The sequence below is a fragment of the Liolophura sinensis genome, chromosome 10 (genome assembly GCF_032854445.1).
Source record: "Liolophura sinensis isolate JHLJ2023 chromosome 10, CUHK_Ljap_v2, whole genome shotgun sequence".
NCBI classification, from domain to species: domain Eukaryota; kingdom Metazoa; phylum Mollusca; class Polyplacophora; order Chitonida; family Chitonidae; genus Liolophura; species Liolophura sinensis.
Window position 1 is genome coordinate 2,851,713 of NC_088304.1, and position 72,089 is coordinate 2,923,801.

Here is a 72,089-nt window from a genome sequence, read left to right on the forward strand (position 1 = left end):
GTAACTGTGTCAAGGAACTGTTCGACTGATTGTAGAAAGTGTCCGACTGATGCTCTGTCAGACGTAGTGACACTGAGAAAAGTTGTTTTTAATACTGATGCTGCTCTTGATGATCCCGTTGAAAAAGGCTCGCCGATGTTCACGGCATCTGACCGCCGACCGTCCGCCATTGCTGTTGGCTCAGCCGGTATTTTCATCCTTATCGCCGTCATCGCTTTCATTATATTGTTAGATGTTTCCACAGTGAGACGTGATCTTAAAATGTTGAAGAGAAACCTGAACTGTGCTGGTGCTGATTCGGACAGCGATGATGAACTCGATGAAAAAAAGACGGGCAGACCCTCATTATTGTCAAAACAAGCTAATGTACGTCTAACTGTGCACACTCAAGAAGACTCTATATTATAGTGATGATGACATTCCAAGGAATTGGCATGCTCTTGTATGACCATTGATATTATTATTTTTTAAATATTTATATCAGATTATGTTGTGTATGTTAGTGGGGTTACACGTTTCTGTCTAGTTTGCCTCATTATTTAATTTGCTGCAGAATTATATTGCATCATGGGCGTACGTAGGTTGGTGATATTACTATTATGTTGTTTTGTACACTTTTCAATATGTCGGAATTTTGCTTGACTGTTCAGGAAAAAAACCCTTAGAGTTTACCATGAGGACAAAAATGTATATAACTTCACTTCGAGGTGTACTAAGTTAAGGTTTTAACAAATAATGGCCATGCTGAGATGAATTTTCGTCCGTTGGTTATATAGAGAAAAGCTGCGCTAAAGCTGCCTTGACTGGTTGTAAATCGTCTGAGACGCTTATTAGTCTTACAAAAGTCATAGTTGTATTAGCCACTCTCTGTACTGACTTGTTCACGTTCCGTTTTTTGTTCGCCCATTCGACCCTCGCTTGGCCTTCATCATTACGGGGATAGTGCAACGGCTGGTAAACCCGTATCAGTATGTTGCCATTGGATAGGGTAGACAGTAAGTCATTGTAAGGTGCAGCTGCTAGATTTGTTTGAAATGTGGTTTGGACATGGGACAGTTTGCAAGTGCGTTGATATTTACTTGTAATTTAAAAGAAAAGACAAGAAAGAAATAACCCTAATTCGTTTCGGAAGGGGGTTGGGAACTGACCAATATGGCCACATCAGTTTCGATTCTCATGTACTCGGAAACTTAATAAATTAAGTTTTAATCTGGAATTTTCGCGAGACCTTGACATACGCCATGTTAGGGAAACCGGAAACGCGATGTTACGTCACTCCACGCTCACATATAGCTACAAGATAAAACAGGGATCGAGTTACGTTAGCAGAAACAGCTGTGCTGCAGAAAAAACTCGTACCTGATTGATATAAATTGCTGAGGAGGCGGCACTTTCGATTTTGTCAATGTACACGTTTTAGTTTACTTTAAACTATGATATCTAAGGTTTGCAAACATTACAAATATTAAAGCTTACGCTTTTTAAACCTTATGTTGGATAGTTTGTCGAAGCAATTAGTCATTTGGCATAGTGTTGTCTTTTCTTTTAATTATAGAGGAGTATATCATCTCGACTTTGATATACCGATATGAGCCGGGGTGCTGGGAAAATTTGCTGACGTAAAGCCGCAGAGATGTAAACGAGATATTTCGAGTTTGGGAAGATTTACAGGGTAGCTGTGGTTGATGTATGTAAGAATCATGTATGTATGTATCATGTATGTGTGCTTGGGGTTTAACGTCATACTGTTTTGGTCATCTGACGATGAGGAGTCATTGTGTGTACACATACTTTGCCCTGCGGTTGATGTGTGTATGTATTATGTATGTATGAATAGGGGTTTAACGCCGTACTTGTTTGGTCATATGATGATGAGTCATTGTGTGTACACATACTTTGCCCTGCGGTTGATGTGTGTATGTATCATGTATGTATGAATAGGGGGTTAACGCCGTACTTGTTTTGGTCATATGATGATGATGAGTCATTGTGTGTACACATACTTTGCCCTGCGGTTGATGTGTGCATGTATCATGTATGTATGAATAGGGGTTTAACGCCGTACTTGTTTTGGTCATATGACAACGAGGAGTCATTGTGTGTACACATACTTTGCCTTGTGGTTGATGATTTCATTTTCATATCAATTTTCATTGATATGGTGCATGTTTTAATCAAAATATTTAGATGGCATAACAACCATATATTTTATTGATTCACAAATTTTAATAAAAATGTAGAAAGCCATAGACCTGTAATTTTATTGGCATTGTATACATGATTTAATTAAAATTAGAAGGTGCTGGATTAGTATTTTACGCCATGTTCAAACTCACTATGCCTTGGTCGTTTTCGTTCGGTTCTCCTTTCTCCGTTCGGTCTAGATTTTTCTGGTTTCCTCATTTGACCTCGAAAACCATTTCACTTGGTGGTATCTCAAGTATCCGTTCCAATGTTACCAGTATTGTGACATAGAAGTCATAATCATTCGTCTATTTTATCACAACTTTATGAAGGCATCCTATGGAAGAGGGAATACCACTTCGCCAAGGAGAAACACCCATATTTTTCTTCATTTCGGCTTTCCCATAACACCACTTAAACACAACTGCTAACGTATTCACAAGTGGTTTTTTTCGTATTTTGCGACAAGGAATTGGTGTTGCTGACAAGAATTGCCTGCCTTCACACTCTGACAGTAATTGTCATCTTTGTATGAATGAATGAATGAATGCTTGGGATTTAACGTCGTACTCAATAATTTTTGTGTCATATGACGAGGAGGAGTCATTAGTTTGTGTACAAAAATTGTGTCTTCATGCCGCCAAAGTGCTGTCACCACTGAGTATCATGCCGAAGACACCAGAAATGAAATCCGGCCCCCACTAAGTTGCCATTATAATAGCCACGAGTAACCAGTCCTGTTTCCTTGATCTAACCTCTCAGTGCTGAGCGCCAAGCGAGGCAGCAACAAGAACCATTTTAAAGTCTGTGGTATGACCAATCCGGGTTTGAACCCGGGTCTCCCGACTTAGTGTCATGGATAGAAATGGCTAACAACTAATACAGGTAAAAGTTGGCTGATAAAATATTCTCTAGAAATCTATAAGTCGCGAATAGTTTTGCTAATATTATTCTTAGATTATTTCCATATCTAATTATCACTTGCCAAAACACCACGCTTTCGCCTCTACACATACACACACGTACTTTGATCGAAACGTGGGAAACTCTCAACAACCTCTGGGTTCAGCTGGAAGTCGTCATATCAGTGAAATATTCTTGAATACAGCGTAAACACCAATGAAATAAATATACAAATAAATAAATCTTTCGGCTTTGAAAAATGTTTTATTTAAATATCTGACTCGTACATCTCCATTACATTTGATATCTTCAAAATTTTAAATTATTGCAGGAATGATTTCCTGACAAGTGCCAGCGAGTTGCTTAAAGGTTGAATGAAACGGACGAGAAGTATGACCGTAACAAATCCACCTTTAATATGAAAGCGCCTCGGCTTGACTAGGCCGCCACATCTGAGTCATTACGACACGAGGGACAGTTTCAGTTTTGACACTACAATATACCTTGCGCCTTTCCAACATTATTGAAAACTCTTGACAGTTTCTCTTTGCAAGATTCTGTCCTAATTACTTTCTGAGTTCCTAGATGGTCTGTGTTATACGTCGTTTTGGGAAATGGCCTTGCGGTTATTGATCTGGAATGTTCAGTTTGATTAATGGCTGGTATACGAATGTCAGCCCAAAGATTCCCTCAGATCTAGTTAGCGGCAAGTCTGGTTAGGTAGCGATAGTTCGATTCGACACTGGTGAGCTTGGTTGTTCAGATTTGTGCATTGTCTATACCGGGGCGGTTTCATGAAGCTCACTTAGCTAAGTAAGCCCTTAACTACCGTGACAACGTACGTTGTAGAGATATACAGTGTACTTAGCTAAGGGCAACTTAACGTTAAGTAAGGTTCATGGACCCGGTCCCAGGTAATAATTTACGTTCATCCCTTTCCGCCGTTTCTTACCTTCTGCTAGATGGGTTGTCGAAAACAGCTTGTCTGTTTCTTTTGAATCGCGGAGAACAACTTGGCTATTTCGTTTTGCTGAGAACAAAATACTATTTCATCTGTGAAAACATGAAAACAACTTGCTATTTCTTTTTAATGGCTGAAACCAGCTTGCTGTTTCATTTGTATTCATGAGTATAGCTTAATATTGCATGTAAATATCTGAGAAATTGTTACTTAATTTGAATGCCTAAGGTCCGGATCTAGGAAGTTCTTAACGGATGCATCATCACTACGAGAGGCCATATGGAGTATTGTCCCTTTGTTTAGTACGTGATTTGTACATTCATCTGTGGCGAAGGTTTGTGCTGTCGAAATGCATTCTATTTTTTTAAAAAAGGTTTGACTTTGCCACACATGTTGTGACATGTTCGATCATCCGAAAACAACATTTCATTTTTATATGTTCATTTCTTTTGTACACATATGCTCATAAAGTCTAATACGCTATTTTATTTGACATTCGCCAACATTTCGCTCGTTAGTAGTCATTAAATTGTGTTGATCACTTTCATCTTACGTATTTTCGATGAATACACTAGAATAGAGATAATGCTATACACAAGTATAAGTATCGTCACTGTGATACCTTGATCCACTTCACTTATATTTGTTTTACTTGACTGGTGCTCCACGCCATAATCAGGAATGTATTATACGGACAGCGCTCAAGGAAACCACCGTACAATATAGGCCTACCTGAGAGAGCTCCTGACGTGAGGCCACAGCCAGACAAACAATGTACTGGATATAGTTGCTGACATACAATTAATGCATAGGGAGGGTAAAGAGGGGTAAACCAAGAAAATCTGGTCACACATTACCTGTGGAATACGTTCAGTTTGTCAGGGTTTTATTATAACATTTGATGACAATTCTTAAATTATGGTATAGCACATTCAGACGAACATAACAAACGAGTCAATATTTACAGTAGCTTGGTCATATAGCGCCCTGTTTACACGAAATCTCGAAATCCGAGAGATTAAAATGATAGCAAATCATCTTAGCACACATAATGGTTAATATTTTTATATATTAATACAGATTAAAATATATGTTAACCTGATATATGTATAACATTCGCTGGAAAATAAAGGATTTTTTAAATAAATATCCATTTAGGCATTAATTACACCAAGTGAATATAGGCTTATGTATTGTCATGGAAGTAGCGCTATAATGATTTCTTAATATATATTTCATTAAAACTAATACGTTAAGACAACTATTTTCTAATGAACTTTTCTGAGCTACTAACTCAGGTTAGATAATCAAATTTTCGGAACTATCTCTGCTGAGGTCTTCGAAGTGTTTCGGTTTCACTTTCGTTTTTATCCTTAAACGATTGCCTACTATGCACATGGACAGTCTACAGATACAGCGTGTTGCAAGTAACACTGTAGAGTTAAAACAAGACAAAACATAAAAATGAAGTGAGCATCAAAAGAAAGACCGTTAGAACACTATCCAAAATAAGTTCATTCATATTTTTTAATTTTTACCTTTTGTTAACTGAAGTAAATGTTTGGGGTGTAAGATAGAGACTCGGAGGGCCATACTAATACTGTATGCCTCCCTTGAGTTTATTCCCTCTTTTCTCTGACCCGAAACTAGGTACTTGTATTGATTGTGAAGATTTGATTGTGACATGCAAAGTCACACATTACATGAGTGAACTTTACAAGAAGCTTATTTAAACCTGAATAAATAAATCTAGAAAAAGTTATTGCTACACCCCATATCAAAATGACATTCAATACAGTGGCAAAAATCTAAGATAAAATAAGTATTCCCTATTTTTCTTTATTTTTTTAGACACCTGGTCTACTCATTTTAGCCAATATACATGTATATGTAAATGTAGCAGGAATATTGAGTTTCTTTTTTCTCACCTCATTGGACAATCTAATGAACAACGTACTCATATCTATAATTTTTCCAAAAGACTGGTAAAGAAATGTAATATTCTACTTTCATCACTACAAATATCTGTTCCAAAAATTAGAAGAATTAGGGTAGGCATTTTCAGCTACAGTTTTTAGCTCTCTTTCTGCTGACCGCAACATTTAGGTTCCATAAAGTTCCAATGACATTCGAAGACAGAATAGTATAATATCTTATAAGGCACAAATTAACAAAAGTCACACTTAGTAAATCATACAGTTAAATACATGGATAGGAGCTTAGAAAGGTCACCATATTACAGCTAAGAAATGATCAATATTTCAGCCGTACGAAAATGTAGCATATTTGGGTCTTCTTAGCGTATGTCCTTAGACCAGTTAGGCACCACTTCGGTATGGGAAAAAAATATCAAGGGAATTCGACTTTAAACAAGGCCTATTTTGTCATTGCCTTTAAAATATTTCTCCTACCCTAATATCCTACCCTAAAGACTTAACCAGTTACATGGGCAATAAAACAATATACAGGTAATAATAAAAACAATTAACGTTTATGATTCAATTTCAGTTTCAAAACCAACTATCCATTTCCATATGGGCTATTAGCCAAGGGAAACAACTCTCTGTTCACAAAACGAGTTATTCAGTGCTGAAATGTTCGTTAATTGATTATGAAAAGTAAATACTAAAACCGTAAATACTAATGCTGTTTTTTGACTGTAGTCTGGCTAGCCGTAATGGACACTGGATCGTGAGGTGACATGTGACGGAGAAATTGAAGCCATGATTTTCAGGTTAATAGTCGGCCTTACCTCGCGTATTCCTTACTTTATAAAGAAATCTTGAACAACGCTGAGGTCACTGAGTCACGGTGATCAGGCAGGAAGTGATGTCATAAAACACAACAACTCTGTCTCTACTTTTGTTCCTACCAATGCTTTACACACATGCACTTTCTTTATCTAATGTACAACACAATTTTAACCAAAGCCGTCAACAATTCTGTTGACGAATGCTGATTAAATAGACCCGCGAGAGGACGCAAGAGGTGCGGCTAAGCTTAAACAAGCCTATGTGGGTCTCACAAGCTCCAAAGGTCTGCTTGTCTAGTGGTGGCAGTCATGTAAAGCGAGCGTAGAGAGTGGATCATGCGCTGCAAGGAGTATGTTTCCTTAGTACGTCTTATTATAACACGTCGTGTTGTAATACGTGAACATTCGAGGAAATGAACATCGGATACATAGGCCAATGCAGCCAGTTGGCTACAAGAGATGTAAGATTTACAAGGGCGTGAATAAAGATCTTCAAATCTTCCAGTTACACTGGTAAAAAATTCCATATCCTTCTAGTGTTTTCCTCTAATTTTCCATATCTTTTCAGTGTTTTCGTCTAGATTTCCATATCCTTCCCATGTCTTCTTCTAGATTTCCATATCCTTCCGGTATTTTCATCTAGGTTTCCATATCCTTCCAGTATCTTCGTCAAGATTTCCATATCCTTCCAGTGTTTTCGTTTAGATTTCATATCATTCCATTGTTTTAATCTAGATTTGAAATATCCTTTCAGTGTTTTCTTCTAGATTTCCATATCTTTCCAGTGCATCCATGTAGATTTCCATATCCTTCGGGTGTTTTCGTCTAGATTTCCATATCCTTCCAGTATTTTCTTCTAGATTTCCATATCCTTCGGGTGTTTTCATCTAGATTTCCATATCCTTCGGGTGTTTTCGTTTAGATTTCATATCATTTCATTGTTTTAATCTAGATTTAAAATATCCTTCCAGTGCATCCATGTAGATTTCCATATCCTTCCAGTGTTTTCTTCTAGATTTTCATATCCTTCGGGTGTTTTCATCTAGATTTCCATATCCTTCGGGTGTTTTCATCTAGATTTTCATATCCTTCCAGGGATTTTATCAGAGCAAAACAACTGAAGCGTCGGGAGAAAACCGAAGCAACATACATAGAACTCTTACTTTGTTCTGATAGAGAAAAGAACAAAATTGCCAAATAGCCTTTCGTTTGACTAACAGTCAATAGGTACCGTAAGAAGATATTATGTGGACTAAATACGCAGTATGCTCAACTTTATGACGATAAAGCTATCAAAACCGAAATATTCCTTATGGGAATAATAATTTGTAGTCTGTACATAAATTTGTTTTTCTCAGAAGAAATGCATCGCATTCTACGCACTCCTAGTAAGCGAAGGCGTATTTCTTAAAATTAAAGTTTACACCCTGTTTCTTTTGAAGTTGCATTCGCTTTGCGTGGATGACTTCTGACATCCATTCTTTGTGAATGGTGTAAGTGGCCGGCCGAGACGGTATGGTGTTCAGGAAAAATGTCTGCCAATTCTCCATGTGACCGCCAGGGGGCTCTGGTGGGATGACGGGCTCATCGCACGTAACCGTATAGGTTAGACGCTTACTAGTTCTCCTGCAAAAATAAAACTTAATATTGAAGAAACAATAATATCTGAAGGAGTAATTTCTTCATACAGCACGTATTTAGAAGCTAGAAGTACGTTACTTTGTTTCAGAAAACTGAATTTATTAGATTTATTTATTTGATGGGTGTTTTACGCCGTACTCAAGAATATTTCACTTATACGACGGCGGCCAGCATTACGGTGGGTGGAAACCGGGCAGAGCCCGGGGAAAACCCACGACCATCCGCAGGTTGCTGGTAGACCTTCCCACGTACGGGCGGAGAGGAAGCCAGCACGAGCTGGACTTGAACTCACAGCGACCGCATTGGTGAGAGATTGCTGGGTCATCACGCTGCGTTAGCGCGCTAACCGACTGAGCCACGAAGGCTCCTCCGAAAACTGAATGTGATTTAAACTTTTTTTTTTGAACCATGGTGCTAGAATTGGCTATCTGCTGTAATTCTTCAGCTTGTTCATATGTTTGCAACGTGTTTACACGGACATATGCTGAAGCAATTATTCTATGTGGATTAATAAAATTGTACTTTTTGTGAATGGCCAATTCAACAACTGTAATTTTGCAGTTTTGCCAGCAAAATCAATTAATAAATGTGCATAAATTGCTCTGAAAGTTGCTCTTTTATAACCCAAAATTCCGGATTCATACACAAGGCTACTAGTAGATCGTAAGTGGGCGTTTCAAGCCGCCTGTTAGGCCAAGTTTGAATCTCTTAAACCCATTAAATAATGTCAACGTGGAAGTGCCTGAAGCTGAAAGGTTAAACTCACTTGAGGCCGTACGGATCTCCGTGTATTTCAGCTCGCCAACCGTATTTCTCCAGGGCCTCGTCATACTCGTCTTTAGAGGTATCCGCCTCATCCTCGGAGTCACTATCGTCCCCAGGGTCCTCCAGGGAGAGATCAGCGATGTTAGGGGTCGGGTTCTGAGGTCGACTCTGCGCACTCTCCGTGCAAGTGACCCCAGGCTCGGCGGAATGAGTCTCCCGTTTGGGAACGGGAGTTAAAGACGTTGTCTTGACCGCGGGTGAGGTTTGTGGGCGCTCAGAATCAGGAAACTGTACTCTTGGCATGGACCGACGAGGTCGTGCAGACTGAACGGGTCTTTGTCGGGGTGCCCAAGGTGTCGGGGCCCGAGCGGTGGGCTGTATGTGAGTGGGCGGGGCACTCTTGATGCGGTTGGGTCGCCGTTTAAGCTCTTCCCTGGAGACAAGAGGGCTCCTAAAATTGACCCGGTGGGGGACCGGTTGAGTCCGAGGCCCTTCGGGGGTCAGCAAGCACTGCCTGAGCTCTTCTGTTGAATCGTACCTGGGAGGCGGCCAGAAGAATTTTGGGTACTTCACCCCCTGGGGCTGGTGGATTTTCTCCGGGCTAACTGTGATCGGAGTAGCCTCTGTTTTCGTCGGCTTATCCCAGACCTCTTTTGGAGTCGGGATAGGGCTGGACTTGACTCTGGGCGCTGGTTTAATGACCAAGAATGGGGACCCTTGCTCCAAGTCGACCTGTCCCCGTTGTCGGGCTGCACTCTGTGATCCCCTAGGGGGCGCGGGTGTATACCTGACATCTGGCCCAGGTGGATCCTTTAATCCTAGCGATATAGTCGGTTTAGGAGGGGTTACCTGTCCGCTGTGGTACTTGGAATTCTGAAACCGGAACATGCATTCCAGTTCTGAAAAGAAAGACGAGGCTTTCATCAATTCCCAAAAATTCTGGAGGACGACAGACAAGGCTCCTTCCCTGTGTTTTGTTTTTGTTGTTATTTTTATACGTTTTCATGTTGCGATGTTGAATTCTAGGACAGGACTACAGTGCGCTTTTGTGCAATCATTGTACAGGCACTAATATATCATGTACTCAACTTTCTGGTCATTACACATACTACTGGACAAAATATAAAGTATTATAGACCCGATTGAGATTTATTCCAACTGTTCATTTAAATTATTAAATAGTAGCAACTTAAATGACCCCTACAGCACCGTCGCTAAAAGCAGCCGAGCAGTAGGTGAAACTGTTATTAACAGTTGTGTTAAAAGAGGCTTTTAATCATTGGTAGGAATGCCCTGCCTTAAGGTGGATTTAACGTTCCAATTGTAGAAGGGACCTCGATGGAACAATGAAATTTACCATTGGGGATGTTGTGGTATCGGGCCTAATTTCGGTACACGTTGTTTGCCGATTTAATGTTCCAATTCTAGAAGGGACCTCGATGGGACAATGAGACTTACCATAAGGGTTGTTATGGTATCGGGCGGCATTTCGGCACTCGTCGTTCGCCGATTTAAAGTTTTGATGTAGAAAGGACCTCGATGGGACAATGAGACTTACCACAGGGGTTGTTGTGGTATCCAGCGCCATTTCGGCACACGTCGTTTGCCGATTTAACGTTCTGATTGTAGAAAGGACCTCTATGGGACAATGAGACTTACCATAGGAGTTGTTGTGGTATCCAGCGGCATTTCGGCACACATCGTTTGCCGATTTAACGTTCTGATTGTAGAAGGGACAATGAGACTTACCATAAGGGTTGTTGTGGTATCCAGCGACATTTCGGCACACATCGTTTGCCGATTTAACATTTTGATTGTAGAAGGGAAAATGAGACTTACCATAAGAGTTGTTGTCGTTTCGGGCAGCATTTCTGCACACGTCGTTTGCCGATTTAACGTTCTCATTGTAGAAAGGACCTCGATGGGACAATGAGACTTACCATACGGGTTGCTGTGGTATCGGGCGGCATTTCGGCACACGTCCTACGCCGATTTACCGTTCCGATTGTAGAAAGGACCTCGATGGGACAAGGAGACTTAACATAGGGGTTGTTGTGGTATCCAGCGGCATTTCGGCACACATCATTTGTCGATTTAACGTTCTGATTGTAGATGGGACAATGAGACTTACCATAGGGGTTGTTGTGGTATCCAACGGCATTTCGACACACGTGGTTTGCCGATTTAACGTTCTGATTGTAGATGGGACAATGAGACTTACCATAAGGGTTGTTGTGGTATCCAGCGGCATTTCGGCACACGTCCTACGCCGATTTAAAGTTTTGATGTAGAAAGGACCTCGATGGGACAATGAGACTTACCACAGGGGTTGTTGTGGTATCCAGCGCCATTTCGGCACACGTCGTTTGCCGACTTAACGTTCTGATTGTAGAAGAGACAATGAGACTTACCATAAGGGTTGTTATGGTATCGGGCGGCATTTCGTCAAAGGCCGTTTGCCGATTTAACATTCTGATTGTAGATGGGAAAATGAGACTTACCACAAGGGTTGTTGTGGTATCCAGCGGCATTTCGGCACACGTCGTTTGCCGATTTAACATTCTGATTGTAGATGGGGCAATGAGACTTACCATAAGGGTTGTTGTCGTATCGGGCAGCATTTCGGCACACGTCGTTTGTCGATTTAACGTTCTGATTGTAGAAGGGACCCCGATGGGACAATTAGACTTACCTTACGGGTTGCTGTGGTATTGGGCGGTATTTCGAAACACGTTATTTGCCGATTTAACATTCTGATTGTAGAAAGGACCTCGATGGGACAATGAGACTTACCATACGGGTTGCTGTGGTATCGGGCGGCATTTCGGCACACGTCCTACGCCGATTTACCGTTCCGATTGTAGAAAGGACCTCGATGGGACAAGGAGATTTACCATAGGGGTTGTTGTGGTATCCAGCGCCATTTCGGCACACGTCATTTGCCGACTTAACGTTCTGGTTGTAGAAGGGACAATGAGACTTACCATAAGGGCTGTTATGTTATCGGGCGGTATTTCGGCACACGCAGTTTGCCGATTTAACGTTCTGATTGTAGAAGGGACCTCAATGGGACGAGAATTACCATTGGTTTTGCTGTGGTATCCGGCGGCATTTTGACACACGTCGTTTCCCGATTTAACGTTCCGATTGTAGAAGGGACCTCGGTGGGACAATGAGACTTACCATACGGGTTGCTGTGGTATCGGGCGGCATTTAGGAACACGTCGATGCCGATTTAATATTTTGATTGTAGAAGGGACCTTGATGGGACAATGAGACTTACCATAAGGGTTGTTGTGGTATCCAGTGGCATTTCGGTACACGTCGTTTGCCGATTTAACGTTCTGATTGTAGATGGGACAATGAGACTTACCATAAGGGTTGTTATGGTATCGGGCGGCATTTCGACACACGTCGTTTGCCGATCTAACGCTCTGATTGTAGAAGGGACCTCGATGGGACAATGGGACTTACCATAAGGGCTGTTGTGATATCGGGCGGCATTTCGGTAAACGTCTTTGGCCGATGGGTACCATCCGTAAGTGATCTCCTTCATTGCCGCTGCTTGCTAATTCTTGTTGTCAGATAAACTACCTCCAACAGGTTTCTGGAAAACACAAAGTAGAGGTGATAATTAAACCAAATGTCTCATAATTGTGACAACACTATACCTAAATGATGCAAATTTGCAGCTTTTAGGAATCACCGGTGTTTCCTTTGCATACCTTTTCCTAATAATGTGTTTAGACCAGGAATAACTTCCACACAAAAATTCATTTTTTTTCTTTTGCTTGGCAAACTCTGTTTTGAAACTGACACTGTCTAGTTGAATAGGTCAAAAGGTGTGAAGAAAAAGGTTCCACAACATACGTTTCATCATGCATGAAGCTTTGCATCAAAAGGCTCTCTCTGAACCACTTAATTATCTAGTATTCATTAATATGGTCTGATTCGCTGCGAATTACAACCGGAAATTCAATTTATGATAGAGTAGATCGATTGGTAGGGCACATCCCGGAGTGACACGGGTGGGCTTAGCATTCTCAAGGCCAAGTCCCCTTGCATTGTTTTAATATTTTTTTATACTGGTATGTTAAATACATGACAGCACAATATTATAAGTAATACGAGATCAGTGACGTCTAATAAATTGCAATCAGCATCACTGCATATTTATTCTTAATGCCGTGGTACTTTGGGGCGTGTAATTCGTTAGTATTTAAACATAAAGAACGAACTGTTAGAATAAATTCCTAAATGAAGTGAAATGACCAGAGGTCGTACGTCTCCAGTTGCGTGCTACCATTTGTCAGCTCTCATACTGTCGTCGCTGCTCTATGAAGTCTTTAAGCTAACAGTAAATCTCTCCGTCAACGAAATGTCTTAGCTTTCGGTTAAACACGTTGACAAAAAACCTGTTCCTTTGAGTGGCCTGAAGCAAGAATTGACTAACACCTACCTCTGACCTGTGACCTGCATTTCACGTGGGGAATCCTACCCGTATTTGGCAACAGTCTACAGATTTAGCTAGTCTATTGTCTATTTAGGATCCACCGTTGGCTGCTGCCAGGGCCTGGTTATGCATCACTAGATATAACAGGTCCGCTGCATCATTAATAATGCACGCAGCACGTGCTTCAAACACGCCATTGGCTACTACCTACAACGCCATTACTTTTACAGGTAATCAATATTACAGCTTCCACACGCACACTGACTGGGAGGGCCGAACAAACATCAAAGGTTTCGGATACAAATGATTGAGTGGTGATTTGCTAACTGATTCATTAACTCATATGGTTAATCCACTTTTACATTTTTTTATGAATTACACTTTTTGCACAGTAATGTATGCTTGTAAATCCTTTGTTTACGGGTCTTGCAGCATTCCTTAAATTGGGGTCACGACCTCTGACATAAAATGACATATCTTTATTTCACTCGTATTGGTTGACGACTGGTACACGAATGTCGGTTCTGACATCTAGATTTAAGGTCATCAATACTTGTCCTCATTTACCATTTCCACGACTTTGCCATCTCTAATTAATTTATGTAGCTCCTTAGTAGCGGTCGCCAAGAAAACACCGCAGGGGAAGTAATAGTAGTAACTATTCACTGACGTCCTTTATACGATGTCATGTACATGCCGATACATATGTGCACATAACCGCACGGACAAACACACAGACAAACGAACAGACAAACGCACGGACAAACGCACAAACAAACGCACTGACAAACGAACGCACACACAAATGCACGAACAAACACACACAACAAAACCGCACGGACGAAGGCACAGACAAACGAACGCACAGACAAACGCACGAACAAACGCACAGACAAACGCACAGGCAAATGCACAGACAAACGCACAGACAAACGCATACACAAAACGCACGGACAAACACACAGACTAACGAACGCACATACGCAGGGACAAACGCACTGGCAAATGGACAGACAAACGCATGCACAAACCCACAGACAACGCACAGACAAACGCACGGACAAACGCACAGACAAACGCATGGACAAACGCACGGACAAACGCACAGACAGACGCACAGACAAAACGCACGGACAAAACGCGCGGACAAAAGTGACAATAATATGCTGAAATATAGTCTATTTTTGCAAACTTGAACTAATCTCCAATCGCTATTATCTATTCATAAACACGAACTACATACAAGCTGAGTACTGGTGGCATGCACCCAGCCAAGCGGCGTGTTTGAAGGAAGCATCTATAATTTGTGCTTTTTCGCGTTAACAACATGAATATATCTTTGACGTTTGAAATCAAACATGGCACATGGATCTACTGACCGAAAGATGAACATTCTGGACCAATGACGTCTAATAAATTGCAGTTAACGTCACTTCATTTGTATATCTGATTCTGCTTAAGCCATGGTGCTGTGAGGGGCTTGTATGGCTGAAAGATATCCTTTCATTTGCTTTCACGACAAGGCGTTGTGAAAGTCAAAACAAGATGAATAAATATAAGATGGTCGACAAAAGCCATCTTTCATCACGAAGTTCAGGGGAAAACAAACCCAACCATCCTCTCACCAATCATGATATAAAAGTCTACAGCAATGACGACAGAGTGATAGCAAATGACTACAGACAACCGGTGAAATGCGGGCCCATTGTCAATTTGGTTAGGGTTTTATTATAAAACTATTCATATATCCTTAAAAGCAGAAACGTATACAGCCCCTAGAGGCATTAAGCAGAGTCAGGTTAACCTGGAAAGCGATGACAATGATTACGCTATTATCTGTATTTTGATTGGGTAGCTGTTGAATCCGAACCTTTGTCAATTTACCTCGACCAACGTGTTATTCTAACCGTTCATATAAACGCTTAAAAACTATCCGCAGCAAATATTCCCTACCACCATGGCTCAAGCACAATTAAGTAAACGCAGTCATGTTAATCTTTAACACCATGGTTTACCCAGAATTAGGTAAAAAATGCCTTGATGTCAATTGTTAATCCTTTACATCGTGGCTTAAGTAGAACTAAATAAGAAATGGAATGATGACTACTGCAATTTATTAGATACCACTGGTCTAAAATTACTCATAACGCTGTGTTGTCATCAAGGCAGTGTTCAAGTATGAAAGGGATTCTTTGGTCTGCGTTCAAAATATTGATAAAATATAACATTGCAGATGGATCAGAGTGATTTGTGAAAATGCACCTGGCTATAGGTTCGCACACTTTACGGTATTACTGACCTGGTCATAAATCTTGTAAATCTACATACAGTAATGTTGTATTTCCGCGAACGTGATTGCTTCATACATTCGATACACTGTTATACCCCGGCCATATACATTTATCAAGACACCTCAGCTACAAATTCTCGCCCGGTGCCTTAAAAATGAGACATGCTCGATTGTCTGTAAGCATTAACGCAGGCGTTAGACAACTGCGAGGAGGCAACGAGAAAAAACAAAGCCAGTGTAATTACATAATTCCTATAATCGGATTATCTACAGTCCAGTCATTATCACAAACGTAATCGCACGTGCCTGGAGAAACATGTTTGCTTTACCTATACATGCATGGAGCATAAAGCATTTACATAATCAACTCACGAGCTCACTGAGTTACATCCCACATCGTATGTACGACTGTACAAGTGAATAACAAAGACACCTCGCTCACCCTTTGACAGAAACACCTCCCTGTTCACCTATACCGTGATTGATCACCAATTACTGTGTGCGTTTACGGTTTGCTTCTGAATCCCCCGACAGTATAAAGCCAGGTATATTTAGAGTCTACATTACCAGGTAACCATTAACCTTCTAACCTGTAAACCTCTAAAACTCCCGTATGTTGTTATATTCGCAGAAACGTATTACGTATACGCACATTATATTTATGTAAAGGGCAGAAACTGTGCCCGGTGTGTTTCTATACGAGATATGCAAGGTCGGGTAATTAGGGTTACTACCCTAGAGGCAGCTACACGGGTTCTACTAGCATCACATCGATCCCCAAATCAATAACCATGAACCAACAAACGTATATAAAGACCTGTGTGGGAGGCTTCGAGGGTAAACAGAGCAAAGTAAGCAAGCTTATAGAAAACACCAGGCCAGATATGAATGGACTGGTGAACGGAAAGGCAACTTTCGGAATTGGGTCGTGAATTTAATATCTTTTCCGAACGTTCTACATATATGTCCGAACTGAGGGTAAGATTTATGGGAGGTACTTTGTGGAATATCACTGCGTTAATTAGCCTCCGTCAGTAACAAACGAAGTAGAACTCCAAAGCTATACTACTAGGTTAAGTGCAGTAGCCAACTAGCACACGATCGCCACCTAACTGGTATTAGTTTCCATGCAATTTGATTCTGCCTGAATGCTGTCAATAAAACCTACAAAGCGGCCAGGAAGACCCGTCAGCATTGTTGTAGGGGACCATCAGGGTTGTTGTAGGGGACCATCAGCATGGTTGTATGGGACTGGTACGGTATCCAGTCAGCACCGCTTCAACCTTGCACTGTCTGTTGCCACATCTATAATTGTTGACATGGTTTAATGCCGACGTGAGCCAAGCCATATGTAAGCATTTTTACGTGCTTTTACAAATTTGCATTTCACTGGCAATATCCCGCCTTTTATCAAAGCAGAGCGAAGATATGTACACTTTTCATCTTTCCTGCTGGTATCATACATCATCATACATTTGTAGGTGTCTTTATGAGACAATTAGCTATAGTACACTAGCACTTAGCCATGACAGCAAAAAGCGGTTTTCTCAAGTATGGACGTTTTTAAAGCCTGTGAAGTCTCTTATTGCTGATAATGATAGCTTGGACACGACGGAGAATAAATAGTACTCAATCTGACAAATAAACTAATTCATAGGTGTTGTGCTTTGTTTATCTAATGATTTTCTAATATTTTCTCATTTTGGTAGACTGATTTCATAACAACTGGTTAGGCAACTTTTTAAATAGATCGTTTGATCTGACGGGGACAGTCTGTTTGCGTACTGAAGATCAATTTTATAACCAAAATAGGCCTGTGAAGGAATTATTTATCATTGTGTTTTTTCTACAATAATTTATCAGTCCAAGTTTTAAATACTTTAATGACGATGAAACGATCTGACCGATTTCACCTTTGAAGTCTTAGGAACCGGCGATATATCGGAATAGAGTTTGACAAGTAAATGTTGCTCAGCTCAGTTTATTTTAAGAAAAGATTTCACCAGGATATGACTCTCATAACATGTACTTCAACCACCTGGAAAAAATATCAAGACATACTTTTATTTATATTCTAAAGACAAGCGCTTTGATATCATTAAAAATAAATGGCGATTAAAAAAACAACAGGATTGTTAATTAACAACTATTTGATTGACGGACCGTGACTGTCAAATACATATTTTTAAGCTCTCCAGTCAAATCAAGGTGAGAAAAAGGGAATAATCGAATCCTACATGTTAATAATGTTTGATTTACAGATTGACTGATATAGACCGACTGGTTGATTGATTGTTATTTAAAGGCTTACTGAAGAATTTTTACACCATGGCGTTTAGCGTGATGAGTGGAGGAAACAGGACTCCCCGGAGAAAACACCCGAACTTTGGCAAGTCCTTATGGCCTTGTTTACTATGCTAAACACTACTGTTCCTGTATATGTTTAAATAGCATCAAGTTTACATCAAGCCCCCTTCGCACCATGGATTAAGCAGCATTATGTGAAAACATTGCCGTGATGTTAATAACAATTTATTAGACGTCACGCGTTTAATAAATGTATGCAGCTTTGCATCGTCTTCGACAAATAGTTAATATTTTACACTTTTAATTACCATGTTGTAAATGTTTTTGAAGAAAAGTTTGCATTACAACTTTTACAATTTAACAGCAAAGTGACAAACAAATATGTTACTTCTGCGACCTATAATAATCCAAAAGTGTATTTGTTTATTTATTTGATTGGTATTTTATGCCGTACTTAAGAATATTTCATTTTTACAACGGTGGCCAACTTTATGTCGGTAGCAGACCGGGCAGAGCCCGCGGGAAATCCACGACCGTCCGCAGGTTCCTGGCAAAGACCTTCTCACGCCCGACCGCGGAGGAAGTCGGCATGGGCAGGGCCTCACTGGTGAGAAACACCTGAGTCACACTCTTTGCTGCTGGCTATAAAAACTGAATAGGAAGGTCATGTCCTTTTTAATAATATACACGTGAATTTCTGCCTATTCATGAAAATAAGTAAATAAAAATAATGATGAACTTATTATTAGCATGCACATATTTGTGTATGTTGCCGCAGAGGATTAGAGAAGCAATAAAGGTTTATAATACAATTCACAAACGTGCAGCCAGTTCCAACACAAACTCTCCTTCATACAAACCCTACACTTCTCGCTTCAGTTAGTGCCTTTGTGCCGTATAGGGTCGTAAAATGACAATTTCGTCCAACAAAGACTTTTCATTGGTTACGCTTCCTGATGCGTATGATCCGAGAGATCTTCGACAACTGTGGACTTTTTTCTGTTCTGTCCACCAGACAACATAAGCATGCTCTCTGGCACAATTAGATCTTGTTATTTGCTCTCCATTACAGCTTTTCAAAGAGGACCATGACCCATGCAGATAAACTTAAAAGCTTCGTTTCTACTTTCAGATCTGTGTATGTGTACAGTCGCTCGAAAAAAATCGAAGAGTATCTTCGTTACTAAGCAAATAGTGCCGACTATTATAACGTGTACCATCCTGACTATGACTATAGTACTGTTCGTGCGGTTTCTTGGGGATAGTAGTTTGACACTTAAACCGTTGTATATTTGTATGGTGCTACTCCATATGTATTTTAACACAAGCCTAACATCCAAGCGCATAATTATTTAACGACCAAGAAACTTGGAAGATCATGAGCGCAGGTTGCTAAGTATACGTACTAAAACATGACAACAAACATCAAATCACTCTTAATCTTCGCACCTGCAGTTACCATGGAAAGGCAAGTTTACAAACCGAGTGCAAATGGTTAAGTTCTTTCTTTACAAACTTATACGTCCGAGGAATACTCAATTAGTTGAATGAGAATTTAAAAATTTAAACAGAAGTGTACTAATTACGCACTAAATAGGCGTACATAGGTTTTGTATGGTGTAATCCGTGCCTAAGCTAATACACATAAATCCAAAGTCGTTCGTATTACGTATGTCTATACACGTCCCGATTGTGAAGCCGTAACTAAGATGACTGGGATATCAGCCGTGGGTATATAATCCCATTAGACATTAGTACAAGAATGACATATACAGCTGTGCGTAAGCCCAATGATAAGAAAGTTAGTAAGCGTGTAATATCAGCTCTTCATGCATGTACATGTTAGATTTTGATTAACAAACACACTGGCACGCCAGGTTATATAAATTCACATGGTCTTATCAGCGGTTAATATAATTTATTATATGTACGTACATATTTGATATGACGTTTTGGGGGAAAGCGCGAACATATATTCAGGGTATCCCTAGACTCTATACATCGATGTCTCGAGTCAAATGTACGGTTGGTGAAACGTGTGGTAAACAACATTAGAATACACTTAAACAAGATGATGACAATGGTGGAACATTTCGGAAGTGGCTCTGGTAAAGATCAAATGCCCCAATATACATACATCTATACGTGATACACGTTTATGTCATTGGCGTCGGCACTTTGGCAGCATGGATTCACACTGCCACAAGACACAGTGTATTTACACACACCTAATCACTCCTCCTCATCTTATGACTGAAAAATGCTTAAATACGATGTTAAACCCTAAGCATATATACATACATATACAAGCTTATATATAATGTTCAGAACAAAGCTGGAAGTTAAATCTGCTTCAAATTAAATTAATAACTTAAATTAGATTTTGTATCAGCGGAAGCTTTATTGCCATCATAAATCGATCCATGCGGAGCACTCCGAACTTGATACGACCTGTATGTGACGTCATAAGCCTACTATTCGATGTTTAAGTCATATATGTGGTATGTTCGTGCAATGTCACATACTCCTTGCCTACACTTGCAAAGGGCTTTTTTATGTCAACGTATAAGCGTCTTTCCACATTACAAATCTCAAATCAAACAGCAAATATTATTAAGTTTTACTTCAGCGAAGATGTTGACCTCAGGAATTTCATGTTGATATATTTATTTGGTTTGTGTTTGATGTTGTACTGAAAACGTTTTTATACTATGTTAAAGGTTGTCGGGTTGTTGGCAAAACCCTGTGGAGAAAACCCTGAGTGAACCAGAACCACCTCGCTTCTCCACAAACCACCACCCTTCTCCATAAACCACCACCCTTCTCCATAAACCACCACCCTTATCCATAAACCACCAACTTTCTCCATAAACCACCACCCAACTTTATAAACCACCGCAATTCTCCTCAAACCACCACCCTTCTCCATAAACCACTACCCTTCTCCACAAATCACTAGCTTTCTCAAAAGCTGTCACTTTTCTGTACAAACCACCACCCTTCTCAATAAATGACCATGCTTCTCCATAAACCACCACCCTTTTTCACAAACCATCACCTTTCTCTACAAACCACCACCCTTCTCCACAAACCACCACTCTTCTCCACAAACCACCACCCTTCCTCATAAATCACCACACTTCTCCATAAACCACCACCCTTCTCCATAAACCACCACCCTTTTCCATAAACCATCACCTTTCTCTACAAACCACCACGCTCCTCCACAAACCACCACCCTTTCCCACAAACCATCAGCTTTCTCTAAAAACCACCACCCTTCTCCACAAACCACCACCCTTCCGCATAAATCACCACCCTTCTCCATAAACCACCACCTTTCTCAATAAATCACCACCCTTCTCCATAAACCACCACCTTTCTCCATAAACCACCACCTTTCTCCACAAGCCACCACCCTTTTCTGCAAATCACTGCCCTTCTCCATAAACCATCAACTGTCTGTAGAAACCACCAGCCTTCTGCATAATGCACCACTCTTCTCCATAAACCACCACCCTTCTACACAAACCACCACCCTTTTCTACAAACCATCACCTTTCTCTACAAACCACCACCCTTCTCCACAAACCACCACCTTTCTCCACAAGCCACCACCCTTTTCCTCAAATCACTGCCCTTCTCCATAAACCATCAACTGTCTCTACAAACCACCACCCTTCTCTACAAACCATCACCTTTCTCTACAAACCAAAACCCTTCTCCACAAACCACCACCTTTCTCCACAAGCCACCACCCTTTTCCGCAAATCACTGCCCTTCTCCATAAACCATCAACTGTCTCTACAAACCACCACCCTTCTCTAGAAACCACCGCACCATCTACACAAACCACCACCCTTATCCATAAACCACCACCCTTCTCCACAAACCAAGACCTTCTCCACAAACCAAGACCTTCTCCACAAACCACAACTTCTCTCTATAGACGACCACCTTTCTCCATAAACCATTACCCTTCTCTACAAACCACCACACTTGTCCATAAATTCCGACCCTTCTCCACAACTACTTTGTTGACCTGATTTATTTATTTACTGACTAAAACACCAAACAAACAGAATCATATGAAACCTATTAATGTGTTTAATTACGCTGATGTCCACAATTTTCACGACCAGTATATAGTTTTAGGGGAGACTTGTCAATGTACATGGATCCTACGAAACTAGCCAAGGTCCAGTATTTATTGGCACAGTTAGTTAGTTGGACGTTTTGTTGCTCGTCCTGCCATAAGCCGAAATACGACCATTTCAGAGATACGCGGGCGTCTGGGACTATATTTTCATCTGTTTAATGTTAACTCATTTCACAATACCAAGGATGAGACTTTGACATGTTTCACATCTATTGATCTAGAGATAGCTTGAAATGGCTATAAGATTGACCCAGCTAAAATAAAGCCACTGAACCTAAACCAGATGAAATTACAGAGATGCTGACCAAAGCCCAAATAGTGACTATAATAAATATTTCCAATAACGGAAGTAACCCCCCCCCCCCCCCCCCGCCCACAATATATTAACTATAGTTGCCTTAGCCAAGTAGAAGCAAAATCAGTGGGTTTTTTTTTGTTTTTGTCAATCTTCAAAAAATAAGCAAGTGTCAACATTCTGAAACCTGTACAGGAAGTCCTGCATGCAGTACATGACGTGGTACAATCAGAGTTATTACTTTAACATGGTGCTTTTACGAACAGTTGCAATCAAAGCGCGAGTTATCTATATTTTTATTCGACCTGACAAAATCGAAAATGCGTCAAAGCGGAATTATATATAGGCCTTTACTCCACAGTTAATGTGCGTTAAAACGGGTTATACGGCTTATACTAGTGTATATACATGTACATGCACGACTATTAACATTAGTATTGCATCCTATTGCCTGTGTTTAAGTATTACATACCTGTGTTTAAGTATTACATACCTGTGTTTAAGTATTACATACCTGTGTTTAAGTATTACATACCTGTGTTTAATGCTCTATACCAGTCCGTTTTATTACCAGGCTGTATGTCCACCACTTTGTGCCAACATCACACACACGTCAATGTTCCTCAGGGATACCAGGTGGACATTCAAACCGTATATAGACAGTCGAGGCGAACAGGTGTAAATCTTGTCACAACACTTTGCCACTGGGTCATGCACTTGTCACGAACTCCGATCAAACACCTTTGTTGATTTCACAGTTGTAGAGCTGTGTTACTGACAGCCCGATGCCGCGTGTATATATAATTCCTCCATACGTCTCACTCACAGGTATAGAGCTACTGTATATACCACACCTGCCGCTCGCCCCGAACACCGTCCATGTTTTTGACAGCTAGCCGCTCACTGTCTGGACCTAGCATGTCGAACACACGGTTCACCTCCAGATATCTATTACCCGTTTGATTTCGCCTTTATTGTCAATTTGCCAGTCTATGTTAGGCCACTTTGCTTCGCTGCTGCCAACCCGGTCATGCGTGCATGTCCAACATGTGTATTGCGGAGTTACTAAGGGACGCGCCACCTGACGACCTGGACACACTGTCAGCGCGTGTTCTCACTCGAACCCGAGAGCGGGGATTTGACAGAGGCTCTACCGGCGGTGTGTCGTTTCGCGGAAAAAGAACAGGGGAACACACAGATGCAGGGGGCTCGGCAAATCAGTTACATCAATAAACATATTTGTTAGTTCTTATTTGAAAATCAGATTAAACATCAGTAGATCTGGGAGTTGATAGATCAACTTCCTCCAGTTTTTATGGATTTATGTAGATTGTTGACAGGAAATGCGAGATCTTGAACCATTTATCAGTGTTAGTGCTGTTTTTGATTTAAATCATTTCTCGTGATGCTTTTGTTTGTAACCTCAACAGGTCTAAAGGTACCATGGATTATGTGCTCTTTATTTCTTGTTTGTATTTAAACCTGAGCATTTCACTAATTAATTGTAATACTGTTCACTTTAATTCCATACCACTGTTTTGATTTGTTGGTGATTGATGTGTTCCGGATTGAATGCACTCTCGATTGATGATCAATAACACATACGTTAGGTTCTTTTTGTGTTATATCGACATCACACCATCGACCTGCAGCGTCAGTAATATCGGTATTTGTGTAATGTCTATAACTATAACAGTACAATAGATTAATATAAGCTCATGCTGGCCTCCTCTCCGGCCGTACGTGAGAAGGTCAGGCAGCAACCTGCCGATGGTCGTGGGTTTCCCCCGGCCGCCGTCGCATAAGTCAAATATCCTTGAGTACGGCGTAAAACACCAATCAAACAAATAAATAAATATACTTCAATTCCTAAATAACAAAAGCTTCCCAATCCATTAACCCTGAAAAAAGAGAGTAAGAGCGCTTCATAAGAACAAATTGTAATTTTTCAATGTTACCATGACGACTTGAAAGAGTTTCCAAGTAACAATCAGTTTATTTATTTATTGATATCATTTGATTGGAGTTTAATGTCATACTTTTTAAAAGAATTTTTCAAATACACGCTACAGGGGGCAGGCTTATGTTGTTTGTTTTTGGCTGAACATCGTTTTCAGCATTATTTCATACATTTCATGCACGAGGCTGTCTTTTTGTAGCGGCCCGGTTTCATTGCCGACATATTAATAGTGCTACCGCACTGAAATGTATGTATGTATGTATGTGTGTATGTGTGTATGTATGTGTATGTACGCATGTATGCCGGGTGGTTTACGTCGTACTTAAACAATTTTGATGACGAGGAGTATTTATATGTGTATATATATTCTTCTTGTGGCAGGGGTATTGTCCATGCCTCGTCTTTTATGAAGACTGGTGAAAAAAAACGTGTGCAAAAAACAGCTATGCATGCAGTATATCAAAATGCTAGCTTCCCAAACTCGGACTACCGTTAGTTCCAACCATGTCGCGTTAGGACACTATATAAAGTACATGGAATTACATGTCTGTGTAGAGCTACTGAGAGCGTATATGTTGACCATAACTATATGCGTCGAAACAGACATTCGTATACCAGCCGTCAACCAACAAGGACGTCCCATGTCAATAATCGGAAGGCCAATTTCCAAAAACGATAAACGACCATAATACTGAGAAAGTAAATGCAGCACCAAAATAATGCAAAGATAATGCAAACGGAATCATGCAAAGAGAAGCAGTCAACAGCTTGATAAACACCCATGAACGCTTGTCGTTCAAGATCCGTCGCAAGAAGAGATATAAAATAGTACTTGACTCATTGCCTACATTCTTTGTGTAAGTGTATTGTGTGCATATGTTAACAATACCAGCCTATCATAATGCTATCTTCCCAAACACGTTCTTCAAAACTCAAACTACAGTAGTTTCTAACAAGGCATGTTTGAACACCTGTGTTGGACAATAAATGCACACTCTATTAACTTTTCTAGTGTCTGCACTGGCTATAGTTAGGCCCACGGATGAAATAAAAGGTATCTTTGAATACCTTTGGTTAACGGGAAAAGGTTTTTTGGTTTTCTTTTCTATTGCGCTATTTGCTTACACAGGTGTCGTGTCTCGAACGTACTTGTCATTTCAATAAATAGCACGCATTACATTTTCCACTAAAGGCAAGCTTCCCGGTCATGGATTCGCCCTTTCTGTCCAAAGCAAGTCAGTTCCAACCTTTACGAAGTCTATACACTCCAGTTTCACAAAGACTGGTACGGCATTCGTATATTTGTCGTACGACGATATTTTATACGTCACTATTACATTTGCGACATCTTTGTGAAATTGTGCCCAGTTCTTACTTAAAGCAACAGGAGAAACAGCGACAGTTGAAAGCCTGCCTCCCCTCTTGTCTTTATACATTAGAATCGCGCGCTAATTCCAGACTCCGGACTAGTTCATAACATTTTGGAGAAATTTGGGTGCATTACAATAGAAATAAATTGATTTTGGCAGCAACAAAATACATTGTTTAGCGTCAATATGATTGGCTTAAGAAAAAAAACATTACACTGTCACACATGGCCAAACAAACAGGCGTCGACTGATTATCGTTCATCAAGGCGCCAAGAACAATGACCCCGGTGCACAATGACATCTGGTGGACTAAGGTGGACCTGGTCCCTTTGCATTGCTTTAGTGCTATTAAACCCTGTGTGTTAAATGTGATGAAAAGAGCATTTTGAGTTATTCTAGACCAGTGGCGTCTAATAAATTGCAATTAACGTCGTCGCATTTTTTTTATCCATTTCTGCCTAAACCATGTTGCTAGGCGTGCAATTTGCTACTATTTATGCATTTTTTCACCCAGTCGAGGCCGTCTTTTGTCACAGAGGTCGCGAAGTGAACGAGGTGATAAAAGGCGGCAAAGACTGGCTGATCATCTGTCTTGGACACCGAAACCAAAGGCGGTAATTGACTTACATTACTGGCTCCATTGTTTGGCAAGAGTCTTTCGTTTCATGAAATCGCCGTTTTAGCGACTAAAGTCGGACGAATTTTCTAAATATTAAACTTCATCTTTATTAATACGTCTGCGACGCGCATATATAGGCCTGTAAAACTATGTACACATGTATTCCACTAATATATTAGCGATACTGATGTAGTCTTACACGACGATTTTATCCATTACACATGTTGCCAAGACAAGACCTGCTTTCTAGTGCTTATACTAGCCGTAGAAAACGAGGAATACGGAGCAGGCCCGATGGTAGAGAGATGGACTACGGACAAAGAGATCCGATTCCAACTACAACGAGTGAAGCATTTAATTTAACTCTATTATTAAGATCCCAGTTATATATTTGAGGGGCCTCCGCGGCTCAGTCGGTTAGAGCGCTAGCGCAGCTTAATGACCCAGGGGTCTCTCACCAATGCGGTCGCTGTGAGTTCAAGTCCAGCTCATGCTGGCTTCCTCTCCGGCCGTACGTGGGAAGGTCTTCCAGCAACCTGTGGATGGTCGTGGGTTTCCCCCGTGCTCTGCCCGGTTTCCTCCCACCATAATGCTGGCCGCCGTCGTATAAGTGAAATATTCTTGAGTACGGCGTAAAACACCAATCAAATAATTAAATAAATATATTTGATTTTATCTTTAATTTTTAGACAATTGTGATATCCGTCTCTCATGCGTAGTACCGTTAGTCGAGTTCGGACGACACGATTTCCACTTGAATTTATTCATTTGAATGGTGTTTTTCGCCGTACTCAAAAATATTTCACTTATACGACGTCGGCGAGCATTATGGTGGGAGGAAACTGGACAGACCCCGGGATTTCGACTTAAACAATTCAAAACTATCAAAACGTCGCAACGTAAATGTGGAAGTCGTGTGCTTGTTAATTAACATGTATATGTAATTACTGAACGATTCCATGTAACAAAATCGTACTGTGTGAACTGACACCACTTCCTCAGTGCACATCGTGTCAACGACCAACACTCATCAAACTCGGGCTGTAGCTTTGGTACAATGACTTAATATTATGTTGCAAGAAATCATACCTTTCATTTCATCAAGTTTACATGAAGGTCTTGTGCCTCGAGTCATCGAGTCCACCATATGCAGAATCAGAGAGAATTCGTAAGAGGCCGTATTTCACGAGTTACGTGTGAGCTTTAGACAACTATCACACTTTCCCTGCTCTGGTTTTACTCTCTATTTTGTACGTCTTTTACACTCCTTGTGGTCTGTGCTTATTTATACTCCCCATTGCCTAAAATGACTGCCTGACAGACTTGCGACAAAATCCTGTAATGATGACAAAATAAAATAAAACAATGACAAGACATACATGTAGGTGTATTAACATATTATTTATCATACATGAATGTAACACATGAATGTAACACATGAATGTAACACATGAATGTAGCAGACAGACGTATGGACGTGGAGCATATGCGTGGATGTTTATTCATGATGCCCGACATTCCGTACAAGATCATCTTACCATCTCTGTAATTCGGCCGACATATGAAGAAAGTATTTAATTTTTTTATTCCATCGATGTTTCACATCGTACTCTAAAACGTGCCACTTAAATAATGGCGGGCTGATTTAATTGGTGGATGAAAGTGGAGAGCCGAGAGAAATCGCCGCACATTGTCAGGTACAGACAGGAAACTACAGCTGAGACAACCGGACGATAGAAAGTAATACATTCGTTGATAAAACCAAAAGTTGACATACCCATTAGAGTAAATCTAATGTATATGTATACTTAGCGTTTTACGCCCTACTTAACAATTTTCCAGTCACATGACCATGAGTCCAAGCCGCCAAAGCGCTGCCGCCACTGAAGTGTCACGCTGAAGGCACCAGACAGGACACCTCATCCAGCCACATTATACCGACAAGGGCCAACCACCAGTCCAGTTTCCTTGTCCTAACCTCTCAGAGGTGAGTGCCAACAAGTGTCATGTTTTAAGTCTTTGGTATCACCCGACTGGGTTTGATCCTAGAGTAAATCTAAAATAATCCGGATTTACATGTTAAGCCATTCGCGTCGTCGTACATGACGTTTTTGGGACATCACTTGAGGTGAAAGTCTGGGTCCCAGATGTGGAGGAAATTCGTCAGTTACTTACAAATGGTTTGTGGTTTTCTTCGGCTTTCCTTCACCCATGGCAGTGACAGTTTGATGGAAGTGAAATAATTGGCTTTTAGCACCGGTCAATAAAATAAAATCTTCTTTTGACGATGCTTTTACGTCACGTAAGAAGAAATAGAAATATGTTCCAAATACAAACTTGAATGACAGTCTTTTTAACAGAATTTCAAACAATATTATATTGGATTTCACAGTTAAATAATAGTAAGTTACCCATGGAATAATTTAGACAAACCTGAATGAAACTTTGCAGCATGTAATCAGCATGTAAGAGACTGAATTAAGGATTGTGCATAACAATGACACAAATGGCGGAAATTTCTATTGTGAATACCAACATGCATGCCATCTGCCACTTTTACTTAAAAATAAATATGCACCTTTTACTTCAACGCCATGTAAATGAACTGCACCTACATATAAATATAGAATTATACAAATCTGATTGCAGCAAAATGATGATTAGCAGTGATCACTGCTGATGTAGATTGTTATGGTAAGACAGAATTCACAATTTCTACAAGGAGAATAGCACTGCTGGTATTTTAACAAACAGGATTAATATACTATTCAGATTCAGCAGCTGAACAATAAACATATGTTATGTAAATACACCTATAACAAGATGATTTAGGCTTAGGTTCCAAAAAACCTGAGACATAAGTGTCAATTTCATACAATTTATCCTTAAATTAAGGAAAACATTTATTTCGTATACTTTAAAGTGCAGAAAACACTTTTCCAAGGTATGAATTGTCCTGAGCAGGGGTGTTGAAAGAACAGCCAGGTGCATTTGCATGTTGTTAATGTCCTCAGAGTAGTCACCAATCGTGTCATTTTCCTACAGCTGTTCCATTTGCCTCCCCCATAATTGTCTGCAACCTTTCCCTGAGGTGGAAAAAGAAAACAATAAAACTTACAATTACAGCCTTCAATAAGAAGTGTTCATAAATTATATACCAAACTATTTTTGCATGTTGAAAAACTATACAGAACAAACTTAGAAAAGTTTGTTTGCTTAGTTTGAGGCTTCAGATAGCTTTCTAGATGCTAGTACTCATCTCGACCATGTCTAAAAGGTTTTGGTGTCCAAATTCTATCGAAAACTGTTCTCGCCACAATTTGGCTGAAAAAGTGGCATCAAGCCGCAATCAGTCATTCATTCATTCTTCTAATAGGTCATCCAAATACCTAGTTATTTCAGTGCTGCCTCACTGGAACACCATGCCAGAGACACCAGGCATGACGACTCACCGAGTGAAAGTATAAGAACACGACAACTGTCCAATCAGGTCTTGGAATAGCTATTTCCTTAGGATGAATGCCATATGATTGTCACCTTGGCCAACAGTGGCGAACCTGAGATTAAAATGGTCTCAGACAGTACAGCAGTGTATTGACATGGAGTGTGAGGGAAGTTGAGGACAGAAGTAGGTGTTCATGTAGTCAACACAATATGGTAAATAAGATGAGGTGAAAGTTACGCCCATACTCAGTATAACTTTGCCTTGTTTGAATGTGTTTGTATATTAAATGCGAGGACAACACAGAATTCTGAGTACTTCTAGAACATTGATGTCTAAAAAATGTCTGCAACTAACATCACAGCATTTTTTTTTACTGGTAATGCGTGCGACCATTTGCAAACTAGCACTGCTCGGGTTTTACTCCCTACGCTGTCATCTTTTTACATTACAAATTTTTCATGTAAAAAAAAAAGATTAGTCATTGGAAGTCACAAAATAAGCCAGATAAATAGGATTAATACCCAAGTTTTCGAAGGTTAAGCGATGAATGAGTGAAATATCTTGGATGAAACTTCCTATTGCTTCAGAAAAAACAAAGTGGGTTCAGCACACATACAAAACCTGGAAAGCATTGTATTCAGATGAATACTTGTTTATTTATTTGATTCGTCTTTTACACCGTCATCAAGAAACTTTCACCTGTACCAAAGTGGTCAGCATTATGGAAGTAGGAAACCCAGTAAAGCCTCTGTGAAACCCACAATGACCAGCCTCAGGTTTCTGGCAAACCTACTCACGTACGACCAGAGAGGAAGGCAGCCAGTAAAACCTGGATCTGAACTCACAACAACCGCATATGCTAACCACACACTAACAACGGAGGTCCTTTCTAGCATGAATATGATTGGCTTAAGGTATGACATCAATTGAAACATGTTATTTTCAAATAAAAGTTATGGTGTTACATGAAATGTAGGAACATCCCATTTGCAACTAACAACAAATAACATGTTATTTCGTCAATAATACCCACAGAAGTTCTAAAATTTGTCTTCCCTTGATGCAAAGTGTAACTTGCCTTTATTAAAAAAAAAAAGTTTGGTTTTTCTTCAGCAGAACAATGAAATAGTAAAATATCGGCATCGTAATCTTTCATTTCATTTTCTCGTCGTTTACTGACTCATACCTTGCTTCCTCTATTTGCTGCCGTATCCTCTCCTTCATGGCTTGACTGGTAGCTTTCTTCTCCTTCTCCTTCAGGTCTACTATGGTTGCCTTGTACCCAGCCACATTATGCATTACGTGGATGTGTTTATCACCCGCAGTTAACAAGTACCTGTTACTGAGATCAAATCCTAACCACGTCACTGGTGCTGAAGAAAAAATGAAAGAAACAAGTTTCGTCATAATCCGTGGGATTTTACCAAATCTGGCAGCGCAAGTCAAACATGAAGATTTACCACCGTACTCACCAAATTCATGTGTTCTCGACTTTAATAAACATTATTTTGGTCAATGACAATGTTATTCCTTTGTAGCATGCTGTCATAACACCTCAGATTCAATTCTAGAGAGTACCCAGACTGCAGGATTCAATGTCTTAGGTACGAGCGGACTCAGAAAAGAATGTCAGACCCCAGGATCATGAAATGATCTCAGATTTAAGTCATAATTTCAAATCACTTTAAAATTGTTATTTTTTATGTAACAAGGTCAAATTTTGCTTGACAACATAAATTCTGGGTAACTTATTGTTCAGCGTATTTCAGCTAAAATAACTGAAAGGAACAAACCAAATTTAATGATTAAAATATTGACTTAAGCCTAAGACTGCTTCATGATCCAAGGGCCAGGCCTCCAGCTTAGACATCTTTAACCTGGATAGCACAGGTACTCACAATAAAACTTGTAAAGGCTAAGATTACTTCATGAAAAACCGATGTGCTTTAAAAAAAAAAACAAAGAAAATTTTTCTCAATCAGTACTTACAAAGTGAAGTGCATTGGATTGATGGGTGGAGGAAATCGAAATGCCTGAAATAAACCACTGACCTTTGCCAACCTACTGATGAACTTTTCCATGTGTGACAGATTTGTGGACCATACTGATGGGAGACAAGGGTCCTTTGATGAGCAGAAGGCTGCACAAACTACTATCACTATCAAGGGCTTTATACTCTGGGCAGGGCACCTACCAACTGTTGGGGAGTGAGGCTTGGGGCGATGGGAGGTGTACGCTTAAATTGACTGCTTGGGTTTGTACGTACCACTGTGCATGTCATCTATACTCTGCTCCTTCTCCCCTGTCCCTGTGCTGAATATAGTGACAGACGTGTCCGCTGCGATGGCAACCGTCCTGCCGTCAGGAGAAAGGGAGATAAGGCTGTGGAGCGGACTTTCAAAGTTCCCCGTATACAGTAAGTATGGATCTTGACCCATCTGATAGCGAACTGAAGAAAAATACAGAAATGTGGTGACTTTATTTACTATCTTTTGTGATTTGCATCATTCTTTCATGAATGCTCTATCCCATAAAATAACCTAGGTCATATTATGGGAGAGAATAGATGGCAGACAATGGTGCTGTGTTCAGATATCCATTTATTTATTTGACTGGTGTTTTACGCCATAGTCAAGAATATTTCACTTATACCCCTGGAGTCCTGCATTATGGAGGGAGGAAACCGGGCAGAACCCTGAGAAAACCCACTACCATCTGCAGGTTGCTGGCAGACCTTCCCAGTGACGGCGCGTTCAGATAAATCACTAATTTACATGCTTTGATGGATCCTGTCAACATTGTGAATTATTCTGACTGTTGGTGGCACAAGACTCACAGGGCGAAGTAGGCAGTAGAACTAACTAATGGAGAATTGCTTTGGTTCTAAAATCAGTGAAACAGTGATTTAATGTATACTACACTGGTTGATTTGGCAAAACTCAGGACTGAGTTTGTTTGGAAGGTAGGATGATATCCAACAAGGAAAATGTATAGTTTGGCACCAAAAGTAAAGTCTCATGACACTTATTTGCCTCTAAAAATGGTCTTTTGTGGTTGAATTTTGAGGTCATTTAGGGTAGCTAGTAGTATAATTGGGCCTGTAGCATCAATAAGAAGGAGTGTTGTTCAAACCTAACCAGGGTCAGACTTTGGACCTGGATACATGTACAATAACAGAGCAGGGTAGTCTTCAAACTAAAACTCTTCAACATTTTCACGCATTAGTAAGATGTTTAAGATGTTCACACAATATCTCTGTCACTAGTAAAATGGAATTAACATATTAGAGCTTTTGTACTCACTATCAGTGTCCCAAAATCGCCATGTTCCATCTTTGGATACAGAAGCCATTCTGAAAATAGTGAAAATGGCATCGCTCAGGCAACAAAATACAAGGTAATCATTGACATCAGACCTATTCTTACTTTCTTGATTGACAGATTGACAGACTGACCTATTAACAGAGCTACCTCATAACGCTGGGTTTGGGCCCCGTGCCACAAGGGCAGAATAGTTTCTGTTCCATAAGTGTGAAAACAATATGAGTCATCGATGACAGAAAACCAGAATCATGGAAGACAGAAAACCAGAATCATGGATTACAGAAAACCAGAATCATGGATTACAGAAAACCAGAATCATGGATTACAGAAAACCAGAATCATGGAAGACAGAAAACAAGAGTCATGTAGGACAAAAAAACAGAGTCACGGAAGACAGAAAACAAGAGTCATGTAGGACAAAAAAACAGAGTCATGGATGACAGAAAAAAAGTCATGGATGACAGAAAACAAGAGTCATATAGAACAAAAAACCAGAGCCATGGTTGACAGAAAACCAGAGTCACCTTGAGTCATGTATAACAGAAAACCAGAGTGATGGATTACAGAAAACCAGAATCATGGATTACAGAAAACCAGAGTCATGGATAACAGAAAACCAGAATCATGGATAACAGAAAACCAGAATCATGGATCACAGAAACCAGAGTCATGGGTGACAGAAAACTGGAGTCACGGATAACAGAAAAACCAGAATCATGGATGACAGAAAACCAAAGTATGTAGTCATGGATGACAGAAAACCAGAGTCATGGACTACAGAAAGCCAGAGCCATGCATGACTGAAAACCAGAATCATGGATAACAGAAAACCAGAATCATGGGTGACAGAAAACTGGAGTCACGGATAACAGAAAACCAGAATCATGGATGACAGAAAACCAAAGTATGTAGTCATGGATGACAGAAAACCACAGTCATGGGTGACACAAAACCAGAAGCTGACGGCCAAAAAAATCCAAGGACTTTTCAAGTACTTTCAAGTACTTAAAATACAAATTCAAGTACCTCAAACGGCAGTCACAATCTCCGCCTTCACGTACAAACTGCAACAAGAGGCACAGCTTGAATGCGTTTTTAGGTAATTTTGTAAATGTGGTACAGCCATGCCGTGGCATTCGACCAGTAGGCAGCCTTGTGTTGGTACCATAACCTTCAGTCGGTGCTGACATCACTGATAATCAGACAACCCATCATAGATTCTTATAAATTTTCCGCTATCCGTCAGAATAAAAAGCTCAGCTTAAAGTAATTCTGCACAACGCAGGTGTTTGTAAACAGCGACACTGTCAATCATGAGTGGTAAAGGGTGACTTGCCCATACTGGAGACATCTATACTTCAGAGGCACAATAAGCACTGACTGACACTGCCGGCGTCGTGCACAAGCCATCCTTGAAATCTGGGAACTGCAGGCATTCATCACTAAAATGACAGCTGCCGGCATCTCTAATGCTTTTGTTTTCACGCGCCAACTCACTCTCAATGACTACAGTGTAAGTTCTTACCGCCAAACAAAAACAATGCGATCTTAGCGCCCTCTAAGGGAGAAAAGAAAGTAGTGGCGAAAACTATGACCGCATGCATACCACTGGCGGCCGCTTTAGGGGCATGCCTGTTGCCAATTAATTCACAGATTCTTACCACCAAATAACTTTCTTCATGTGACAAAAACAAAATCAAGTACTTTCAAGGACCTCCACACAAAAATGGTAAAATTCAAGCACTTTCCAGTACTTGTATTACCAAAATATAATTCAAGTACTTTCAAGGTTTTCAAGGACCTGTGCAAACCCTGGGGTTATGGATAACAGAAAACCAGAGTCATGTAGAGTCATGGATGACAGAAAATCACAGTCATGTAGAGTCATGGATGACAGAAAACCACAGTCAAGTAGAGTCATGGATGACAGAAAACCAGAGTCATGTAGAGTCATAGATGACAGAAAACCACAGTCATGTACAGTCATGGACAACAGAAAACCACAGTCATGTAGAGTCATAGATGACAGAAAACCACTGTCATGTACAGTCATGGACGACAGAAAACCACAGTCATGTAGAGTCATGGATGACAGAAAACCACAGTCATGTAGAGTCATAGATGACAGAAAACCAGTCATGTAGAGTCATGGATGACAGAAAACCAGAGTCATGAACGACAGAAAACCACAGTCATGTAGAGTCATGGATGACAGAAAACCACAATCATGTAGAGTCATGGATGACAGAAAACCACAGTCATGAATGACAGAAAACCACAGTTATGTAGAGTCACAGACGACAGAAAATCACAGTCATGTAGAGTCATGGATGACAGAAAACCACAGTCATGTAGAGTCATGGACGACAGAAAATCACAGTCATGGATGACAGAAAGCCAGGGTCATGGAAAACAAAATTGGCAGTTAAGTGCAATGACCTGTGACCTAATTCATAGTTTACACTAGCCAGCAACGCTGGCCGCCCTCACTGGCAGTACAACAGGAGTAAAACTACTGGTTTTAATACATAGGTCAGGAACCAGGCCTTTAGGCTGGCAATAAATAGAGTGTGTGGTGGGGGGTGTGGAGGGGGAGGTCTTTGGGGTGCTGCTATATAGAGAGACTGGAATGTATAATAACAGTCTGAGATTGGAGCATTTAATGAATAAAAATCAACGCTTCTCGATAAAAGCAGATTTGGACATTCACATGTAAATATTACTGTGCAAAGCCATCAAAAAGGGGTCAATTTAGGAAGTACTCACCGACTCGAGTCGCTGGAGAAGGAAAAACTATGTACCCCGGCTTTATGACCCTTGAGTTCAAATGCTCGTGCCACCTCCTTAAAGTTACCTCCCTTGTCAAAGCACACCTCCCATACCTTCACGTCAGGTGTAAAGCCTAAGACAACAGAGAGCACATCACACTCAAATTTATTTATCACAGGAAGGAACAACACACTGTAACTGATACAAATCAATAATAAATTGCCCAAAATTTGGTGTGTAAAGTCTTTTTTTGCTGCCAGCCTGCCACTTTGGTGTACAGGTATTTTGACGGTCAACCTATGTCAAGATTTTTATGGCTTCTTTCTCACAGGCTGGGCCAGGTATTCACCAAAGCTTATTGGCCATGGAATGATTGGGACTGAGCTACAGCACTAAACGCTAACATTGTCACTTATGGAAAATTAATGAGGGTCTGTGAACAGTGGAGAAACTATAGAATACAGATGTTCACAAAAGATACTGCTAAATATCCTTCTGTAGAATACTTGCTATTCACATTACACTGGCTAGATTACCTGATGACGCCACAAATCTGCCACAAGGTGACAAAGCGCCGTGAGAGTTGTTCATCTGATGAGTGTCTATGGTTGCCAGCAAATCACCTGCAACATTTTAGAAAGATGCTCTGAGGTTTGTTTAGAAGCTAAAATAGTATCTGTAAGCTTCAGGACTAAAAGATATGTATTGTGACCTTTGCCTACACAATGCATTTCTTCATTCCAATTCTAAAAGACAACATCAGACTAAATGTATAAAATTCACATGAAATTTAAAAAGCATAACCTTCTATCTTTGTGATGTAAGTAAGCAAATTTGCACACATTGAGAAAATTGCCAGTGTTGCCATGCAATCAATTTGGATCAATCACTCAAACCTTGGACTGACTCTTAACCATACATGTATGTGTGCGGGATACTTTCACCCACTGACCCATTCACCCTCTCACCCATCGACCCATTCACCAATCGGCCCATTCACCCTCTCACCAATTGACCAATTTACCCTCTCACCAATCGTCCCATTTACCCTCTCACCAATCGTTCCATTTACCCTCTCACGAATCGACCCATTTACCCACTCACCAATTGACCCATTTACCCTCTCACCCATCGACCCATTCACCCTCTCACCCATCGACCCATTCACCCTCTCACCAATTGACCCATTCACCCTCTCACCAATCTTTCCCATTCACCCTCTCACCAATTGACCCATTCACCCTCTCACCAATTGGCCCATTCACCTCTCACCAATTGGCCCATTCACCCTCTCACCAATTGGCCCATTCACCCTCTCACCAATTGGCCCATTCACCCTCTCACCAATTGGCCCATTCACCCTCTCACCAATTGACCCATTCACCCTCTCACCAATTGGCCCATTCACCTCTCACCAATTGGCCCATTCACCCTCTCCCAATCAACCCACCCTCTCACCAAACGGCCCACCCTCCCACTGGCCCATACACTAACCAATCAACATATCCTCTCACCAATCGCCACACCTTCTCACCAAATGCCACACCCTCTCACCAATCACCACACCCTCTCACCAATCTTTCCCATTCACCCTCTCACCAATCGACCCATTCACCCTCTCACCAATCGGCCCACCCTCCCACTGGCCCATACACTAACCAATCAACATACCCTCTCACCAATCGCCACACCTTCTCACCAATTGCCACACCCTCTCACCAATCACCACACAGTCTCACCAATCTTTCCCATTCACCCTCTCACCAATCGACCCATTCACCCTCTCACCAATCGGCCCACCCTCCCACTGGCCCATACACTAACCAATCAACATACCCTCTCACCAATCGCCACACCTTCTCACCAATTGCCACACCCTCTCACCAATCACCACACAGTCTCACCAATCTTTCCCATTCACCCTCTCACCAATCGACCCATTCACCCTCTCACCAATCGGCCCATTCACCCTCTCGCCAATCGACCCACTCACCCTCTCATCAATCGACCCATGCGCCCTTTCACCAATCAATCCATTCACCCTCTCACCAATCGGCCCATTCACTCTCTCACCAATCGACTCATTCACTCTCTCACCAACTGACCCAGTCTCCCACCAAGCGACCCACCCTCTCATCAATCCACCCACCCTCTCACCAATCAACCCACCCTCTCACTGGCCCACACACTAACCAATCAACACACCTTCTCACCAACTGCCACACCCTCTCACCAATCACCACACCAATCACTCTCTCACCAATCACCACACCCTCTCACCAATCAACTCGCCCTCATTATATTCAACCCGCCCTCTCACCAATCAACCCGCCCTCTCACCAATTGGCCCCAACTATCACTTGCCTGCCCACTCACCTTTCAGGTCCCAGATCAGCATAGTGGTATCACTGTGACAGGTCATGATGAACTTCCCAGAGCTCGCAATCCCAATGTTGATAATCTCTGCATCGCTTTTCTGAAAACAAGAACATTGCCAGTTTCATGCATAATTAAATAGAAGATAATGCACAGTGAAGGTTGAATATCATAAATGTTGTTTCAGTGAGAGGCGGAAATGATAACCCACTCTACAAGTATATAAATGCGTATCAGTTATCTGTTGCATTCGTGGAAAAAATAAGCAATGTGCTATCTTCGTCGTATTTCTGATTCTATTCATACGTGCTGCATTTTCGTTCACATCCGCGCTCACAAAACCTTTTTACAGTTTTGAATGCTGTCTATAAGTAATTATACATTCTACAAAGGTGCTTAATGCTGATGCAATATAGGTACGTAATATTTACGTAAATTAAGCACATGAAGAATTTCTACCTCTTTTTTTTTGGCAAACTATATATTGTGCAGAAGTGCGGGGCCTTGTGATGCAGTCCATGAAGTGTCAAGATCTCCAGAAGTGTAATAGCAAAATGTAATAACAAAAGTTGATATCTAACTAGTGAAGATATCATTTCTATCAGTGAAGGAAATACTGGGATTTTACTGGTATATAAATAATAAACCACAATATTGGTTAAAGTGACCGCTGCCTTGAATATTCAAACTATAATTATCTCATGTAGATGCACTGCTTCAATTCAGATGGGTACAGATGTCATTTTAGAGAGTGTGACCACTGCATGTTTTGAACCAGCAACCTCAGAGTCTTGCACCAAATCGCCAGCAATACATGTCATCCGTCTAGACCACTCGACCAACAGGCCTTCCACAAAAATAAAAGGTAGTTGACCGGTAGACTTTACAGCGAACATGCATTACCCTCTGATGATCACAAATGATGTCACTCCCTCAGGTCAATATATCAGATAGGTACAGATGTCAGATGTCATTTTAGAAAGTGGATCAAGTAACAGTATTAGCGTTAATAGGGATTAGACTTTCTGAATATAGCACAGATTCTAGTGCTGAAATTTTGCTGTGACCACTGCGGGTTTAGAACCAACGACCTCAGAGTCTTGCACCAAATCACCAGCAATAAATGTCATCTGTTTAGACCACACGATCAACAGGCCTTCCACAAAAATAGAAGGTAGTTCACCGGTAGACTATACAGTGAACATGCATTACCCCTCCGATGATCACAAAAGTTTCTATTTTTGTGCAAGGTCTGTTGGTCGAGTGGTCTAGACGGATGACATGTATTTTTTGCTGGGGATTTGGTGCCTGACTCTGAGGTCACTGTTTCGAAACCCGCAGTGGTCTCAGCAAAATTCAGCACTAGAATCTGCGCTACATTCAGAAAATGTAATCCCTATTAACGATAATAATGTTATTGCTTCAGTTGTTTTCAACATTTGTGATCATGAAGCCTCTGGAGTTACCCTAGTGTTGTTTTGATATAAAATCCAAAATGGTCAGAAGGAAATTCATCTGAATCTTTACATTTGGGACAACAAGACGGCCTTAAAAAATGCTAGTCGCAGAAGGACCTAATTTTTGGATGTTTTTTTCTGACTCCCATCTTGTTAGTCAAACCACCCATGCAAACACTTGTAAGAATGAGTTTTACACCACACTGAAGAATATTTCACTTATACAACAGCAGCAAGTAGTATGGTGAGAGGAAAACAGGAGAAGCCCATGACCATCTGCCATTATTGGATGACACAATTGACCAGAGAGGAAAACAGCAAGAGCTGGACTGGAACTCACAGTGACTGCACTGGTGTGGAGCTCCTGAGTCATTCTACTGTGCTAGCACTCTAACCACTCCGTCACTGAGGCCCAATTCCCTCTTGAACCAGAAAACGGCCTCAAAGCAGTTTTACTGGGTAAATATCAAAAGAAATGAGTTCCAAAACAAGATGAGATACCATCCTCTCTGAGCTGACCACTATACAACTCTGTGAAGTCTGCTCCGAGTTGATACTGAAAACAAGGAGAGACATTTTCCTGATTGATGTCTAAGAGGTGATAATAAAAATGTATCTTACCTTTTCAAACTGAACCGCCATGGTAATGTTTCCAGCTGAGCCATCATCTTTCTTGCCTATTTTGTAAACACGTAGAGCATTTTCAACACTGGTGCTTACCAAATATGCCCTGAAAATAGAAAGAGTGAAAAACAAAAATAATGAAATGAGTTGTAAAAGACTTTGCAGGCACTGTTTACATTTTCTTGTAACTACATTGGTTGCTTTACTATTCAATCCATTACAAATGTACATTGTAGTCAAAGTTCAGTTAAATATCCAACATCATTAGCAAATAATTACACTCTTAATGCTAATAAGTCCTGATTTGTCAAATTTCCCACACACACATGTACACTGACAAAAATGAAGGCTCTCTTAACCATGTATTTTGGATACTGTAACTTACTAATAAATACAGCACTATGAAACTGTTAACAGATGTACACTAACAAAAATGCAAGATCTCTTGATCCTCAGAAGTTCAGATTTCCACACACGCACAATGACAGAAAAGAAGGTTCTTTCCACTCTCAGGGGCGTCAGTCTTACCTGCTGTCAGGACTAAACTTCACATGGGTGGCGTGGTCATACTCAACATTTCCTCGTATCACCCTGAGACAAACAAATCGAAAGTGACACGATAAATATTTACAGTTACTTTCATGCTCAACTCAATTATCTATTTCCATGTTTGCAATAAAATGCAACAATCATTAAATACAATTTTAAATAAATTATGTACTTTTCCAATTTCAAGAAAATTTTTCCTGAAATATTTCCTCTCACATTTCTGTCCTTAATAAAATTAATAAATCACTAACTGACTGCCAAAGAAATCGTCACTCACTTGTGTTCTTTTTGGTTGAATTCTTTTACACTCCACAGCAAAACTGTTCTGTCTGGAAAAAAGAAGCACTATTGTAATAGACGTTTGGGACATTTGAGTAGCATCAGAAGTACACCTTCAAATATTTAGAACTACAGTACACTGAAAACAGAAAGAATTTCTTCACAGCAAGACGTAACATTATACATGTAGCAAAGACAGCATTAATAATTACCCTCAGCAGCTGTTGCCAAGTATTTTCCATTGGAGCTAAAATCGAAACTCAACACACGCCCACTATGACCCTTCAGTGAGCTTGACAACCAGGGATGGGAAAACATGACTTGAGGGGCTTTTTTGGAACGTGGCTGGCTCTTTTGCTTCTTGCTATGCTTATCTCCCCTGGACTGCTCTTTGCTTTCACTCTTGTTGGATGAACTGTTATCATCTGGAACAGAAAATAAATATGATACCACAATGGGCCTGGGTCTCCTAGCACAAGATCATAATCCCAGCCTTAACTTTACAATCAACACTTTTCTTGGCGCAAAGGGATTGTAAGCTATGATAGTGGTAACTTATAATCAGAAATTACAATCGGGTTTACCCTGTTCTAAACATTCACAATCACCCCCAAATTAATGTTAATGTCATTGAGGCAGAATAGAACAAACAATTTCCTCAGTCTAGTGAGCAAGAAAACATGTTTCAGTGAAGGCTTGCGGCAGCTGTCTCATTATCCAAGATTTTCTGCATATAACTTTTCAGAAATGAATTTAAACGTGTATGACTGACTGCAAAGATCCATTCTGCCATATTAGATTAGATTTAAAGCAAGGCTGACTTTGTTTCACAAAGCGCTTTGATCGACCAACTGGGTTTTTCTGTTCAATAACTAAATGTCTGAACTAAAAAATCTGAACATGTTGAAAATAGACCTCAATGTTTAGTTTAATTGAACTATTGCCTTATGTAGACACTGACAGACTGCTGGTTGATAACTCTTCACTTGGTTTCCAATGTGCAATTTAATTGTTTTAAAAAGATATTTTTTTACATTTTTTCACATTTTGTTAGCAGCAGAATCATTATGGTGTATGTAAAGCTGGTTTGCTATGACAGCAGTGTTTGAGGTAAGATTGAGAATTGCCCACTGGCTGTCTATTGTTAGAGGTGTCACCAACTGGGCAGAGGCCCTTGGCTGATAAGGGCATGCAATGGGCGATGCATGTATACTTACTTCAGAGATGACTGCAATTGCAATCCATCTATTTATTTGATTGGTGTTTTCACCGTACTCAAGAATATTTCATTTATACGACAGTGGCAAGCATTGTTGTGGGAGGAGAGCGGACAGAGCCAGGGGAAACTCATGCCATTCACAGGTGGCTGGCAGACCTTCCCACGTACGACTAGAGAGGAAGCCAGCATGAGCTGGACTTGCTCATGGGTCATTGCCTCACTTACGTACGCTAACCACCTCGGCCATGGATTATGACATAGACCTCATTTGAAAACGATGGTAAGAAAAAGTTTATGACATTTTCCAAATATACAGGCTAACATAGCGTACAAGTCAAAATTTGGAATATGATTGCGATTTCATTTAAAATTTTGTGCAGTTGCTGTGGCCTGTATTACATCCCGCCAAACATTAGGCATCAAACCAATCAGCTAACCCATGAATTTTATTAACTGCTTGTTGCACTTTTCCAGTTTTCATCTTGTCAAAATTACGGGTACCATAGACACTGATAAAAATTCCTTCCAGTTCAATTAATTAATTCAGCAGCATCAAAATATACAGGAAACCGAAACTGGTCGGGCCTATGTTGATGTTGTACTGAGCATCATGTTTGCCACGCACGCAGTTTAGATGCATCACACCATCATATATGACAGCGGAGCTCATCAACAAACTTGTACTGTACCTTCACGTTCCCCTTTATCTCTACTCTTGATGACACTGCAAAATAATCCTAGCAGCAAAACGATCGCGCCTACAGCCGCAGTGACAGCGATTACCGGCAAAGATCCCGAATCCACGTCGGCCATGCTTTCCTTTCTCGTTTCACAATCCGCCGAACTTTTTCGTAAGCTCCGCTCTCATTGGCTACCACATGATCTTCTTGGGTTCAAAGATCAAACCTAGCACAGTAACGGAAAGTTGTAATCTACATAATATTTATCAGTCGACATAATGCACTAAATTACTTACTAGCATCACACACTAAAATAATATTTTGAAATACCTTCTTCATTTAATTACATGCTGAGCCAAAACATTTTCATATTTTATTTTAATATTTCTCGTTCGTATTTCAAGTCAGTCTTTCGGCGGGTACTTAAATAGGTCAACAAATATTTCAAAGCGAAGCGTGGCTGTACTTGTTAGGAAAAGAGCTAGGATTTAAATCTGTCAGTTTTGTGTTGTCTTCCATCATTGATAAAGAGACTGCCGATGGGTATAGTGTAACGTAATCCAAAAGCAATCATGTCTAAGTTACTAACAGACACATACAAGCAGGTAAAGAAAAGTAATCGGTCCACAAATGATGCCAACGTCAAAATCCAGAGTGATGCTCGAAATGGTAAGACAGCCAAGGAAATCAACAATCTCTGTAAGGCCATGACTACGTATCCCGCTACAGCTAGTATCACTGCCCAGTTTAGTCTGGTTCCATAAGCGTACCTTGAACCCTGATGAATAGTCTTGAGTACAGCACCAATCAAAACACCAATGAAATAAATAAATAAATAAATAAATAAATAAATAAATAAATACCTCTGTACTTCCCGTGCTCTCCGCCAAATTTGTTTTTCTGTTCTCGCAGTCATCTCAGCTATCAGTTCCAGGTAGGTGTCCCGATGTGTCATCGGTAGTAAATCCACACAAGTATAACATTGTTGGAAAGTGGATCATAAAATTCCAACCCAACCGCTATTTTTGAATGAATAAGGTAAACTTAGGGAACAAGACAGGGCAGTGACGTTGCCCGAAAATCCGGTTTAAGGATGGTTCATATTTACTGATACGCGGAGACCCAATTTAAAACTTTACAGCCAATTTCTTGGCTAGGCTATGACTGTATACGTGTGTAATCACAGCCCTACTGAGCTAGAATAATACACCATTTCACAACGTGGTACGAGTTCTCAGTCCTTAATTGAGTGGGGAGGCGGGGTGATTGGTGGGTATGGAGACTGTGTTGTAAAGTTGGAGTTGCTGTACAATGTTTGTTGTTGACCCACATCTCAAGTGCACATCTCTAAAGCGGAGTGTTGAGTGAACTGCCGACCTGACATTATTTCCTCAGCCACATGATGTACTTGGTAAACCTGGCTTTACAACTCCTTCCAGATGTCTTCCTTTGCATACATTCAACTTAATTGACCTTCATGATCAATTCTGAGCTCATTCCTCCATTGAAGTCAAAACCTTAACTCAGATTCATGTGACCCCTGAGATGGGTAATGTTAAAATCTCACAGGGCCCTCCTTCACATAAACCTAACTTCCAGTGAAAAATTCTTGAGTACGACACCAATGAAAAAAATTTGTAATATCTCATAATTTTGTGGAGGCATCATTTGATTAATTATCAGAATGTGGATGGTACAATATCACCTCAGGGTCGTTCAGCTGGCCAATCAGTCCACATTAAAGGTTCAGAAAATAATGAACAGTAATTCTGAACAAATCAGATCTGTTAACATTTTTAAGCTGAAACATCAAGCGCTTTCATTGTAGCGTTTAACTGTAAATAAGTAAATAAAAATCATCTGATGTTCTCATTTGAAAGTTGCCCCTTCCACAAGCAAAAAGGCTGTATCTGATGATCTGGATAAACTCAAACAGTTTGATCTCAACTGGGAATTTGGTCCATGTGCAGGTAGGAGTTTTTATTGTTTTTGTTTGTTTTTTGCCTTTCAAGTGTATTGTGTAAAACAGGGGTTAAACTAGAATTAAATCAAATGAAATCTTGCAAGAACATTGTATCATCGAGAGGATAATCATTTTTGGATGAAAACTGAAGGATAAGTAAAATTATATTGCTAGTCCTTAACACTTTGTTTACATATAAAACACATGTGCCTAGAGTTTTATCTGATTTTTTTCATCATTCTGTCATTTTTGGAAATAAGAGTGTTTGAGATAAGCCTTTTATACTGGTAGAGAATGATTGTAGTTGACTGAATGAGTGTTTTAAAATGTGTAAACCCCGAAACAGGCATAACTCGTATGGAAAGATGGCAGAGGGCCCAGAAACATGGATTGAACCCGCCAGAAAGTGTAAGAGACCTCATCACACTTCACCCCAATGATGAGAGGTATACCAAAAGGTTAGTACGCATTTGAAATGGCTATGATGAAGGAAAGAACAGCGAAAATGAAGTGAACTGAAGTTTAGGGCAGAAGGTTTATCAGGTATTCACCAATAGATCTGATTTTAAGACATCAGTTCTTTCAACAGTTTTAAAATCAGTCATATCATACGATTCGGATAAATGCTCCACAAAAGTACAAACAAATATGATTATCTTTTTAGTAAGTACATGTAAGTCCCATTCCAGAACTGTTTTCTACAAGAATCATTTATTCATTCATTTGTTAGTAAGCCTACATGTAATTATTTTTTTATCTGTTTCAGCTTGTGGAATGATTATGACTTATAGTCTCTGTGACGGAGTTATCTCCCTTGGGAGTCGGGCAGCAACCAACAGGACAACATGACCAAAGTTGTCTGAAATTCATATTTCATTGCGTATAAGAATATTACATGTACATGTGTGTGTCTGAGTTGTTGTTCACATGAAAATCTGAGTGTAGTTAGAAAGAAAAAAAATTTGGAATTTGGAAAAGTATTTGTCAGTGTGGTTAGAGGTATTGTAATCAAGTAGACCTTATGCATGAAAATCTGCAAATTGATTCAAGTGAAAAAATGCATACTGATCCATTACTACATCAGACAGCTGATAAGATTCTCAGAGTAAGTGTGAACAGTGAGCATTGTGGTTGCATAATCATGGGTTCATTTTTTAAGACTCTCCCATCTGGGAATGTATTTCTGTGTTTGGAATACTGAGTGAGTGTGCAATACGCATATGTTGATCATCATTTGTTTGTTCATGTAAGACTCTCCCATCTGGGAATGTATTTCTGTGTTTGGAATACTGAGTGAGTGTGCAATATGCATATGTTGATCATCATTTGTTGTTCATGTAAGACTCTCCCATCTGGGAATGTATTTCTGTGTTTGGAATACTGAGTGAGTGTGCAATACGCATATGTTGATCATCATTTGTTGTTCATGTAAGACTCTCCCATCTGGGATTGTATTTCTGTGTTTGGAATACTGAGTGAGTGTGCAATACGCATATGTTGATCATCATTTGTTTGTTCATGTAAGACTCTCCCATCTGGGAATGTATTTCTGTGTTTGGAATACTGAGTGAGTGTGCAATACGCATATGTTGATCATCATTTGTTGTTCATGTAAGACTCTCCCATCTGGGAATGTATTTCTGTGTTTGGAATACTGAGTGAGTGTGCAATACGCATATGTTGATCATCATTTGTTTGTTCATGTAAGACTCTCCCATCTGGGATTGTATTTCTGTGTTTGGAACTCTGAGTGAGTGTGTGCATTACACACATGTTGATCATCATTTGTTGTTCATGTAAAACTCTCCCATCTGGGAATGTATTTCTGTGTTTGGAATACTGAGTGAGTGTGTGCATTACACACATGTTGATCATGATTTGTTGTTCATGTAAGACTCTCCCATCTGGGAATGTATTTCTGTGTTTGGAATACTGAGTGAGTGTGTGCATTACACACATGTTGATCATGATTTGTTGTTCATGTAAGACTCTCCCATCTGGGAATGTATTTCTGTGTTTGGAATACTGAGTGAGTGTGCAATACGCATATGTTGATCATCATTTGTTGTTCATGTAAGACTCTCCCATCTGGGAATGTATTTCTGTGTTTGGAATACTGAGTGAGTGTGCAATACGCATATGTTGATCATCATATGTTTGTTCATGTAAGACTCTCCCATCTGGGATTGTATTTCTGTGTTTGGAACTCTGAGTGATTGTGTGCATTACACACATGTTGATCATCATTTGTTTGTTCATGTAAGACTCTCCAATCTGGGAATGTATTTGTGTGTTTGGAATACTGAGTGGGTGTGTGCATTACACACATGTTGATCAGCATTTGTTGTTCATGTAAGACTCTCCCATCTGGGAATGTATTTGTGTGTTTGGAATACTAAGTGAGAGTTAGTATGTGCAGTACACGTGTTGATCATCATTTGTTGTTTATGTAAGACTCTCTCATCTAGGAATGTATTTGTGTGTTTGGAATACTGAGTGAGTGTGTGCATTACACACATGTTGATCAGCATTTGTTTGTTCATGTAAGACTCTCCCATCTGGGATTGTATTTCTGTGTTTGGAATTCTGAGTGAGTGTGTGCATTACACACATGTTGATCATGATTTGTTGTTCGTGTAAGATTCTCCCATCTGGGATTGTATTTCTGTGTTTGGAATACTGAGTGAGTGTGTGCATTACACACATGTTGATCATGATTTGTTGTTCATGTAAGACTCTCCCATCTGGGATTGTATTTCTGTATTTGGAATACTGAGTGAGTGTGTGCAGTACACACATGTTGATCATGATTTGTTGTTCGTGTAAGACTCTCCCATCTGGGATTGTATTTCTGTGTTTGGAATTCTGAGTGAGTGTGTGCAGTACACACATGTTGATCATGATTTGTTGTTCGTGTAAGACTCTCCTATCTGGGATTGTATTTCTGTGTTTGGAATACTGAGTGAGTGTGTGCAGTACACACATGTTGATCATGATTTGTTGTTCATGCAAGACTCTCCTATCTGGGATTGTATTTCTGTGTTTGGAATACTGAGTGAGTGTGTGCAGTACACACATGTTGATCATGATTTGTTGTTCATGCAAGACTCTCCCATCTGGGAATGTATTTCTGTGTTTGGAATACTGAGTGAGTGTGTGCATTACACACATGTTGATCATGATTTGTTGTTCATGTAAGACTCTCCCATCTGGGAATGTATTTCTGTGTTTGGAATACTGAGTGAGTGTGTGCATTACACACATGTTGATCATGATTTGTTGTTCATGTAAGACTCTCCCATCTGGGAATGTATTTCTGTGTTTGGAATACTGAGTGAGTGTGCAATACGCATATGTTGATCATCATTTGTTGTTCATGTAAGACTCTCCCATCTGGGAATGTATTTCTGTGTTTGGAATACTGAGTGAGTGTGCAATACGCATATGTTGATCATCATTTGTTGTTCATGTAAGACTCTCCCATCTGGGATTGTATTTCTGTGTTTGGAATACTGAGTGAGTGTGCAATACGCATATGTTGATCATCATTTGTTTGTTCATGTAAGACTCTCCCATCTGGGAATGTATTTCTGTGTTTGGAATACTGAGTGAGTGTGCAATACGCATATGTTGATCATCATTTGTTGTTCATGTAAGACTCTCCCATCTGGGATTGTATTTCTGTGTTTGGAATACTGAGTGAGTGTGCAATACGCATATGTTGATCATCATTTGTTTGTTCATGTAAGACTCTCCCATCTGGGATTGTATTTCTGTGTTTGGAACTCTGAGTGAGTGTGTGCATTACACACATGTTGATCATCATTTGTTGTTCATGTAAGACTCTCCCATCTGGGAATGTATTTCTGTGTTTGGAATACTGAGTGAGTGTGTGCATTACACACATGTTGATCATGATTTGTTGTTCATGTAAGACTCTCCCATCTGGGAATGTATTTCTGTGTTTGGAATACTGAGTGAGTGTGCAATACGCATATGTTGATCATCATTTGTTGTTCATGTAAGACTCTCCCATCTGGGAATGTATTTCTGTGTTTGGAATACTGAGTGAGTGTGCAATACGCATATGTTGATCATCATTTGTTGTTCATGTAAGACTCTCCTATCTGGGATTGTATTTCTGTGTTTGGAATACTGAGTGAGTGTGCAATACGCATATGTTGATCATCATTTGTTTGTTCATGTAAGACTCTCCCATCTGGGAATGTATTTCTGTGTTTGGAATACTGAGTGAGTGTGCAATACGCATATGTTGATCATCATTTGTTGTTCATGTAAGACTCTCCCATCTGGGAATGTATTTCTGTGTTTGGAATACTGAGTGAGTGTGCAATACGCATATGTTGATCATCATTTGTTTGTTCATGTAAGACTCTCCCATCTGGGATTGTATTTCTGTGTTTGGAACTCTGAGTGAGTGTGTGCATTACACACATGTTGATCATCATTTGTTGTTCATGTAAGACTCTCCCATCTGGGAATGTATTTCTGTGTTTGGAATACTGAGTGAGTGTGTGCATTACACACATGTTGATCATGATTTGTTGTTCATGTAAGACTCTCCCATCTGGGAATGTATTTCTGTGTTTGGAATACTGAGTGAGTGTGCAATACGCATATGTTGATCATCATTTGTTGTTCATGTAAGACTCTCCCATCTGGGAATGTATTTCTGTGTTTGGAATACTGAGTGAGTGTGCAATACGCATATGTTGATCATCATATGTTTGTTCATGTAAGACTCTCCCATCTGGGATTGTATTTCTGTGTTTGGAACTCTGAGTGATTGTGAGCATTACACACATGTTGATCATCATTTGTTTGTTCATGTAAGACTCTCCAATCTGGGAATGTATTTGTGTGTTTGGAATACTGAGTGGGTGTGTGCATTACACACATGTTGATCAGCATTTGTTGTTCATGTAAGACTCTCCCATCTGGGAATGTATTTGTGTGTTTGGAATACTAAGTGAGAGTTAGTATGTGCAGTACACGTGTTGATCATCATTTGTTGTTTATGTAAGACTCTCTCATCTAGGAATGTATTTGTGTGTTTGGAATACTGAGTGAGTGTGTGCATTACACACATGTTGATCAGCATTTGTTTGTTCATGTAAGACTCTCCCATCTGGGATTGTATTTCTGTGTTTGGAATTCTGAGTGAGTGTGTGCATTACACACATGTTGATCATGATTTGTTGTTCGTGTAAGATTCTCCCATCTGGGATTGTATTTCTGTGTTTGGAATACTGAGTGAGTGTGTGCATTACACACATGTTGATCATGATTTGTTGTTCATGTAAGACTCTCCCATCTGGGATTGTATTTCTGTATTTGGAATATTGAGTGAGTGTGTGCAGTACACACATGTTGATCATGATTTGTTGTTCGTGTAAGACTCTCCCATCTGGGATTGTATTTCTGTGTTTGGAATTCTGAGTGAGTGTGTGCAGTACACACATGTTGATCATGATTTGTTGTTCGTGTAAGACTCTCCTATCTGGGATTGTATTTCTGTGTTTGGAATACTGAGTGAGTGTGTGCAGTACACACATGTTGATCATGATTTGTTGTTCATGCAAGACTCTCCTATCTGGGATTGTATTTCTGTGTTTGGAATACTGAGTGAGTGTGTGCAGTACACACATGTTGATCATGATTTGTTGTTCATGCAAGACTCTCCCATCTGGGAATGTATTTCTGTGTTTGGAATACTGAGTGAGTGTGTGCAGTGCAGACATGTTGATCATGATTTGTTGTTCACGTAAGACTCTCCCATCTGGGAATGTATTTCTGTGTTTGGAATGCTGAGTGAGAGTTAGTATGTGCAGTACACACATGTTGATCATCATTTGTTGTTCATGTAAGACTCTGCCATCTGGTAATGTATTTCTGTGTTTGGATTTCTGAGTGAGTGTGTGCATTACACACATGTTGATCATGATTTGTTGTTCATGTAAGACTCTCCCATCTGGGAATGTATTTCTGTGTTTTTAATACTGAGTGAGTATGTGCAGTACACACATGTTGATCATGATTTGTTGTTCACGTAAGACTCTCCCATCTGGGATTGTGTTTTCCTCAGCATATGCACTTTATGCTTCTTTTGATACTGCTCATCACATTATAATTGTAATGCCACCAATATGGTATAAAACCGTTATTATTGACACATTCGTTCATTTAAAAGTCTATGTGAAAGATCTTTTAAAAGAGCTCTCAGACTTCTGTCATATTTAAGTTTGTACAACAGGGCTCACTTCCACAAAACTTTGTTCCTCCAATTTCCCGTAACCTTTTGTATAAATGACATGGTCTATTTTTTTAGCTTCAGAAGGCATCTTGGTTGGTGGAAAAAGTTATGATAAAATTAATGTACAAAGTTTTTTGAAAGTCGGTGAAAGCGTGTGTCTTTGTAAAGTTAATCTTATATTAGCATGTTGTATCATCAAATTGTCTTACATTGGTAAAGGTTGCCTAACAGAACAAATAAAGGTTTATACCTCATTTGTAAGTTTTTCCTCAACACTTATGTAGGCCATGTATGTCTGTGTAAGCCATCCTAAAGCTTTTCCTGCTGCCTGCTCTAGATAAATACCTTATGGTGTGTTTATGCTTGAGAGCTCCTACAACCTGCTTGAGATAGATACCTTATGATGTGTTTATGCTTGGGAGCTCATACAACCTACTCTAGATAAATACCTTATGATGTGTTTATGCTTAGGAGCTCATACAACCTGCTCTAGATAAACACCTTATGGTGTATTAATTTTATACTTGGGAGCTCATACAACCTGCTTGAGATAGATACCTTATGATGTGTTTATGCTTGGGAGCTCATACAACCTACTCTAGATAAATACCTTATGATGTGTTTATGCTTAGGAGCTCATACAACCTGCTCTAGATAAACACCTTATGGTGTATTTATACTTGGGAGCTCATACAACCTGCTTGAGATAGATACCTTATGATGTGTTTATGCTTGGGAGCTCATACAACCTACTGTAGATAAATACCTTATGATGTGTTTATGCTTGGGAGCTTATACAACCTGCTTGAGATAGATACCTTATGATGTGTTTATGCTTGGGAGCTCATACAACCTACTCTAGATAAATACCTTATGATGTGTTTATGCTTGGGAGCTCATACAACCTGCTCGAGATAGATACCCCCTGTGTTTATGCTTGGGAGCTTATACAACCTGCTCTAGATAAATACCTTATGGTGTGTTTATGCTTGGGAGCTCATACAACCTGCTCTAGATAAATACCTTATGATGTGTTTATGCTTGGGAGCTTATACAACCTGCTCTAGATCAATACCTTATGATGTGTTTATGTTTGGGAGCTCATACAACCTGCTTGAGATAGATACCTTATGATGTGTTTATGGTTAGGAGCTTATACAACCTGCTCTAGATAAATACCTTATGATGTGTTTATGCTTGGGAGCTTATACAACCTGCTTGAGATAGATACCTTTTGATGTGTTTATGCTTGGGAGCTTATACAACCTGCTCGAGATAAATACCTTATGGTGTGTTTATGCTTGGGAGATTATACAACCTGCTTGAGATAGATACCTTTTGATGTGTTTATGCTTGGGAGCTTATACAACCTGCTCGAGATAAATACCTTATGATGTGTTTATGCTTGGGAGCTTATACAACCTGCTCTAGGTAAATACCTTATGATGTGTTTATGCTGAGGAGCTTATACAACCTATTCTAGATGAGTACCGTATGATGTGTTTATGCTTGGGAGCTTATACAACCTGTTCGAGATAGATACCTTATGACGTGTTTATGCTTGGGAGCTTATACAACCTGTTCGAGATAAATACCTTATGGTGCGTTTATGTTTTCGAGCTTATACAACCTGCTCTAGGTAAATACCTTATGGTGTGTTTATGCTTTCGAGCTTATACAACCTGCTCTAGATAAACACCTTATAGTGTGTTTATGCTTAGGAGCTCATACAACCTGCTCGAGATAAATACCTTATGATGTGTTCATGCTTGGGAACTCATACATGTGTATACCACCTTTCCAGTTCATGCTGTTTTCATCCCTGGTCGCACGTGCGAAGGTCTGTCAGCAAGGTGTGGATGGTCACAGGTTTCGAGCCCGGATTCCTCCCACTGTAATGCTTATTGCCGTCAAATAAGTGAAATATTCTTGAGTACGGCGTAGATCGCAAATCACACAGATAAATGTATGGCCTTTCCTGTATCATTGTTTCGTTGTCTTTGTTGTAATGTCATGCAACGGTACTTAATTTTTAGTTTTTTTGTTTTAGATTCTACGCGATAGTATAAATATCCTTGTATCTGTATCTTGCCTTTCTTGCAGAGAAGAGCATGATAGTTGTGATAGATTATCTCCCCTATGTGCTCAATTGATTCTTAGCTTTTAATATCTAGCTTTGTTTTGTTTGTACCAGAAATGTTGTATGTAGTTTTGTTTTCTTTTTTAAGCATTTGGCTAATTCTGTGCCAACATTTTTAAGGATTATGTTTTAAAGTTTAAGCAAATGTTTGTGTCCGTTGTTATATGGAGAAACCAATAGTATATCTACAGTACATATATCCATATACATGTATGAAATAAATATATCCATTTTATAAAGGGACCTTCTTTTTTTTTTTTTACTTCTTACTTTAGAAACTCTTTGTTGAGAAATATGTGACGTTAGGACTGGCTGTATAATGTGTCCGATTTCCACCAAGTCTGTCTGATATATGTCCGTCATCACGTTCTTAGGTTCGTTGGTATTTAGCTGTTGATGTTGTTGTCTGTACTGTATATCCAGGTGTCCGTCCGCTTGATCGACCATTGGTCTGCATTTGGACAGTACGAAATCTCCCCAACTGCTGCATAGGCGGAATTGAAAGCTTTGGGACAAAGAATTGCTCAAATTATTATCTTTCAATAAATACCAGACTCTTGGCTCTACTATATAGTGTTAAACCTGAAAAAGTTATAATGAGACGCTTTATCAATTTTAGGAGCTGTATCATTCTACCGATTTGGAACGGTAACACGTATGCAGACGAGGCTGATATTTTGTGAAAGGCAGTTATTTAGGTTATTTAAAATAATAATAATATTTAAAAAAGTAAGACTGTATTTGCGTGGGTCGATTTTTGTCAAAAATCTCCGGTATAGTCTTTTTGAACAAATTCGGTTTGTAGACTGATGATCTTTTTGGATTTCCCTGTCCATTCATCCTATCGTTACTGTTTTGAACGACGTTAAAGTGTTTTGAAACTGTAGCACATTATATCTTTGTCCATACAATGTCTTTAGAACCACCATGGACTGAATTGAAGCCTCATGATATTGGCGTGAATTAAGTCAAATTTCGATGTTTGGTCAAGTGAGAATAACACTTGGGAGAATGAGCCAGGAAGAGCCCTTTTAGAACACATAAAGGAGACCCAGGGTATGTAGGAGCCGTTTTGCAGGACCCATTTTGCAGGACCCATTGCTTGGTGATTTTTCAGTTCCATATGTAAAGAACCATCATGTAGGCTATTATCACATCCCGAAAGAGGGTGTATGCGACCTCACTGGTGTTAAACGATCAAATAAATAAATAAATAAATCAGATGGCATGCCTTCTCTTGGACAAAGAGCTAGGTTGAGTGTTCAAATCCACCCATCGTTAGATAAAGAGGATAGCCCGCTACCTGGCACTGTCGTTTATCTTCAGTACTCTTGAGTATCTAACATATATCCCCAAACCACAAAAGAAACAAATATCCGGATATCACATGAGGGATAATTTTCTAAGGTGGACAATTTGCAAATACTAGCAATGCACTTGAGTTGTCGCCCTTGTGTGCCTGGTGAAGACTCGCTTGCACCTGCGCATGTCCATATTTAGGCCTGTTTCGGACAGCTCTGTTTTTTTTTCTAAATCCTTGAAACTTATTCTTTATAAAATGTTACCTTTGTATATACGTGACATTTAAAAAACAAATAGACTTCAGTTAAATAGACGTGTGACAAGTCGGACAGGCATAATTTTTGACGTTCCATTCATTGGAACTAGTTACGGGGAGTTTTAATTTAAACCTTGTAGTTATTAATATTTGGTAATATTATGAACCGGATCAGTGAATGAGCATATGACATAATTAGTCGTTTGATAGATTATTGCTCTTTTAAGATTGAATTGATATAGATGACTTAAATGATTTTTACATCCAACCTTTTGGCAGTGGCCTATGGAAGGGGATATCCGCCAAAACCGTATGCGTGGGACTTCGAACGGTGCAAGTTCTACGCTGCTGTGTAAGTCTGCAGCGTCTGCTATGTTGCTACCGAAATGCGAGTAAGGTATGTAATCTGAGCATTGTAAATTGTGATGCCGCAGGCGCTGTGTTTCGATGGCGTGCATTTGTTTCCATCATTGCAGCTCAGGCTATGGATGAGACGCATATGCCAGTAACGCTGTTAGCCACATACACGTCTTACAACACTGCTCTCACCTGTGGCGATGCGCAATTATGACAACAGGGAGCGCTGTATTCAACTAAACGAAAAAATAATAACCGCTCCCAATCCTGGAAGAACAGTCCACTTTACGGCAAACTGTTCAGTTGTCGTTGTTGTTGTTAAGATAATAAGACGTCAATCATGGATGGGTTATGCTAATTACACAAAAAAATTGCTAGGACTTTTTAGTAGTTTTGCTGATGATTTCATTACAAGTGTTGCGACAATGTTTGAAAAACCCTTTTCAATTTGTAATGATATTATGAGCGTTGTTAATATTTTAGCAGTCGATTCAAATCTGTTGTGGGGCCTCCGTGTCTCAGTCGGTGAGCGCGCTAGCGCAGCGTCGTGACCCAGGAGCCTCTCACCAATGCGGTCGCTGTCAGTTCAGGTCCAGATCATATTGGCTTCCTCTCCAAGCTGTACGTGGGAAGGTCTCGCGGCAACCTGCGGATGGTCGTGGGTTTCCTCCCGATCTATGCCCGGTTTCCTCCCACCATAATGCTGGCCGCCGTCGCATAAGTGAAATATTCTTGAGTACCGTACGGCGTAAAACACCTATCGAATAAATCAAAAAGATAAATCAAATCTGTTGTTTACATTTTGGTCGCAGTAGTTCAAAGTGTCCGCCATCTTGTATGGGCACACTCACAGTCAGAAGGTTGCCCAGCAGCCCCATGGGTTTAGGGGGCCCCTAAATTTACACTGACTTTCAAAATTTAACGTTTTGTGTTTTTATTTTATTTCTTTTTTTTTTGGGTTTTTTGGGGGGGGGGGGGGGTTGCATATGTGGCAGGCCATGTGTTTGCCCATTGGCCCATGATAATATTATACTAAGACAATCTTTTAATCTAACACTATCTGAGAGCAAATAAACACTTAGGTGTTGTATTCCGCACCTTCGTCGTATGTTTCACGTCAGAAATGTTATAGCCTCTGTGGTCGTCGGTTTCCCCCGGGATTTACTCGGTTTCTTTCCACAACAAGTGAAATATTCTTGAGTAAGGTGTAAAACACCAATCAAATAAATAAATGTTATATGGTAAATTTAAAAGTCTTAAAGTAAGCGGTGTCATGCATGCGCATTATACCCAGATGTTGGCCTGTAATGGACGTTTCTAGGTCTTAAAGAATGCAAATATATCCAACAAGTAAAGAAATTAAACAGCGATACAATGCCACCAAGAAAGGCGTTTATCTAGAACCGTAAGGGCAGTCACACCCTTATCACTCAAAGGTATTCATGGCCTTATTCTATCCCTCCCAATTAGAGGATGTATTTTTCATCACATGTGCATACACTCTTCCATAACGTGATGGTAAATTGTATCAAATCAATGAAATTGATTACCTCAATGAAAAAACACATTCCATCAACAGAAGAAATGCAGGATTCTGAATGGGGAAAACGATTCTTTTAATGAAAGCACATTTCGTGCGGTGGTCGGCACTTTTTTAAACTATCGAATCTATGGTGAAAATGGCGATGGAGGTCTGTAGGCTTAACAAAAGCTTCCGTTATCCTGACGGAAATTACCGAGAGGGTCACGTGACGGCTTTATCCGGCGACGGGTGTAATTCCTTTGGTCTAAATTCATTACTGTAATCAATGCGTGTAACTTCTGATAGAGCCGAATCAATGCAGTTTGATTTGGGTTTATGTCTCCAAGAGAATAACAGCTGTGAAATGAGAATGGGTCGTTAGATAATTTACCACGATCGATTCCCATTGCGTCGATACATTTTTTTTTTCGTCTTTCGGCTTTTTATGAATTTATTTCAACAGTATTTTTCGGATTTGTATAGCTGTTGACGAAAGCGAGGCTGATGGGTTATTGCTGATGCCGCGGGGGAAAACGATAGCTCTTTGCACACAGAATGCTGAATGAGACTGCACTGAACGCTTTATCGCTCTGGGGGTTTCATGGCCTACTCTACAGGACTATGACAATTGCACAGGTCCTAATAAAAGCAACAAATTACGCAGATTTCTCCCAGTAACAACGTTGATAGTTTATTGGTGAAAGGGGTTTATTCGAAATAATATATGTTAAAGAGAAGTAGCAAGGGACTAAATACACTCATGAAACTAAAATGCTATAAATGGCTATAATCATGTTCGATGTTTTGGCAATGGTGGAGGAGGAAGAGCTTTTATACTGTTAAATAAACACGTCTTAACGCCTTACAAGATGTCACAACAATTTTAACGTTATTTTAATGCCTTATTAACTCTTTGTGGCGCTTTATGCACCTTCATGGTGCGCTATATCATAAATGTTAAGTAAAATTCTTTCAAACAACCATTACACGGCGTGACATTTTACAGCGGTTAACATGTTGCACTAATTAACATTTGCTTTTTAACAGTGTAAAGGCCATATCACAGCCGTGTTATTCCACGAGCAAAATTTCACTCTTTACAATGATCAGAAGTAATCTCAATAAGTGTCGAGCGCCAAGCGAGGCAGAAAAAGTAACATTTTTAAAGTCTGTGTGATGACTCGACCCGAGCTTGATCCCAGGTCTCACGACTTCGAGGAGGACGTTCTAACCATTAGGCCACCGAAGTTGGCCTCCTGACTCTCTCCCCGTATATCTCTTTCCTTATTTGTAGAACTCCAAACACCAAGTCTGGGGCCTCCATGGCTCAGCTGGTTAGCGGGGTAGCGCAGCGTAATGACCCAGGAGCCTCTCACCAATGCGGTCGCTGTGAGTTCAAGTCCAGCTCATGCTGGCTTCCTCTCCGGCCGTAAGTGGGAAAGTCTTCCAGCAACCTGTGGATGGTCGTGGGTTTTCCCCGGGCTCTGTCCGGTTTCTTCCCATCATAATGCTGGCCGCCGTGGTATAAGTGAAATATTCTTGAGTGCTGAGTATAATACCATTCAAATAAATAACCAACAACATGTTGATATTATACATACTGTAAAGTCTGCACTGTGCACAATGCAACACAAGCATGTATCCACATGGATTTTTTTTTACTCTATACTATAGTGCTCTGTCTCTCCTATAAGAGGTTTCTGCACTTTTATACCAAAGAGGTCGCCAATTCGAATACAGCTTTCGCTGGTTCATACCTGGTTTAAAGATATGGGGATTGGCAAGTACCTAAAACTGAGGTAAATTGACAAGAGGTTGTAATTCATCCGTTACATGTGACCATGTACCAACTACCACACGGTAGTTCTAGCTCAAGCGGCTCTGGTATTACTCTCTATGCTGTAGTCGTTTATACTACAAACAGCGGGGGTGTCACTACCCATTGTAACAGTGAATCAGGGGTCCTCCTTGGCTGGGGGGATTAGCACGCCCAATGCGGTTCCTGTGAGCTCCAGTCCAGCTCCGACCATACATGGTGAGGCCAGTCAGAAACGTGCTGATGGTGCGGTTTCCTCCCACATAATGCTGGCCGCCGTCCTACATATGATTGAAATTTTCTTGAGTACGGCGTAGAACACCAGTCAAGTAAATAAATAACAATGAACACCAATAAATTACATCTTAACAGATAAATGCAATTCCTTTTCAAAGATATAATCCGATGCTTTATATGTATTTCAACATCATGGTTAGGGATTAGCAAAATGTAGACTTAGCGTGGAGTTTTTTGTTCCTAATATTACTCAGTTTAAAACCGTATGTTCTAAAAACCGACATCCTCATAAATAATCGTCTCGTCCCGATTTCTTAAGTGACTGTATCTGATAAAAATAAAAAAGATTTAAAAGTGAAGAAGCTGTACATATAACGTTAACTAGTTGTGGACATCGTGCAGATATACACCTATGCTTCTACCATGAGTCATACCAGGATGTGTTGACTAAATGTTAATTATTTTCGTTGCCTTAAAATATTTACCATGTATTTGCGTCGTGATACAACTAATATTGCTCATGCTGCTCTGTTTTTTTTTTCTTACATAGTTCGTCACTTAAAGTGTAATTCGAAAATGACAGTTCAATCCCATGTTTCAAATTTTGCGTCTACCCATAAAGAGTGTCGTGCCAACATGGCCTAGAAGCAGAGGTCGTAAGCACCTTTTTGAAGATGTTAGTGGCTTAAAATGACTTCCGTGGTGATTTCAAGGCACGCCATGAGGACATAGCTAGATGATGTCACTGCACCCCCCAGTAAGATATGAGAGACAAAATAGCGATTAGGAAAGGGGGATACATCACGTCTCAGGTGAGAAACACTGCGCCTGGTCTGACCACTCTGACACGACCTAGAGATAAACAGAGTGTTCGTCTCTTGGCCGAGTGAGTCACAGCGATGACGTACCAAGAAGATCCTCTCACGTTGTTTTCTTAGCCAGACGGTTACATGTATATCTCTGTAAACAGCTATAGTAAAATGTGTCATCTAGTACCTGTGCTTTCCCTTACGGTTTAATTTCACTTTCCTCCAGCATTGTTTTCTACTTTTTTTGACCTGTTCGTACATAAAACGAATGTTATGAAATCCAAAGTCCGATATTCTACTTGTAAACCATGAAAAGGCGTTACAAATCGACAATCGCAAAGACGCATTTCGAAAACAACCGAAAACACTAGGGCCCATATTTATCAAACCTCTTAAGACCTGTTCAAAAATCTAATACAGCTGCAATTTAAAGGTTTTGCACTGGAAAGTTTAAATTTTGCACATTGATTCTTTACTGAAGAATAATGTACAAACCATGATTTGGTTCTTTCCTGTTCTGAGTTTGGCGTTTAAGCAGTTACAATAGGACTTACAAGCCCAGTTCGCTAAGCAATATACATGTATGTAAGAAATAGTATATACACGATAAACAAAGCTGGTAATACACTGATGATAGGGTAGAGGCGTAAAACACCAATCAATTAAATAAATAAATATCAGATAGAAGAGGTTATCACTTTTTAATTATGTAGGGAGGACATCTAGTTAAAAGTTCGAATTCTTACCCTTGAAAAATTTCCTGGTCGAACACAAATATAGGTATCGTAATCGCGGTTTTACCGCTTTTATTTTTTATTTTTTTATTAATTTTTTTGCGCTTTCATGCGTATACAGCACCTAGCCCCGATGGATCCCTTTGTTAAAGCTCTGTTAAGAAAGTATTTGCCATGCAAGAAGAGTATTAAACTATGCAAGGACTTCGTCACAGACCTGCATCGTTTTCTGCTATACAATGCAATAGGCGTAGTGTAAACGTAAGCCCAATTCCCAACACAACGTTCAACAAAAACCACCAAAGAACTAGTAAAGAGTACAAAGTACGAAATGAGAACAGAATAATGCAAAGAGAAGCAGTCAACAGTTTTCGGTGATGCTAGAAAGACGCAAGGAATGTTCTTGAATGAATGAAAGCAGTTTTCAAATCGTGTAGCATGCTAATATATACAAGCTGTCAATAATCAAAAAACCGCCAATCGTTGACCAAGAAGGACGATTGTTTCTGGTGAAAATTATTAGTCCTTTACCACTGAGGTCGCATTTCGAATCTAACTCCCGATTTTAAGTCCAAAAAATAAATTCAGATTTTTAGCCATTGTCAAGAAGTCCTTAGTAAAGTTTTTCGATATTGCTTATTATGTATTATTAGACCTCATATTTGGATTCTCGGTTTCTGTTAGTCTAGAGACGATCACATGATATTCCGCAAATCATGTTGTACAACGATCATGCGCCCAAAGAGTGCAATGTCACGCTCACAAAGTTATATCCCACGTTCACGAGGCTATCGTTAACGATCTCGCGCTAATATCCAACGATCACGTGCGTTCATTGCACAGCGGTCGTCTCCGATTGTGCATGAGCTCACTGACGTCTGCTTGTTTGAAAAGCAAATAACTGGACGGTGCTTATGGCTCCACTATTGACGTAAAAATTGATGTAAAGTACAAACCGAAAAGGAACCTGGTGCACTGTTTTGTTCTCTTTTTTTTGGTATAATAAAACATATGGTGTATGCTGTGGGATGAGATATCAGAAATTATTAGCTTATTTAACTCGGGCTTCGGCTTCGTTGAATATCACTTCTCTCGAGCGAACAATTCCCGATATTCCATCCCACAGTATGGCTTATCTGTATATTGTTTTATATTTTATAACTTATAAGAACCGGCGACGGTTCGGAGTACATGTTTTAAGGGTATGCTACACAATTTTACATATATTTATTTAGGTGTTGGCACGCCAACCACTCAACCACGTAGGCCCCCGTGCTCTGTCATTACAGTATTTGACGAGCATTAAGTTATGCAAGAACCGCAACAGACCTTCCAGGTCAGTACAGGTATGAGACAATTCCCTAAACGACGTTTAACACAAATCACTAAAGAACTAAGGAAGTATGAAAAGCACAAACTTAGGGCGGAATCATGCAAAGAGAAGCAGTCAGCTATCTTTGTTGACACGGGAAACACGCATCCCGCGTGTTCGAATCTAGGTCCCGATTTCCCGAAGTCCAGAAAATGCATTGAGGTTTCTGGTCATTGTTGAAAAGTTCTTAGCAAAGTTTGTTCGACCTCGTTTGTTAAAGAACTTTATAAATATCAACGGGGCGGAGTTGTTAAGGGGTAAGTTGAGGTTACACAAAAATGTAATTATGCCTCACAAAATATTATATGCATTCAATATGAAATTGCATTCAACCTTGACAGAAGCGGCAGCACCCATCCTTCGCACGCGCGATCACCGGCCAATGTGCCTTTGTAAGTCGAGATTTTAAGTTCAAGGTCATTTACTGTGGATATTTTCACTCCAAACAGAGCACAGTTTGATCGGGAATTTCCGGTAGCTTCGTCACTGATTGGTTAGGCCGAAAGGAGTTTCACCGATCGACGCAACAACCGATGGGTTTCGAATGGATTTGACCTATAAATGTCGTATCAAGATTTGTAGTGTTTTCCCTTTTTGCTTTCGAATTCCATTATTTAATGTTGCATTACAGTGGTGGGCTTATCGAGGTCGCTCGTGAGAAATTGTTGGTTTAGCCAATCGTGGCTCGTTGAGGATCGTCCGAGCGTACGTCTCAGCTTTACCTGCGCGTGGAGAAATGTACCCCCGCCATGTTTGTTAAAGGGTTGGGACGTTGTAGTAGTGAAGGGCACTTATTGACCAGGGTGATTTACGGCGGCTTTTGACCCATGGGGGTGTTAAAATGAAAACCTGTAACAAACTCTGGATTTTTTCGCACAGTTTAAGAGCCCTATACTGGTGTATATGTACATAGCCCTCACCATTGATGGCTTAACCACATACGTTGTTTGAGAGAGATAAAAAAAATCCGATTAAAGTAGTCCCCCGTGGACTCCACTAGTCACCACTTTGATACCTTGGAGAGAAAACAGCTGTTTTCACGAAGGCATACAACTTTTAGTTTTGTTTCATTATTTATAAATACCAATTATATTCATTAACACGTGTTTATGTCCTATACCCAATAAAGGAACATATCGTTGTTTAACACACAATTTCGAACTTAATTATCAAGTAATAGCGTCAAAAGATTAATGACGACTTAATTAAAGAAATTAAAATTGCTACTTGTTAGGAGGAAGTTAACCTTTCTACTCAGCGAGTGTTGCATTAATATATTAATTTCGCGACACGAGAAGAACCGACCCCTCTCGACAATGGTACATATATACATCTTCAGTCATTTATGACAATTGAAACCGAGATATATGCCTTACGGGTTCTTTTGTCTCAAATATCCATGGAGCAACTTTTTTTAAACTCGTGGTTTATCGAGATTTATTATGTTGTTAATGTAAAATAATACAACCAAAGAGAGTAAACCTAGACAGCGTGGTAGTTGGCAGGTGGTCACATGTATTAATCCGGCCTGTTGTCAGGATTTCATTCCGACTGTTTGTGTTTATGCGTAAAAAGTAGCAATGTACAAATCCCCCCAGAAATATGGCTTAATAAAGAACAATTAGGTAAAACAGACCTTGCTAATTATTGATGAAAAAGACAATGTTTCACTACTCGGTTATAATTACTTTTAACAGACGTTACCCAGCTCGGTGATCTCTACTGAGGGATCCAATGAGCTCTCTGACGATTTCAATCAAAGTTATAAGTTATTACTGCAAAATCTGTGACGAGGTTCTTCCGCCAAACGCCTTCAGTCTAAGTTTCTTAAGTTTTACAGTCAGTGTAACAAGTAACTATGGACAGAACCTCTGGTACCGATTGTATGACTGTCTAATTCCGCTTAACCCGATAAATATATATATATATTCAAGAACTAAGAAAGTATATATATATATATATATATATATATATATATATATATATATATATATATATATATATATATATATATATATATATATATATATATATATATATATATATATATATATACTTTCTTAGTTATTGAATTGAATTGAGGACGGACAGATTGAGCTAATTATGCAGTAACTGCTGATAAGTTGACTGATTGCACGGTGATTGGATGACCGTATGACTGACCCACTTAGTTTAGCCGTGTGATCCTTTAAAAATGTTCTGAAGCAAAAACTAAACAAATTCGTGTATTGCAAATATGGCAAACTCGCGAATAGAAATGTTGAAATGTGAAGATTTTGAACTAAACAAACGTTCTTTTATGATTGAAAGAAAGTGCACATAAAGTTCAAAAATAACTATTTCAGTTGTCACAAAGGCTAATACACAGCCAGAGCCAGGAAGTGTCCGTGTCGAGCTTTTACAGAGCTTTGATTTTTGTTCACCTTTTCAGACAAGCGTGACCACTTCTAGTGCATTAGTATGACTGAGTCTCACCTGAGGGTGTTTTTAAACTTCCTGATCTCAAATAAATCCGGAAAGTCTACATTTATAGATTAATATGCACATTACAGAAGAGATATCACAGTTTCCGTCAGGGAAAAAGATGTAACAAATCCAGGAATTTTAATATTAATCTTGCGAGGAATTCAGGATTACTAAATTTTCCTTCCTAAGCTACTAAAGAATATACTACTTCCTAATATATGGGAGAGAATTACTGTAGTAATGCGGATGGTCGTGGGTTTCTCAATGGGTCTGTTCGGTTTCCTCCCATCATAATTCTGGCCGTCGTCGTATAAATGAAATATTCTCAAGTACGGCGTAAAACACCGATCAAATAAAATCAATAAATTATTGTAGTAGCCATATATAACCATGTCTAATTCCGCTTAACCAGATATCAGGGGCTGTATATTCGTTGTGTTTGAATTATATCGTCAGGTGGAAAATATGAACAGTCGCTGATACTGAGAGACATATTTTGATTATCGACAACTAATGAACTAGTAGATACACGAACTAGCAGATACACGAACTATCAGATACACGAACTAGCAGATACACGAGCTAGCAGATACACGAGCTAGCAGATATACGAACTAGCAGATACACGAACTATCAGATACACGAACTAGCAGATACACGAACTAGCAGGTACACGAACTAGCATATACACGAACTATCAGATACACGAGCTAGCAGATACACGAACTAGCAGATACACGAACTAGCAGGTACACGAACTAGCAGATACACGAACTAGCAGGTACACGAACTAGCAGATACACGAACTAGCAGATACACGAACTAGCAGGTACACGAACTAGCATATACACGAACTATCAGATACACGAGCTAGCAGATACACGAACTATCAGATACACGAACTATCAGATACACGAACTAGCAGATACACGAACTAGCAGGTACACGAACTAGCAGATACACGAACTAGCAGATACACGAACTAGCAGATACACGAACTATCAGATACACGAACTAGCATATACACGAGCTAGCAGATATACGAACTAGCAGATACACGAACCAACAGATACACGAACTAGCAGATACACGAACTAGCAGATACACGAACTAGCAGATACACGAACTAGCAGATACACGAACTAGCATATACACGAGCTAGCAGATATACGAACTAGCAGATACACGAACCAACAGATACACGAACTAGCAGATACCCGAACCAACAGATACACGAACTAGCAGATACACGAACTATCAGATACACGAACTAGCATATACACGAGCTAGCAGATACACGAGCTAGCAGATACACGAACTAGCAGATACACGAACTAGCAGATAAACGAACCAACAGATACACGAACTAGCAGATACACGAACTAGCAGATACACGAACTATCAGATACACGAACTAGCATATACACGAGCTAGCAGATATACGAACTAGCAGATACACGAACCAACAGATACACGAACTAGCAGATACCCGAACCAACAGATACACGAACTAGCAGATACACGAACTATCAGATACACGAACTAGCAGATACACGAGCTAGCAGATATACGAACTAGCAGATACACGAACTAGCAGATACACGAACTAGCAGATACACGAACCAACAGATACACGAACTAGCAGATACACGAACTAGCAGATACACGAACTAGCATATACACGAGCTAGCAGATATACGAACTAGCAGATACACGAACTAGGAGATACACGAACTAGCATATACACGAACTAACAGAACTGGCATATACACGAACTATCAGATACACGAACTAGCATATACACGAACTAGCAGATACACGAATTGGCATATACACGAACTATCAGATACACGAACTAGCATATACACGAGCTAGCAGATATACGAACTAGCAGATACACGAACTAGGAGATACACGAACTAGCATATACACGAACTAACAGATACACGAACTGGCATATACACGAACTATCAGATACACGAACTAGCATATACACGAGCTAGCAGATATACAAACTAGCAGATACACGAACTAGGAGATACACGAACTAGCATATACACGAACTAACAGATACACGAACTGGCATATACACGAACTATCAGATACACGAACTAGCATATACACGAACTAGCAGATACACGAACTGGCATATACACGAGCTAGCAGATATACGAACTAGCAGATACACGAACTATCAGATACACGAACTAGCAGATACACGAGCTAGCAGATACACGAGCTAGCAGATATACGAACTAGCAGATACACGAACTATCAGATACACGAACTAGCAGATACACGAACTAGCAGGTACACGAACTAGCATATACACGAACTATCAGATACACGAGCTAGCAGATACACGAACTAGCAGATACACGAACTAGCAGGTACACGAACTAGCAGATACACGAACTAGCATATACACGAGCTAGCAGATACACGAGCTAGCAGATACACGAACTAGCAGATACACGAACTAGCAGATAAACGAACCAACAGATACACGAATTAGCAGATACACGAACTAGCAGATACACGAACTAGCAGATACACGAACTATCAGATACACGAACTAGCATATACACGAGCTAGCAGATATACGAACTAGCAGATACACGAACCAACAGATACACGAACTAGCAGATACCCGAACCAACAGATACACGAACTAGCAGATACACGAACTATCAGATACACGAACTAGCAGATACACGAGCTAGCAGATATACGAACTAGCAGATACACGAACTAGCAGATACACGAACTAGCAGATACACGAACCAACAGATACACGAACTAGCAGATACACGAACTAGCAGATACACGAACTAGCATATACACGAGCTAGCAGATATACGAACTAGCAGATACACGAACTAGGAGATACACGAACTAGCATATACACGAACTAACAGAACTGGCATATACACGAACTATCAGATACACGAACTAGCATATACACGAACTAGCAGATACACGAACTGGCAGATACACGAACTATCAGATACACGAACTAGCATATACACGAGCTAGCAGATATACGAACTAGCAGATACACGAACTAGGAGATACACGAACTAGCATATACACGAACTAACAGATACACGAACTGGCATATACACGAACTATCAGATACACGAACTAGCATATACACGAGCTAGCAGATATACGAACTAGCAGATACACGAACTAGGAGATACACGAACTAGCATATACACGAACTAACAGATACACGAACTGGCATATACACGAACTATCAGATACACGAACTGGCACATACACACGATTTGGATACTGATTTCACTCATTCACGTAGATTATTCGTTACGTTTTTCGATAGAAAATATCATTGAAACTTGAGTGTTAAGTGCTTCTCTTTGTATGAATCGATTTAGTTTTATAGTTGTTATACTTTCTTAGTTCTTCAGTAGATTGTGTTGAACGTTGTTTTGGGAATAGGCCTTGCGATTATGGACCTGGAAAGTCCATTTTGGTTGACGACTGTTTTACAGACGTCTGTTTTGATGCCTAGATTCTCCAGCTCATGCTGATTGCCTCTCCGGTCGTACGTGCGATGGTCCGTCATCAACCTGCGGATGGTCGTGTGTGTCCCCCGGGTTCTGCCCGGTTTCCTCCCACAATAATGTGGTGGTATATAATCGTGGTATAAGTGAAATATTGTTGAGAACACTATCAAATACGAATCAAATTGATAAACATAGCAGTTTTATTCCGGACACTCTGGTTTCCTCTACATGTACATAGTCTAAACCCGACCGCTATCGTATGTTAAGTTAAAAAGATTGGAACGCGGCGAAGATGGAAAAGTTTTCCATAATATGCTTTATCTTATGTATATTATATCGTCAATCCCCTGATTCAAATACAAAAATGCCCCGAATGTAACTTTTAAAACTTCTCCTGGACATGCCTATGTATATGGCCGCAAAATCACGAAGTAATCTTTGACATAAGTGATATTTTCCTTTCCGTTATTTTAGCTGAAATTTGTTTTACAATAACTTATCCAGAATTTACGTTGTCAAGCGATATTTCGGCGTTGTTACGTAAGAAATAAAACAAATTTAGAGTGATTTCAAATTTTGACTTCAGTCTAAGATCGCTACGTGATCCCGTGGCATAGTGTGTACAAGTTGTGAATAACGGTATTTATTTAACGAAAAAGGCGTCTCTGTGGATAGTTATCCCCCAGCTGAGGATGTACCCGGGAATAAGCTAGCCCAATTATCTTATTCCCAATGTATACATATCTAATTACACTTACGCCCTTAAAGGGCAGAAACATGCTCACATTTAAGACTAAACTTCATGTATGGTTAAAAAGATTTAATTAAATTTAAGCTAATTGACATTGGTTAGGAATTCATGTTGGCCGCGATAAGTTTGTTAGTCCGTTAGTTCTAATCTCAGCGGTTAGCGTTGTAATATTAATTTATTTGATTGGTGTTTTACGGCAGCCAACATTAAGGTGGGAGGAAAACCAGACAGAGCCCGGGGAAACTAACGATCAGTCGCAGGTTGCTGAAAGGCCGCGTTATAATGTAATTGATGTGAAAAGATATACACATACGTGTATGGCATCCACGTAGTTAATGGTCCATATATATAATTTGCATAGAAAATATATACTATGTGCACATGTTTTCTATCGGTACAGGTAAATCAGTTTACATATAAACAGTGTTTTAGTTAAATATTTCCTTTCGACTGAAGAGATCGACGATTTGCCCCGGGCTCTATGGTTTCTTCACCCACAAACTTGTCACCCATCGTGTGTAAATGAAGCATTTTTAGTATGGAATGAAGCAACAATGAAAGCCACAAAAGCCATGCATATTTAACAAGTCAGTTTCAGTGGCATTTTCACGAAAGGATTTGAATCATATAGTCCTAGTATACGTACAAGCCAGGCTGCTACCCTAGTATCTCAAATTTAAGACCCCACTGCCTCTCTCTCTCTCTTTCTCTCTACCCTTCTCCCAGTTTGACCTCCAGCACTCGGACATGAATACTAATTATCACACTCTCGTGCAGCTTGCGGTGTACAAAGTCAAGCTGGTCAGCAATAATTACAAATGACTAATTCAAAATCTTGACCGATGCTCAGTGAATATTGATCTCCCAAAGACAGAACAAAAGAGTTAAGGACACGGTTGCTGCGATGCAATGACTTCCTTGACCGGTGGTCAGTTTTGGACAATGGTCACTGCAGCACAGCTATTATAGGATCTCTTGTTCTGGCCGAAGCCGTCAGTGGTCCGCTGCTGGGGCCATTTCATTGTGCTCAAACGCACCGACCCTTGACTAGACGTACCGGCCTATCGGACCAATCAAAATTGACTTTATTCCGATCACTAATGAAAACACGTCTTTCTTGATGTTTGCCTCTAGGGACTCCCTCGGCCATCTGGCTTTCCTGAGCTGTCACAAGAGGGTTCAATTTTCGCAATCATTGGTTCGGCAAAAGACTTTTCTCTCTTTCCAATTTTGCACATGTCATATTTGAGGAACGCCCCGAGGTGATGGAAGACGATTCTGAGTAGCAGATGCACTTTGGGAGAATTTTTGTGACGTCCAAATATTTGAACTTAAAATATTACCCCAAAATGAAAAGGGGTAAGCAAGGCGTTATGCTATTTAAGTGTTTATGTGAATCCGATAACTGAGGCTACACAAGAATGGAGCCACCAGTTACTTATGACCATTCACCAACCATCACACTGTCCCGCTCTGGTATTACTCTCCACATGCTGTAGTCTTTGTATAATTAACTGGTGTTTATGGTGTTTTTTTTCTTTTCATTAGAGTTCATCGTATAACTCAGTGTCTTCTAGCCATTACAGCAGGCCCAGTAAAGTCGTTCAAATGCGAATAGTCTTAATGAATTGGAGCCACGATAACTAGTGAATAACTTCTAAAGTATAGCATGTGATTAGCTATAGTAGTATAGTAACAAAAACAAGGCATTAGATGGTGGATGCTTACAAGCATCATTATTCCTTGTGACGGTTTTAAGAAATGAAAATGAAATGAAAGCTTCACTGAAACATGTCTTATATGTAAAAAAGCCAGAGTTTGTGGATTTGGTAATTTGTCACTGAATTGCAAGACTAATTCTACTCACGCCTGAAGGCGAAAAAAAATCGTTTAAGATCCACCGTAATAGTTCATTCCCAGTCAGACACCTGAATACCGTTACAGTTAAAGCCATTTACTAAGTGAAGAGTTCCATTTCGATCATATTTTTACGTTAATACGCTTTATTGACACAACTCTTATGTTAGATTAACCGCCAATGGCCGCGACGGATTTTCCATCCGTGATTTCTTCATATCATTGATTGTCGTACTATACCCATCTGCATAGAGGTCATTGCCGGACCTTCTGTCTGGTCCATGTTTTAATGACAACCACATGATGGGTATTTGATTAGCGCCCTCTGGCTCTACCTTGAAACACATGAACAAATAGTCTCACGAAAGACAAACAACGCGAAACCCGATCGACCACGCGCTGCCATGGTTACACGGTACAGTTGTCACTTGCTCTCGGAACTTAAGTCTCACAAATACGTCCCTGTCTACCGCTAGTTAAGGAAACTCAAGAAGCAATGGATCAGAGGTAATCATAATTTGGAGTTAAGTTATTAATTGAGAGGTGTTTTACTAATCATTTGTATACAGACTATACAGGAAGAGCGAGCAGTATTCGAGTGGTTAAGATGCTTGCCTTTCAATAGTTGGGACCTTGTGGCACGTGTTCAAATCAGGCCTAGGACACGGAATATGTGGGTGGCCTTAGTTTGGTGACAATAAGCCCTCGTCGGCGTTTGTGATGGAAGACACAACGTTCGTTGAGAACCACTTGAGTCCCACCAATACGTTATGCATATTCGTACGACATACATGAGAAAGTTCCTTAGCAACTTTCCGTTGTTCGTCAAATGTCGTTCGTTTATCCCCGTTTTTTCTCACCCACATAAAAGTAACCGACATCATATAAACAAAAACTCCTGAAGTATTACGTCACAGAAACTGAAACTTTTTCAAGACAGAAGATACATACATAGATACATGACGACTTGACACTATGGAATGATTTGCGCCAAGGCAATAAGATTTCAGAGATTTGGGCTGATTTAGGCTGTTCTAATTAACAATGGTCAATCCATGGAGAACTATTGCCACCATTATGTGGCCTAAAATCTGTCGACCCTAGATAAATAATTCCCCACAGCTTTTTAAGCTAAACTTGCAATTTTGGGTAGACAGAGCACGGTCTTCAGAGTTGGGTTAACAATTCCAACGTCTACAGGGTCAGAAAGGAATATTTGTCTTTGAGCAGTGTAGGCCTACCGGCCTCGATACTTCAATTGGTAGAACGTCCGTTTCTGGGACGGTAGATCCAGGGTCAGTCGTGGGTTGGGTCCCACCTAAG

General features: G+C 40.0%; 3 protein-coding genes across 3 annotated transcripts; 1 reads left to right on the forward strand and 2 right to left on the reverse strand.

Annotated features, from left to right (window-relative positions):
* Positions 1–4,921: 4,921 nt before the first annotated feature.
* LOC135476668 (proteoglycan 4-like) lies at positions 4,922–23,613 on the reverse strand. Its single transcript, XM_064756772.1, has 4 exons — positions 23,246–23,613; positions 12,681–12,813; positions 9,208–10,105; positions 4,922–8,426 (listed from the first exon to the last, which is right to left on the reverse strand). Exons 2-4 carry the CDS (start codon positions 12,760–12,762, stop codon positions 8,186–8,188), a joined length of 1,221 nt encoding a protein of 406 aa, XP_064612842.1. The 5' UTR covers positions 12,763–12,813; positions 23,246–23,613; the 3' UTR covers positions 4,922–8,185.
* Positions 23,614–28,041: 4,428 nt separating this feature from the next.
* LOC135476362 (transducin beta-like protein 2) lies at positions 28,042–43,543 on the reverse strand. The gene is made up of 12 exons (XM_064756361.1): positions 43,390–43,543; positions 41,694–41,906; positions 41,480–41,531; positions 41,182–41,244; positions 40,651–40,759; positions 38,573–38,672; positions 36,733–36,819; positions 36,194–36,329; positions 33,407–33,456; positions 32,371–32,553; positions 31,291–31,477; positions 28,042–29,745 (listed from the first exon to the last, which is right to left on the reverse strand). Exons 1-12 carry the CDS (start codon positions 43,511–43,513, stop codon positions 29,691–29,693), a joined length of 1,359 nt encoding a protein of 452 aa, XP_064612431.1. The 5' UTR covers positions 43,514–43,543; the 3' UTR covers positions 28,042–29,690.
* A 301-nt stretch (positions 43,544–43,844) lies between these two features.
* LOC135476807 (DNA polymerase delta subunit 4-like) lies at positions 43,845–46,483 on the forward strand. The gene is made up of 4 exons (XM_064756938.1): positions 43,845–44,049; positions 45,261–45,350; positions 45,690–45,801; positions 46,110–46,483. Exons 1-4 carry the CDS (start codon positions 43,953–43,955, stop codon positions 46,132–46,134), a joined length of 324 nt encoding a protein of 107 aa, XP_064613008.1. The 5' UTR covers positions 43,845–43,952; the 3' UTR covers positions 46,135–46,483.
* The last annotated feature ends 25,606 nt before the right edge of the window (positions 46,484–72,089 follow it).

Bases quoted from the DNA above. Each gene is read 5' to 3' on its own strand.
- LOC135476668 (XM_064756772.1), bottom strand. From the start codon at position 12,762: ATGAAGGAGATCACTTACGGATGGTACCCATCGGCCAAAGACGTTTAC. The intron at 10,106-12,680 runs GTAAGTCCCATT...CTTTCTTTTCAG, and splicing joins ATATCACAACAGCCCTTATG to AACTGGAATGCATGTTCCGG. The intron at 8,427-9,207 runs GTGAGTTTAACC...TTATTTTTGCAG, and splicing joins GGAGATCCGTACGGCCTCAA to GAGAACTAGTAAGCGTCTAA.
- LOC135476807 (XM_064756938.1), top strand. From the start codon at position 43,953: ATGTCTAAGTTACTAACAGACACATACAAGCAGGTAAAGAAAAGTAAT. The intron at 44,050-45,260 runs GTAAGACAGCCA...CTCATTTGAAAG, and splicing joins CCAGAGTGATGCTCGAAATG to TTGCCCCTTCCACAAGCAAA. The intron at 45,802-46,109 runs GTTAGTACGCAT...TATCTGTTTCAG, and splicing joins GATGAGAGGTATACCAAAAG to CTTGTGGAATGATTATGACT.
- LOC135476362 (XM_064756361.1), bottom strand. From the start codon at position 43,513: ATGGCCGACGTGGATTCGGGATCTTTGCCGGTAATCGCTGTCACTGCG. The intron at 36,820-38,572 runs GTGAGTGGGCAG...AAAATGTTGCAG, and splicing joins GCTGATCTGGGACCTGAAAG to GTGATTTGCTGGCAACCATA. The intron at 32,554-33,406 runs GTGAGTACAAAA...ATTTTTCTTCAG, and splicing joins GCGATTTTGGGACACTGATA to TTCGCTATCAGATGGGTCAA.